The sequence below is a fragment of the Sabethes cyaneus genome, chromosome 3 (genome assembly GCF_943734655.1).
Source record: "Sabethes cyaneus chromosome 3, idSabCyanKW18_F2, whole genome shotgun sequence".
Taxonomy (NCBI): Eukaryota; Metazoa; Arthropoda; class Insecta; order Diptera; family Culicidae; genus Sabethes; species Sabethes cyaneus.
The window spans coordinates 204,953,157-205,025,245 of NC_071355.1; the positions used below are offsets into that span (position 1 = coordinate 204,953,157).

Here is a 72,089-nt window from a genome sequence, read left to right on the forward strand (position 1 = left end):
TCGATTATGTTGCTTTCATTTTTCAACCGTTCTACTGTCGAATTTTGGCAACACAACGATGAAATTCAAATTGATCCGTTCATTTAGTTTATATTTGATGTTATTCTCTTTGGAAAATTGTAAGGGATAAAATGTTAGAATTATCAAACGTTCCCCGCGGCCAAGCAAGTGTTTGCCAAATATTTGGTTGTATTATTGTGAGGAATGTGAGAAATGCAATATTGTAAAGAGGAATGTTCTTCGAACTTAGCAGGTGTTGCTTCAATGACCCTCCCTTAGCTAATTTTCCGATCTTTGCCCTTCCCGACTTGTCCCTGTCTGTTTGAATACTATAAATAGCTTTGATTTCATTACTTTCTTCTACCGTTTTCTTGAAACGATGAAGTTATTTTATTTTCAATCTTACGACTTATATTACATTTAATTGATGTAATCGGTTTTCTTCATAATGTGTTTTCCTAATCTATTATTTTCCAACTAAATGGTGTAGCCCAGGATCTCACCCTCTCTCCAGGTCTGGCCACGCCCTTGGCCACACTGTACCAATCGCACCAACACCACTTTCTTCTGCTTTCCACTGACTGGCTCCCAGTAGGTAGTCGCATGATCACTTTTCTCTCGAAGAAACTCTCAAACCGAATATCGATAGTAGAATTTATATTCATTGATTTGCACTCGATAGCTTTGAAATTTACGACGTGATGGCAGTTTCGCCTCTTTCAGCATACATTAGCTCACTGCGCGGAGTAACTCCACGATGTTTACGGTCCATTGCGGTGTGGCACGGTGCACGGGGATTAAAGTGAAACGGAAAAAAGGAAAACAACATTTTCACTCCGCTTCGCTGGATGCTGGCAGGTTATAAAATTCCGGATATACTCTCAGGATGCGTTTGTCGAGCGGAGATGTGGAAAACGGAAACCAGATTACGTTTTAGATTTGCACTAATCCGGTTAAAGTTGAAAGTCAAGCGTGCACCGTTCCATTGGTTCCATTTGTTCTATTTTGAGTTCGTTGCAGGAACTCATTTTGTAACGCAATTAACAATTCAGCATATAGTATTTCTGCGGAAATCCTGCGGATAATCAAAATGTAATTTGCAGTAGAATTCTAAGCTGCAGGGCTGAGTTTTCACAACCATTTCATTTAAACTTTTCACTCAACTTTTCATTGTTGATTTGAAAACTGAAATTATAACAACCTGATTCTCGCCAAAGCATTGAATTTCTATTTTCCTAGAAACAAGGGGAATTGTTGTAAACTTCAAAACACTTATTTCATTAACATTAGTACAGATTTTTCTAGCTTCTCCTAGAAAATAATTCTGTTGATAAATCTTCTTAATTTCATACTTAGTAAAGCTTCAATGCTTACAGCGAAGTGGTTCATTTATAAATGAAATTTCCTCAAGTTGTAATAATACACAAAACAAGGCAAACAAGCTACTCAACATAATAACGCTAATTCCGCTTCGTGAAACATGCAATACTGTAACAACTCAACTCAACTTCAAATCATTTTCATCCATAAGCTAAATGCACATTCAAAGCAATCGATAGTGCTACTTACGAACAATAATCTCATCTTAGCTACTATGGCAAAATGCAGTGCACCATCGTTGGTCGTTCGCTTCGCAGCAATCGCAGAGTGCAGCTGCTTACCTGGAACGTTGTTGCGCACACACTGCATCAAGTCGGTTGATCCGTCCATACTTCTGAAGCTGGCTGAGCCTGAGACGGCCGTCATCAAGCAGTAAACACATCACCGCAGCCAGCCAGCCAGCCAGCCAAGCCAAGCCATTCTGCCATGAACCAACGCGAACGGAGGAGTCGAGCGAATATTCTCGCTTGGGACGACCAAAGCTTTCAAATCCCAATTCAATCAACAATATCCTTCCGAAGGGCAATTGCGAAAGTTTTTTTTTAACCATAACGAGGTCAGAGTGCCTTCAGAGTAGTGCACTGCTAAAATAAGAAAACTGCACAGTGAAAACTTTGAACGATGTGAACTGTTCTAAAGGATCTCAAAAGATATGAAGAAAACAATCTGCTGGTTGGGGTTTTTTGTGTGGATTATAAATTTATATTGAATGCAATGCGAAATTTTGCTGCTTCTGCACAATTATGGTGCAGAATGCGTTTGGCTTGTTTGAAGCTGGGCACGTTCTGCTGTACGGAATAAATATGAATGTGCATTTTTTTCCACTCATAACGTTTTTTCTTTCTCTCAAATATCTGAAAGTTAATCAAACAAAACTATGCAACACGAACGATATGTAGGGAGGTAAAATATATGTCTGCCCTGCCAGCCACTGCGGTATTGCCTCAATCAACGCCGACCCAACATAGTCGAAAACTATTGAAAAGTTAAAGACAGTGAGCGAGAAATAGCGAGACAGACGGGTAGAGTATATTGCAAAACAAACTTTTTTGCAAACTCGGCAGGAGTTAGTTTCCTTTCCACTTAGTGGTGAGTGCACACTGTGAGTTGATCTGATTGAATTTGAATTCTACGTCTGCGAAAATAAAAGGCAATTCGATTTACATCCGGATCGAACACTTACAGTCCATCTATTTTTCATGCAGCAGCATGCAAACTCGTCGTAGAATGCGATAGTCAAACCGAGAAGCTTCAAGCGTATCAAGATTGCATAATTCAGTCTGAAGGATAATGGACTGCGTGTGAGTGTGCCTATCGTTTAGATTTTTGATCCGGATCAAAACAATCCGGATTGATTTCTCTTTTTTTTAGCAAATGGTAAAAGCAAGACTGGTACAATCAGAAATCACTCGAGAAAAGGAAAGCTACTGCATAGATGTTGCGTATCATTCAAATTTAGCTGAATGCAGATTCGTTCTACTATTAGAGGTGTGCGCCGGTCAGATTATCGGCAGCGGCGGCGCAAGAATCATTTTTATTCGGCGGCGGCGGCGTCGCCGGCGTGACGCCGTTCGTTACAATCGGCGGCGGCGGCGGCGGCGTGCATCGGCGTGGGAGTATTTTACACCGCATTTCGTATAAGTTTAAGCAAAATCTTTTTAAAAATCGTACTAAAATTGACGAATAAAACAAATCTTAATAATGCTTATTTTGTGAAAGATTTTTAATGACCCTTAAGTCCTTGAATTATTTTTTATTTGTATGTTTGCGAATACGCGATATGGTAGACACTAGTACGTAAAAGGCAGGGAAGATTGGGATACGCACCCCATCTTTCGATTTTATGCCATACATGTGAACGTCCGATTGCTATAGATCGAATTTAAATTTCAGTTTTCTGCCAATTTGTTTTTTTTTAAATTAAGGGATATTACATGCATTGCGTATAATAGCAAAGCAAAGCAAAGCCTGGGTGCTAATGACGACACACCAAGGATGGTTCGATCACTTTGACTCAATTTTGATTCATTTGACAGTAGCGTCTCAGCCGAGCAAAATTCGACAAAGTGATGTATGGGACATCTGTAGAAATAGTTATTATCTACAATTTTTCTAAACAAGGTGTTGATGTATCTTTTGCATTTACGGTGCTACACTGCCCATGGATGCATAGTCGACGTAACGACCAGCAACATGATTGTTGAGAAAACGCATTTTTACCGTGAAAAACGTTTAAAGCCATATAATCTTTGCTATAAACTATTTCAATCGAATAATCTGTCAATTTAGTAGAGTTTATCAATCAAAACAGGACTGATGGGGTTTTATGATTCATTCATCATTTATTGTGTTTAAAAAATGCGAACGCCAGTTTATGCGAATAAACAGACTGTTTTTTTGAACGATTCTTCACATAACTTGGCGTAAAGCTTCAAAAACAAATAGGTTGCTATGCTGATTGATTATGCAGGGAATCACGTCAACCATTAGCATTACGCGAAACCAATAGCAGAGTAGCTCAATTTTCCTAAATTTCTCGAATATTTTCGAACAAACATATGTTGTTTGAGTATTGGGCATGTGAACAACATAGTTAAGAGTGCGTAGGACCGAAAAAGTACATTTTGGTCATTTTGGTTTTTACGTCAACTATGCATCCATGGGCAGTACAATGCTAGTACCTCTTTACTTACTAAGTGAACGTTCATTTAGTCACTAATGAGTTACTAGCATTGTAGCTCCGTATCGACAAACGATACAGCAACACTTTATTCTTCAAAATTGTAGATAATAACTTGTTTTATAAATGTCCCATATACCACTTTGCCAAATATTGCTCGGTTGAGACGGTACTGTCAAATGAATCAAAATTGAGTCAAAGTGATCGAACCATCCCTGCGACACCCCATCAGCCATATATACCTTTGCCATACGAACGGTTGCCATACGTACGATTGCCATACAGACGAATGCCATAATGTATGTTTGCCATAATAGACGGGAGCCATACAGGTGAATGCCATCATGTACGTTTGCCATAATTCATATTTGCCGCTTTTCATTTTATAAAGAGTATCTCGATGCGAAGACTGGGGAAAACTAACTAGAGGACGGTAAACCTAGGAAAACGAATAGACCTAGAAAGATGTGATTTCTGCGGGGGGGGGGGGCTGTCCCCCCGCAGTGGCTGGGACTTCCGACGGCGGGTCACCGGCGAACACTCGCCGTTGCCTGCGGCCTGCTCGCCCTGAATCATCTAGGAAACGTTGAATATATGGATTATGGTTTCCGTCCATTATGGCAAACATATATTATGGCATCCGTCTGTATGGCTCCCGTCCATTATGGCATACATACATTATGGCATTCGTCTATATGGCATTCGTACGTATGGCAACCGTCCGTATGGCTATCATATTTATGGCTCTCGTCCGGTCACCCAGTGCGGAGTCAGTGCTACGATCCTATTGACTTATAGCCTCTCCCAGCCGTGTATAATATAAGGGGCCTAAAATTTGGCGGGTGAAATCGGCAATGTTGCAAATCGAGCAAGAACTAAAGTACACCCAGTCTGATGCGAGCGAGTATAAGCAGTATCCAGCACTTACGCAACTGACGCAAACGTACGATAAGCAACCACCGATGCTGCGTGCATACATCCTGCTACCTACTTACTAGCGAGCGCACAACCTCGAAGTGTCTTTCTTCACAACCCGCTTACAAAGCCAACAACTTGTGAGAAGCCAATAGCCCGTGCGGACTAGCGGCATACTAGGATATATGAATTCGTATTTTGCATTTTTTTTTCTTTTTTGTTCGCGAGTAATCGGTGTCAGCTGCTTGGACTGCAATGACGAGCGAGAGCGGCGACTGTGGCCGATAGCTTAAACACACTCGCAAAAACTTGTCGCAGTGCGTGAAAAAATAAGAGCGAGAGTTCGTAGAAGACACTCATGCCGGCATGTTCGTTAGAACTAAAACGCGCGTGAGAGAAAATTAGACCACACCTCAGATTATAGCTTGATTTGACCCATGCACCTTCCAGCATTGGACAAAAGGAAGGAGTCACAACGACTACTTGTTAAGCGTAGCTGCTAATAAACCCCCGCCCCTCCCCTCTTTCCCTTCTTTCCTTCTTTCCTTTCCTTATTTATTTCCTTCTTTTTCTTTTTTCTCAAGCTGTGATTAGTTTACAAAGTTTAAAAGTTATAAAAGTCTTTGCCAAGGTTTTACCAATAAAACCAAAAAAAATTGTTTCAATACTTTGTATAGTTTTTGAGAGAAAGGTACATAAAACTTGAAAATCGTGTTTTTACAGGAGCAACGTTTTTTCTAGCGAGGTTGTTCCACGCCGCAGTGGAATGCTGATGTGTTCGATCGTTTTTCGGTCACTTCCTGTGGTCAGATCATTACAAAATTAGTATCAAAATAAACGAAAAAGACTGCAGAATCAAAATCTGAAATAAAAATTTGACTTTTTCAAAAATTTTGGTCGCTTATGTCTTCTTAAAAAGAAATGAACACCGGGAAGCAAGACAGAAGTTTGACAGAAAACGTCATGCTAAAGTTCGTTTATGTTAAGTCTTTTCGATTCGCTCTCAGTTGGACGCATGGTTAACACTCAGGGTACAGCAACACGGCAGTTTAATTGAATCTAAATTAAAGGTACATTATAAGAATGAATTCACAAAACGGGTTCACTATGTGCTGTCAACATTTTGACCCGCATTTTTGTCAATGTTGGGTTATATCGTCGGCGTGGGAAAATGGCCTCGGCGGCGTGGGAAAAAGGACCTAGGCGGCGCGCCGGTTCTAAATCATCGGCGGCGGCGGCGCGTGCAAAAGTGTCGGCGGCGGCGGCGCACACCTCTATCTACTATTCATTTGATAACACAAACTAAACAAAAAAGTAGATCAATTTTTAACTCTAACGGTATTTTATTGGGTAATTTCTAGGCTTTGGGAAAAGGGAAACGGGTACGCGACGTTAGGCATACGGACGTTAGAAATAACGGACGATAGGCATAATGGACGTTAAGCATTATTAACAATACTTCGGTTTCCTATGAATACGCACTAGAACCGTCACAATACAATGAGAATGGGGGCGACGGATTTAGCATAAAGACATTTGGCATAATGTGGTTTGAAATAACGCCGATCGGCATAAAAAAATTGACACAATCATGAGGGACCATTTGACATATAAATATTTGGCATAACGACTTGGTATTTGGCATGATTCCTTAAAAACATTAGATGGACGATTCAAGGCGAGACGGTTACAGGCTGCGAGTGTTGCTGGTGACCCGCCATCGGAAACACATCTGTCTAGGTTTATTCGTTTATAGGTGTATCGACTTTAGTTAGTTTGCGCTAGTTTCGGCATCGACGAATTCTATATGCCTTTTCAAACTAAGACGAATGGACCCCTTGAAAGCTATCGGTTGATAAGTACACGATTGGCTCCATTATCGTCGATAACCCTATTTCGTACAGCGCTTCGGCAGCCAAACATTAGGCCGTATGAATAAAACTGTTTGCTTTGCTTTTCCCGTGTAAATCTTATGGGAGAGTTTGCTCTAACTCTTTCATTCATACGGTCTATTAGCTCAAAAGATACTGTCAGAATGTGAGGGGATTACGTACGAATAAGGATGAACTATTTATTGCAGTCTCGGATTCTGAGCTGGATGTAATTGTTGAATCGTGGCTGAATGACCAAATTGTTTTTCTTCGATCATTTGAAGCAAGTTACACTGCTTAGAGCAACGATCGTCAACGTGTAAATTCCACAAAAATGCAAGGTGGTGGAGTTCTCATCGCTGTTTCATCTAATCAATCATTGTCCAACTAAAAACCCAACGTCGACTGTCAGGGCCGGCGCTAGCCATTTGGGCGCTCTTAGCAAATTCTGAAAATGGTGCTCCAGAGTTAAGTCGTAAAAATATGGTTAGGGTAGATGCTCTTGAGTTGTGGTAGTACCACTAGTGGTGAAAACTCAAAATATTTCATTATTTTCGCAGATTTTGGAGTGTAATAAAACTCAAATTGTTGCTTGGGCGGTCACGTTGCAAGAATGCCGGGCGACTGTGTAGTGAAATCTGTTCTCTCCAAGAGCTCCATCGGCATTAAATAAGAATAGAGGAACCCAACGTGCTGGATGGCTCGTTGAAGCCGACTTGCTTCTGTCGAGATGCTCAACGAATTGGTGGCAAGTGGCCCTGGACCAAATACAGCTAGTAACTCTAGGAGAGTAACTCTAGATACAGCTCGCGCTATCACGGCTCTATGCTGCTAAAGGAGAAAAAGGAAAGTTCTATTTTAACCACTTATTTAGGGCACGAGAGGGTATTTCCAGCCCATTAAGTGATGGCATCTATTTTTTCGGCCTATGACCTAGTTCTAGTGGAAGAACAGGTGGTTTTGACGTTCTCTGAATAAAAAATAGTAGATTACTTACGGTCTTGAGAAAATAGTTATAACATGTTAAAATTGTATGTCGGCAAAGTATTTTTATTGGCGAAAGAAAAGGCAAATAGGCTGAATTTAGAAACCTGCTGAAAATACCCTCCCCTATTTAACGCTCCAGTTTTTTAATGTAGCGAAAATAGCGCCCCCCTCAAAGTAGCGCTCCAAGCAGCTGCTTGTTTTGCGTAAGGGAACCGCCGGCCCCTACTGTGATCTAAAGTAATTATGGGGAATCATCCGAACCGATTTGTGTTTTATTGCATTCTTATAACGGTATTTATGTCCAATGTTTGTCACAACAACTATCGTAAGGGGGGTCAGTCCCGGCGTAGTGGTTAGCATTCACGCCTCTCACGCCGAGGACCCGGATTCAAATCCCAACCCCGCACAAGTCACGAATGACCCAAAGCTGGTTAAGGGGGGACTCTGGAAAATCGAAAAAATCGAATTTTATTTTTTTACATTTTCGAGAGCCTTATACCTTCAGAAATGTCATGTCAAAAGGATTTTCTGATTCTAGTCTAGTGATCTAGATTCTAGTGATCTGTTCTAGTTGAAAAGTTACGACGAAAACTGTGGGATCACCTCTAGGAAAGAGCATTGCTGTACAAAACTTTAAACGCGTTTTTCTTAAAACCATGTTTTTTCAGCTGGCGGTACGTGTATCTCAGAATCTAGTGGACCGATTTGGCTGAAATTTTTACGAGAATCTATTATTTTTCGGTCTTACAGAGGTCCCCTCTTAAAGTGACTATAATCTAAAAAAAAAACTATCGTAAAGGGTGTAATAAAACTTTTAATGTTACTCAAGTAACTAAGCGTTCATTATCGCAAGCTCCTTAGAACTTAGGACGACTCACATTCTGCTAGGAAATTATAACTAGGATAAGTTTATATGGAAAAGCTCTCACTCTGGGTACGCTCATCGTGTTACTCGATTGTATGACTCTACTGGATATACTGTAGAAGTAAACAGGCACTAGTAGTCGAAACCAAATTCATCGAATCTTCGTCGAACTGCAAAATTTTCGAAGCACATGAGCCGCTAGTAAATATTGAGATACATTATCCTCCTTTACTCATAACATACGTCTCTCCTCTAACTGTATGACCCTAAAAATGTCTGCAGACCACGGTCCTTCGTAGAGGCCAAACGAAAAAGAAACGGAATTTCTTCGATTTGGATCAGAAGAGTCACGAGGTCCTCATGAAACAGCACTGCATTTCCCAGCTGACGATGAAGATGCGTTTTTGCCACCTTTACAGCAGCTTCCCATAGGCCACCGAAGTTGGGTGCGCGAGGGGGTATGGTATGTCATTTAATTCCCTCCGTTGCAAGACGGTTAGTGATACGATTCATTTCGATACGATCAGCAAACATTTTATACAGGTCATAAAGCTAAATTTTTACTCCAGCCGAAACTCGTAGCGTTATTAGAAAAAATATTTTGCTGAATACCACGTCTGGCAACAAATCGTTTAAGGGCAGACAAGAAGCCAGCAAGGAGCGTCTGTCCCCACGTCAGTGCCGGCTGTTGACGGCCCTAAATTTCTCAATTTAGTGAGTGCTTGCATTTCAGGTTAGGAGCGGTTCACGACAGCCTCTGATCCGGAGCGGGGGACTGAATTAAGAAACGTTACGTCTCGGCACTAAAGCTCAGATGGCAGCCCCATCACGACTAATGCCGTCGCCTAGTAAGGCAATCTAGCCATACCGACCTTACTACGAACATTCAAGCAAACACGAATCGAAATATTCGGCATCAAGCTAGGCGGCGAAGCAAGGACGATGTATGGAAACTTGGTACTTGGAACTGCATAGTGCTGAATATCGAAGATGGTGACCGGGTGCTGGTCGAACAGCTTGCAGCCCGTGAAGAATATAAGATTTGGCGAAGATCCGAAGGCGGAAAGACCCTTTTTTACCAGTGCGGTGGAACTACCTATATAATTATAATAGCTTACATACATACGATATTCAGCACAGAATTGTACAGCATAGAATTTTTATACATATAAAAATGCTAGCTGGGATTAAAAACGTCATCGGAAATATGAGCGCCCGTGTCGGTTAGGGAAAAATATATGTACCGGTGATAGGGCCTCATAGCCTGCACACCGACACGATCAATAACAGTCAAAGATGTATAAATTTTGCAGCTTTCCGAGGTCTGGTAATCTGGAGCACCAATCTCGTAACGGCTACACACCGAAACCTCTTATGTGTTGGGAAGAGCTAGGGAACCTGATCACAAATACAGGGAACAGTCGACAGGGGAAGCAGGCCTTCGATGAACACCTCAACGATGAAGCTGCAGAAGGAGGCGGAACAGAAGTTAACCTATGAATGCTCATGGAAGATAGTAATGTCCCTGCAGGATGGTAAATGGTTGAATAATGCGCTCCAGAACCTCTATCTCTACCTCCTCGTGGTACCATCCGGGATACGTTCTTTAGAGGAAATCGGACAACCGGTGGATACAAGGGACGTATGCGAACAGAGAAGGGGGCACTCATGCGAAAGCTGAGTGTAAACTCTCCGCCAGCAAAACGCTTCTTGTAGGAGATAAGACTACTAAGAACCAAAGCAGAGGGTCCAAAGCCCCTAAAGGAGGATGGTTTTAATAGCTGTTATCCACGGCTATTATGTAAAAACTTGAATAGATAAACCCCTAATCCAAGGTGTGACGCTCAAACAATCTAAATATATATAACATTGAGTATGAGGGTTACTCAAAAGTCGCTGAGTCTCAATAAGAGAGATCTCAGCAAGCTTACCGGTCTTGCGACAGGACATTGTCCGAGTACATATCATCTTCGGAATCTCGGTTTCGTACAAGATGACATTTAACCTCGGAACACTTGCACTGCAATCGTGGGGCACAAATAGTACTCAGACTGCAGTATCTCAGAAAGGGGAGATCTGGTTGGCGTCGCCGATCAGGGTACTAGGTTCATAAAACTAGTCATCCATGATTGACACATGTCTTGCTCCAGCTACCAGCCTGTCGGAGCTTGAAGCGTATAGTAAAAATAATAACACCAGCATACCACAATAGTTCAAAATACTGGACGCAGTGGTAAGAGTACCTAACAGAAGAGGGGTCACTGTACCTGATCTCCAAGAAATCCGACGAAAACTTGGGTAGTTGAAGACCAATTACCCGCTACCAGCAGAATTTATAAACGTGACTACCAGCAGAATTTATAAACGTGTCCGAGAGACTCTAGCAATGGCTCTCACTGGGTTATATCCACGATTTGGGGTGAGGAGAAGATATCGGAAGTATGTGTGGATGGAGTTGTTTGTCTCATCTAGTGCTATCGGTTCGAATGCTGCAACTATCGTCGCCTAACACTGGTTAATGCCACCTACAAGGTATCCCGATCAGGAGGGCATAACAAGATAACATCAAATTTATAACACATTCTGATATTTATCACACATTGTGTTACAAATCGGAAATAAACTGATCAGGAAGTGAAAACAAAAGTTTCAAGTTTGTAACAGATTCTGATAGTTATAACTCATTAAGTTATAAAGGAGAAATAGGGCTTTGGCCACTACTAAAAATGTTACATATCATCACTGGTGTGCCCGGGACACACAATGGGAAACGTGCCATACCTTTTCTATAAAATGTAACGCAAATTTTATGTGTAATTTCAAATCTGATTTTAAGCCAAATTGTACATGCAATACCAGCCTAACTTCAAGTAAAATTTCAAGTACTATTTCAAGTCAAATTTCATGTTTATTTTGAATTCAATTTGAATTCTAAATTTAAGTCGAATTTAATGTCCCATTTCAAGTTTAAATTTTGGTCCAATATCAAATCCAATACCATGTCAATTGGACATGCAATTTCAAATAGATGTAGTACTGGCTTTTGGTCACGGGTTTCGTGCGAAAATATTTATATTTCGTTTAATGTCATTAAACGAAATATAAATATTTTCGCACAAAACCCGTGACCAAAAGCCAGTACTACATCTATAACAAACCCAACGGTCGTTTTTATTATCATTGCAATTTCAAATGAAATTTCGTGTCTAATTTCAAGTGCAATTGCAATCTAAGTCCTATTTTATGTTCAGTTTCAGTGCATCAGAACGAAATAATTGTAGCGAATTCTTATATCTTTCAATTTTGCATTAAGAAAATTTTGTCGTCAATTCTAGACTTCGTTTGTTTGTTTGGATAACAATTTTTTTAAGCATACAACAACAGCAAGTGTATAAAATTAAAAGATAAACTATTGCAGTTAGAAATATACTCGATGCAAAATGCCGCTCCTGTTGAGCCATCTTTTTTGTATTTGCTGCACTTTATTAGGTTGTAACAACGAATTGAAATAAACCTTTGTTTTAATAAACGTTTAAAAAATTTTGTTGGTAGACGCTTGAAACAAAACGTAATCGAGCAAACACATTACGAAAAAAATAATTAACGATAAAATAAAATGTTTTAGTTTTTTTCTCGGTTTGCGTCTTGTTTACAAAATTTAAAAGCCAGAAGTGTTTTCTCCAATCCTTTACCAACAAAACCTCATATAATTGAGAAATATTTTCTTCCACGCATCACTAAAAGCATTAGGTTCATAATTGTTTTTGATCTTTCTTGTGATTGGTTCCTACTAAAATCAGCAATAACATCTATAGAATCAAAACCTGAAATACAAAACTCACTTAAAAAAAGTTTGAACGGCCAGGTTCCCTTCAATTTATTTTCTGGTATATTTGAAAGCACATCGTGCGACACTGTCAGAACGGTGCAACACTGATAAAACGGATTCGATTTCTTCTTCTTGATCACGGGCTCGTACCAAAAGAGATCTATTTATAGACAGCTCGAACAGCAAAAACTGACAACTGACAGAATAAGCTATCGTTCAAATCATATGAGTATTTAAACTACCTACATTCAAGAGTAGTTCTGGTACAGTGGTTAAGACGATGGCATCGTGTGCGGTATGTCGTGAGTTCAATTCCGACTGAAAGGGTGCGGTTTTTAAAATTGAAAAAATGTGTGAAAATCTTTTTTTGTTGCTATTTGTAAATGTTCCCGATAAATAGTTGTACTATTTTTGACAATAGGTCGGAAAAATGTCGATATAGCAGACAGAGGTAAAGAAGTTTTTGTTTTATCAAAATTATAACACAATTTGTTAGAAATATGATAACAAATTTTGATATAATTTTGTTCAAAACATAACAAACTTTGTTATATTTTTGCTATCACTGCTAAGCAGTTTTGTTAGAATTTGAGTTATTTTAACCACTTGCAGTAGCTAAATTATAACAGCCGTTGTTAGCAAAAAATCGGTCGAAAAATAACAGGATCAGTTATAATTCTGTTATGCCCTCCTGATCGGGTAGTTCCAGATCCTGTTATGCCGATCACCGACAGTACAAGGTTTCGTAGGGAATTATCAGGCGAGCTTTATGGGAGTTTGCGCCACAAGGGATCACCAATTTTATCACGTTCCCACGTATCGCATATTTATTGGCTTCAAAGCGGTATGCGATATAGTTGATCGAAACCAGCTATGGTAGATAATACACGAACACGGTTTGCTGGATAAATTGACGCGGCTGATCAGAGCTATCAGCTATCAGAGTTTTGTGCTTGTGGGACACTCAGCCAGCACCAACTAGTATATGATTGTACAAAAATTATCGTAAATGTATCTTGACAAATTCGGAATCGTAAATAAAGCATACCCGTAAAAAAATTACATTAAATTTTGTAGTAGAAACAATGTGTCTACAACACTTTTTATTGCGGACATTGAAACTTATGGTAAATTTATTGTCGAAGTTTTATCAAGAATTTTATTCATATTTTTGTTTCTTATTTTATACAATAGAATTGGCCATATTTCATCACAAATTTACTGGTCTTTTTAATTATATTTTATTTTTTTCGCTCAAAAAATTACCATAAAAGGACGATAACTTTTACTGTAAATGAAAATTTTTGTTCGCGAAAAACACCACTATTGTGTATTTCGAACGAATCTTCATTTCGTTCGACTTGTTTCAAACGAGATGTTTTGCTCATTTGATTTTGCTGGCGGAAATTTCGTTCAAAAAAACTTTCGTTCGAAATACCAATACGTTCGAAATATAGAATAGCGGTGAAAATAGATTTGTTTATTGTTAAGATACTTAACAACCCGTCATTCTTATGGTAGAATCTCTGGAAACTATGAAAGTAATGGTGGTCTACAATAAATAGTAGATGGTTTGGTTATCTTTTCTGACCATAAGTTTTATTGTTTTTACTATATTTTGTATCCTACTGTTACCATAAATTTTTTCTGTGTGCTATGCTTATTTTTTTTCGGGTATTCAACATCGCTGTTGAAGTGGTAATCCGACGAGCGGAAACCGAACCGAGAGGCACGATTTTTACCAAAGAGAACCAAGGCAATCTACGCTAGATTGTAAGCGGAGTCTAGGACGATTAGGTTAAAAATACATGCGTCGAAGACCAAGTACATGAAAGGCTTAACTAAGACAAACACTTGCATCCCACGGATGGTAACGGTTGCCGGTAACGAACTAGAGGTAGTAGATGAGTTTGTGTAATTAGAATCGTTGGTGACCATGGACAACAATACGAGTAAGAAGATTCAGCAGCGCTTTCAAGCTGGAAATCGAGCCTACTTTGCCCTTCGCGAAACGCTGCGATCAAGAAGCATACGCCACCATACTCGTACTAAACTGCTAATGCAAAGAAAAACTCTTATTTGAGATTTGGCAGGTGCTGTAGTCGAGGCAGGCGGAGTACAAACTGAAAGCAGGGAGGTCCGTTGGCATAAGAATTATTAGTTCAGACGCTTTCTGGAGAGATTCCCATCGTAACGGGTGGCAACTAACTCAATAATAAACGAGTTCAGAGAGAAATGAGAGTATCTATGTGTTAGCTCTCTCTCTCTCTCTCTCTCTCTCTCTCTCTCTCTCTCTCTCTCTCTCTCTCTCTCTCTCTCTCTCTCTCTCTCTCTCTCTCTCTCTCTCTCTCTCTCTCTCTCTCTCTCTCTCTCTCTCTCTCTCTCTCTCTCTCTCTCTCTATCTCTATCTCTTTCTCTCCTTTTTGTTAATATTTTTTGTTTTGTTTATGTTTGCCCAGTTTTGCTAAAAATGACGTCGAAACAAGAAGCATTTCGGGAGCGCGTTGTACATTTTTACGAACTCCAACAGAAATCTCGGCAAAAAGTATACGGTACAACATTTAAAAGCAAATATGTTGCGACTTCGACTGTTTACCATATCCTAAGATGCCCAACAACTATTCACAAGCAAGGTAGTGGAATACCAGCCAAAATTATGGACGCAGAAGGGCATCGTTCTTTTTCTCGTTTCTTCAACAACAACAACTCTGGTTTGGCTATCAATTAAGATGCACCAGACGAATGTTTGAAGAAATTTTTGATCTCGTTTCTACAAAAACATGCAGATGGACAATACGTGTTTTGGACGGATTGAGCATCTTCGCATTACGCCAAAAAACACAATCGTTCCTAAATACCCATTCGATCCCATTTGTACCCAAAAAAGAAAACGACCCGAAAAATCTGTCTCAGTGCGCCCAATCGAAGATTTCTTCGGGATTTTGAGTTCCTTGGTGAAAAAAATAACTGGAGAGCCACGAATTGCAAACAGTTGATTAGTAGAATCAAGAGATGCAATCGCAAAGTTGACATGACGGCCGTACAACGCTCCTGTATCGACGTCAAATGGAAGCTTTGCCGAACAGCCGATTACGGACCGTTTTCCAATATACACTAATTTTTTTCAACAATGGATAATGTATCTTTAATTTCGGTAAATCAGATCTTTCTTCATGTATCTTTGTCCTTTTTTAACAGCTTGAGCAAAAAAATCCAAAATTTTAGTTGCCACCCGTTATATCTAGTAAAAGTCTGCAGGCTACAGCGAGCTGGACACGTCATAAGGACGCCGGATGCCAATGCCAATGCAAACATGCCATGTACTCTTCAACAATCCTCGGCGTTAAGAACAGAGGGATCCAACGTGCAAGATGGATCGACCAGGTCGAATGCGATTTGTGATTTCTGAGACGCAGAATGAAAATTTAGCGGATGTTCCGGAAGCTCTGGAAGACCAAAAGGGGATTTTTTCTGTCTCACCAAGCACCTGTAAGATGGAAAAATATATATTTGACATCTTTCCCAAAGGAACCATGGTCGTGTTGATTCAAAATTTCATAAAATTCGGGTATAGCCCCAATTAACTGAATTTCCATATGCTACGTGTACTTGTATAACGCGCTTCATATAACGCGGTCCCAATTACCCGCGTTATACAAATATCGACTGTATATATAATGGAACAACTCAGGTTTTTCGAGATGGCGATTAACACACCTCCGCTAAGAGATTTTCTGCTGTTCTGATAACCAGGATCACGACTAAAATTGAAAAAAAATGACTCGGAATTACTCTTGCGAGTGAATTTTCTTGTCAAACCAGGTTTTCATTAAAACGACTATTTCGATGTTCGAACCTGCTACAGTAAAAACAGAGTCATCGATTTTCGTTCGAAGTCCACGTACGTTCTGATAGTAAATCGGCAGCGGTTTGGAGGAAGTTAGCTGTAGATCAGACTCAGAGTTCCAGTGGGCTGGATATGAACCAAGAATGTCGGACGCACGTTCAATCAGACTGGAGAGTGACAGTTTAGGACCAAAAAAACGTTGAAGCGTACCTTTGATTCTGCAACAGATTGATAACCGGGTTGTCACACCTTGAACTAAATTTATTTTGTATGTTCTATAGTATATTTTTCGCACAAATAAAAGGTTTCCTAGAATTGGAATTTTTATTTCAAAGGCTTTCAGCAGGTTTGTCGCAGATTTAAGTAGAATTCGTTAATTGACTCCGGGCTGATATTGACAGACACTTATTGATGACACCAATCAGCGAGGTCATAATGACCGACCTCGTTATTTTTTCTTGCAATACATTTCAGTTTATGCCACGGTAAACAGGCTCAATACATTAATGTTGTTTTACCTTGCATGTTGGTACCCGATCTGCGTTCCGTGTTGTTTAATGTGTTTCCTCATGCAGTAGCTTGCTCAATGTGAGCCAGAGATGTGATATGAGTATGTTTATTTTTCTCTTTTATTTTGTGCGTGTCAGCCAATGAATGGATGCATGCGTTGCACATGTGATTGAGTCATTCTTTGGCTGAGAGTTATTGTGTAATAAAATTAAATTAGCAATACACCTGTTTGCCGCTCAATGCATTTTAATGCATTATCCTATTGTTGTGGATCGGCTGGTAATATTTTCCTATCGATATATGTAATGAAAATTGGCAACGATAATGGAAATTTGTTCCGTCCGCAGCCTGTTTACAATGCGCACAAAAATGCACTGATTCTGTTTAACGTAAAATTAACTTTATTTCAAAAACAAGCTTCCCTGTACCGTAAATCGCGTTACCTATTGGTAGTTTTCAAAACTGCTAATGTATATAATAACTTTATATGCTAAAAAACATAATTAAACACAAAGCAGATAAGTTCGATTACGTTATGCGAAACTTTACCGAAAAATCAAAAAGGGTTCGTAAATAGAAACACGAAGATTCAGCATAGATTATCAGTTTTATTTATAGCCGAATTTTATCCTCAATCGTCCAACAATGAACTAGGTTTGTGATTGAGATTGAGAATCGTAAGAAAAAGATTTCCATATTATCTGTTGAATACCTTTTTTGCATGCATATACAATGAACTAAAGTCGGTCTAGAAAAACCTAAAATCCCGACAGATGGAGTTCTAGCCAACCTGTTTACATAAATCCAAGAAAAAGAAACGAAAATAAAACTTTCAGGAGTGCTTTTCCGAGGAAATCACATTAGAAAAACAATCGGATCGAGAAGCCCAGGAAAGCCCAAAGGTAGCGAACGCTGGGAAATATGAATTACTTCGGGAGCGCACCGAAGTGGGATTTGCCGGGGGACCACCTTAAAGTAATCTCTATGGTAGTGAAAAATTTACTATTTACCGGAAGGAAGCTCTTTTTATGTTTCATTTCAGGAAATGCCACTGACTGCCCCAGTCCGGGCTTCTCAGCTGCCGCACATTCGGAGCATTTTCAGCTGAGTACATAATAAAGTGACTCATTCTGCTGTTATCTACAATTAGTGTGGAAGCGAAGCGGGACCCGGGACGATGGTTTTACTGTGGCAGCATTGAGCTGTTCACTTGCTGCTTGCTTGTTTACCGGAGCATTCTCAGCATTTATTTTACGGTGCAGTTTAATCTGTCATTACGTTGTCAAAATGGTAGCAACGGAGCGGCAAAAATTATTTTCGCCATTTTGAACGTCAACGACTGACTGCAATTATTGTTATAGGTTTCAGTATATTACTTTGTGGTGAAAATGTCACAGAAAGATACGAATTTAAATGCTCTTTGTGAGCATAAAAAATAGCTGACAATTTCTGCTTCAAAAGTCAGTACATTTATTTCAACTTTCATAATTTAGATAATTGACTACTTTATCGTTCTTGTAGTTGGTGGCACTGAATCGAAAAAAAATCAAAAACTGTAATATATCATCGAGTTTTCCGTTGAAAGCATACTTTCCAACTTTCCACGTCGTGTTTGTTTAACCTGATTCCGGCTAAAATGTCACTTTTCTCTTCCACTTTTTTTTCATTTCACGCTTTCCCTCGCAATCCTGCACGCGTGTGGCGGTCACGATGGTTCCAGGTATATCAAACTCCCTGCACTCCGGCGAAAGTCAACAGCAGCATACGTCCTCGTCCGCGGAGCACCAGCAGCAGCAGCAACAGGTGCCGTCGGCGGTGGAGGGCGCTGCGGACATGGCCGAAAATGAGATTTACGATTCGGATGAGGGCAATCTTTTGCGCACACCACTGGACCGAGGGCCGTACTTTGATTTATCGGCCTCGAAGAACATCACTGCCCTGGTCGGCAAAACGGCCTATCTCAACTGTCGGGTGCGGAATCTGGGCAACAAAACGGTAAGCCAGGCTTGGGAAAGGACTGTGTCTCTCTCACTACCTACTGGTTGTGATTGGGTTTGCACCCCAGGGAGTTGACAATATGTCCAAAATGAGCTGATGTTTAAAACATAACTGTACCGGGTTGTGAAAATTGTCCGAGAATTATCGCTGTGATGAAAAGGGACTGCTGCAGAGATCAGACGGACGTCAATTGCACGTTGCTCTGTGAGAGTAAGATCCTCGTTGAATATGTAACTTTTAGGTTCTATGGTAAAGAGGAGCTTGTTGTGGTTTTTCGAACTCAATGTCCTTTTGGCATACAAAAATTTGGAAAATAATTTGTATTATCGAGCCATTCTTTGAACTTTTAGAGCCAGTGTCACTTTAACCTGTTGCAGTTAGTTATTTTGGTTATTATTTATTTGCTGGACTCGTGGGAGTGCTGTAATCCATTATGAAATATGTCACTAAAAACAGCTGAATTAAACACAATAATAATAGTAGTCATACTTTGTAATCAGAAAGTACCCATGATTCATTATTTGAAATTCTTCGAGCCTGGAGCCTTGAGCTTGAAATCTGAAATTGCGTGTTTCTTGTTTGCGGAAATGTTAAATATGGCACAACGGTAGCTAGCCTACGGGGACGTGAAAATGTTGAAAACACAAACGTACACAAAGTGGCACAAGGAGTTTAAAGCGGATCGTCGTCGTCATCGTCGTCATCGTGCCGTGCGCTGTGGTTAATGATTTACCTCGTTTGGTTGGTTGTTTCTTTCCAACAACAGCATATAAGCGGCATAATAAGAAGTATTATGTGGGGGTTTGAGCTCGAGTTCGAGGGGAACCGTTTGCCGCAAAACACCAAAATTGTGGAGAGATAACTTGTGGGGTTTTCTCACTGTGACAGTTTGTCGGCTTAGTTTTTCTGTTTTGATATGTGGATGGTAATTAGCTCTTTAGAAAGTGTAGTTTTTCAGAATTACCCACCTGTTTGCTCTCAAGTTGGAAATGTTTTCATTAGTATGCTCACTGGCAGTTACGGGATGAGCTACAGTGCGGCATGGACAGATCTTCATATTAAAGTTTGATGTGTTCTGAGGTTGCACTAGGGAAAATCGACACAGAATTGAGGAAAAGCTGTGATGCAGTTCGACGAAATTGTTTAATATTTTATACAGGCAATCTAGAGAAACAATATATTTAATTCTATATTACAAAATTACGTTGCAAAATTAAAATTTTAAAACAACACGAATGCACTATTAATGTGTGAAATAACAACGACGACAACGACTTCAAGTTGCACCAACATCTTTATGACCAGAAAGAGTCATATATCAGTTACCACAATTGCTTTGTAACAACTCTGTTAGTAGGGAACCTTCACCTCAGTTTTGTCAGTAAACCAATATTGCTCCGAGCAGTTTCTTGCAATCTTTTCTACCACATTTTCTGGTCGGATTTTTAGGTGCCTTGTATCTGCATGTTTACAATTTACTGATTTTGGCTTCAAAAACTCACTTGCAACAGTCATTGGACGGCAAATCGATACCCTCTGAGTCACCGCAGAGATCGTTTCGAATACATTTCTCTTTATACTGAATGTCTCCTGATCCAGATAGATGGTTAGAGCTGAAGATTAATTTGCAGTTCATGTACGGTTTATGTCCAGGTCATTTCCAGCACAACTCCAGCTCAATTCCAGTTCATGTTCAGCTCAAGTCCAGCTTTTTTCCAGCTCATTTTTACTTCATCTTCAGTTTGGCTCCAGAGCAGGTTCGGCTCAGATCCACTTTACTGCCAGCTCATCTCCAGTGATCTTCAGATATTTTCCAGGTAATGCTCAGCTCATCTCCAGCTCATCTTCAGCTTGACTTCAGATTTTCTCCAGCTTATCTGTTGCGCAACTCCACATCGTTTCCAGCTCATCTTTAGTTCAACTCTTGTTCAATTCATATCTAGTTCAGCATTAATTCAACTTATTTCCAGCTGATTTTCAAATCATTTCCAGCTTAATTTCAGATAATTTCCAGCTCATGTCCAGCTTATTAACAGCTCATCTTCTACTTAGATCATTTCCAGCATTTCATGCCTAGCTCATTTCTAGATCATTTCCAGCTCATCTCCAGATCATTTTCAACTCAATTCCGGATCGTAGTCATCCACTCGCAAATCTTTCGTCTGTTCCACTCTGCTAAGTTTAATACCGGAACTATTGTAATCAAATTGGATTACAGGTACTGTACGATGGTAACTGATAGTGAAACATTTTTGCATACTTATTGGCAGCTGATTCCTCTCACACAATTCGCTAAACAGTTTTAAGGAATTCTGCAATTCTAAGCAATCTTCAGTTTGCCAGATAACGACATATATATTCAAATCGTCAGCAAAAAACTGTCATCCAACTTGATAGGAATCAGCGCTGCATTACTTACGAATACTGAGAATAACAAAGGACCCAGGCCACTACTCTGCGGTACTCCAGACTGACTCGTAAATGTAATAGATTGACAATTTCCAATCCGTACGTAGAGTTGCCTGTCAAGGAGATATGATTCTAACCAGTTGCTAATCCTCTCAGTACAACCAAGTCTCTTCAGCTTGCATAGAAGTATTTTATGGTTAACAGTGTCAAGCTGGCCTTTAGGTCAATATGAGATCATGTTCAGTTCTTCTCAATCTTATTCCAGCTCATCAACAGATCACGTCCAGATCATCGCTAGATAATGTCCAGTTCAGGTCCAACTCATTTCCAGTTCATCTTTACATCAACTTCCGTTGAACTTCAGATCATGTCCAATCCACCATGTCTGTCTGTTTGTCTATCTGACCTGTCTGTCATGGACTTTGGAAGGTAACCTTTCTCAAGATATTTTTGAAGGTCCATTCTTAGCTTGTCTGGAAATGCCTCGCCTCGAGTCCACCCGGACGCTTCGTCAGCTTTCATACTTTTCGACTGTAATATGCAATTTTCAGGTTCTGTTTTTCGGCTATATAGTCTGAAACGTCGGATATAGAAGCAAAACATCGTTTTAGCTGCTAAATACAGACTATATAGCCGAAAAACAGAACCTGAAAATTTCATACTTTTCGCTGCAGCTTCGAGTGCCTTGTTGGAGACTCTATGTCTATTCTCAACACAACCACAACACAAGGCGATCAGATCCTCAAATTGCGCTCCAGAAAAGTCCTTTAATGACGACTCATAGCCTGTAGCCACAGCCATAGACATAGCTTCATTGGACCACTTATCTTATGTCGGTCCGTCCGTCCGTCCGTCCGTCCGTCTGTCTGTCTGTCTGTCTGTCTGTCTGTCTGTCTGTCTGTCTGTCTGTCTGTCTGTCTGTCTGTCTGTCTGTTTGTCTGTCTGCCTTGGCTTTCTGTCTGTCTGTCTGTCTGTCTGTCTGTCTGTCTGTCTGTCTGTCTGTCTGTCTGTCTGTCTGTCTGTCTGTCTGTCTGTCTGTCTGTCTGTCTGTCTGTCTGTCTGTCTGTCTGTCTGTCTGTCTGTCTGTCTGTCTGTCTGTCTGTCTGTCTGTCTGTCTGTCTGTCTGTCTGTCTGTCTGTCTGTCTGTCTGTCTGTCTGTCTGTCTGTCTGTCTGTCTGTCTGTCTGTCTGTCTGTCTGTCTGTCTGTCTGTCTGTCTGTCTGTCTGTCTGTCTGTCTGTCTGTCTGTCTGTCTGTCTGTCTGTCTGTCTGTCTGTCTGTCTGTCTGTCTGTCTGTCTGTCTGTCTGTCTGTCTGTCTGTCTGTCTGTCTGTCTGTCTGTCTGTCTGTCTGTCTGTCTGTCTGTCTGTCTGTCTGTCTGTCTGTCTGTCTGTCTGTCTGTCTGTCTGTCTGTCTGTCTGTCTGTCTGTCTGTCTGTCTGTCTGTCTGTCTGTCTGTCTGTCTGTCTGTCTGTCTGTCTGTCTGTCTGTCTGTCTGTCTGTCTGTCTGTCTGTCTGTCTGTCTGTTTGTCTGTCTGCCTTGGCTTTCTGTCTGTCTGTCTGTCTGTCTGTCTGTCTGTCTGTCTGTCTGTCTGTCTGTCTGTCTGTCTGTCTGTCTGTCTGTCTGTCTGTCTGTTTGTCTGTCTGCCTTGGCTTTCTGTCTGTCTGTCTGTCTGTCTGTCTGTCTGTCTGTCTGTCTGTCTGTCTGTCTGTCTGTCTGTCTGTCTGTCTGTCTGTCTGTCTGTCTGTCTGTCTGTCTGTCTGTCTGTCTGTCTGTCTGTCTGTCTGTCTGTCTGTCTGTCTGTCTGTCTGTCTGTCTGTCTGTCTGTCTGTCTGTCTGTCTGTCTGTCTGTCTGTCTGTCTGTCTGTCTGTCTGTCTGTCTGTCTGTCTGTCTGTCTGTCTGTCTGTCTGTCTGTCTGTCTGTCTGTCTGTCTGTCTGTCTGTCTGTCTGTCTGTCTGTCTGTCTGTCTGTCTGTCTGTCTGTCTGTCTGTCTGTCTGTCTGTCTGTCTGTCTGTCTGTCTGTCTGTCTGTCTGTCTGTCTGTCTGTCTGTCTGTCTGTCTGTCTGTCTGTCTGTCTGTCTGTCTGTCTGTCTGTCTGTCTGTCTGTCTGTCTGTCTGTCTGTCTGTCTGTCTGTCTGTCTGTCTGTCTGTCTGTCTGTCTGTCTGTCTGTCTGTCTGTCTGTCTGTCTGTCTGTCTGTCTGTCTGTCTGTCTGTCTGTCTGTCTGTCTGTCTGTCTGTCTGTCTGTCTGTCTGTCTGTCTGTCTGTCTGTCTGTCTGTCTGTCTGTCTGTCTGTCTGTCTGTCTGTCTGTCTGTCTGTCTGTCTGTCTGTCTGTCTGTCTGTCTGTCTGTCTGTCTGTCTGTCTGTCTGTCTGTCTGTCTGTCTGTCTGTCTGTCTGTCTGTCTGTCTGTCTGTCTGTCTGTCTGTCTGTCTGTCTGTCTGTCTGTCTGTCTGTCTGTCTGTCTGTCTGTCTGTCTGTCTGTCTGTCTGTCTGTCTGTCTGTCTGTCTGTCTGTCTGTCTGTCTGTCTGTCTGTCTGTCTGTCTGTCTGTCTGTCTGTCTGTCTGTCTGTCTGTCTGTCTGTCTGTCTGTCTGTCTGTCTGTCTGTCTGTCTGTCTGTCTGTCTGTCTGTCTGTCTGTCTGTCTGTCTGTCTGTCTGTCTGTCTGTCTGTCTGTCTGTCTGTCTGTCTGTCTGTCTGTCTGTCTGTCTGTCTGTCTGTCTGTCTGTCTGTCTGTCTGTCTGTCTGTCTGTCTGTCTGTCTGTCTGTCTGTCTGTCTGTCTGTCTGTCTGTCTGTCTGTCTGTCTGTCTGTCTGTCTGTCTGTCTGTCTGTCTGTCTGTCTGTCTGTCTGTCTGTCTGTCTGTCTGTCTGTCTGTCTGTCTGTCTGTCTGTCTGTCTGTCTGTCTGTCTGTCTGTCTGTCTGTCTGTCTGTCTGTCTGTCTGTCTGTCTGTCTGTCTGTCTGTCTGTCTGTCTGTCTGTCTGTCTGTCTGTCTGTCTGTCTGTCTGTCTGTCTGTCTGTCTGTCTGTCTGTCTGTCTGTCTGTCTGTCTGTCTGTCTGTCTGTCTGTCTGTCTGTCTGTCTGTCTGTCTGTCTGTCTGTCTGTCTGTCTGTCTGTCTGTCTGTCTGTCTGTCTGTCTGTCTGTCTGTCTGTCTGTCTGTCTGTCTGTCTGTCTGTCTGTCTGTCTGTCTGTCTGTCTGTCTGTCTGTCTGTCTGTCTGTCTGTCTGTCTGTCTGTCTGTCTGTCTGTCTGTCTGTCTGTCTGTCTGTCTGTCTGTCTGTCTGTCTGTCTGTCTGTCTGTCTGTCTGTCTGTCTGTCTGTCTGTCTGTCTGTCTGTCTGTCTGTCTGTCTGTCTGTCTGTCTGTCTGTCTGTCTGTCTGTCTGTCTGTCTGTCTGTCTGTCTGTCTGTCTGTCTGTCTGTCTGTCTGTCTGTCTGTCTGTCTGTCTGTCTGTCTGTCTGTCTGTCTGTCTGTCTGTCTGTCTGTCTGTCTGTCTGTCTGTCTGTCTGTCTGTCTGTCTGTCTGTCTGTCTGTCTGTCTGTCTGTCTGTCTGTCTGTCTGTCTGTCTGTCTGTCTGTCTGTCTGTCTGTCTGTCTGTCTGTCTGTCTGTCTGTCTGTCTGTCTGTCTGTCTGTCTGTCTGTCTGTCTGTCTGTCTGTCTGTCTGTCTGTCTGTCTGTCTGTCTGTCTGTCTGTCTGTCTGTCTGTCTGTCTGTCTGTCTGTCTGTCTGTCTGTCTGTCTGTCTGTCTGTCTGTCTGTCTGTCTGTCTGTCTGTCTGTCTGTCTGTCTGTCTGTCTGTCTGTCTGTCTGTCTGTCTGTCTGTCTGTCTGTCTGTCTGTCTGTCTGTCTGTCTGTCTGTCTGTCTGTCTGTCTGTCTGTCTGTCTGTCTGTCTGTCTGTCTGTCTGTCTGTCTGTCTGTCTGTCTGTCTGTCTGTCTGTCTGTCTGTCTGTCTGTCTGTCTGTCTGTCTGTCTGTCTGTCTGTCTGTCTGTCTGTCTGTCTGTCTGTCTGTCTGTCTGTCTGTCTGTCTGTCTGTCTGTCTGTCTGTCTGTCTGTCTGTCTGTCTGTCTGTCTGTCTGTCTGTCTGTCTGTCTGTCTGTCTGTCTGTCTGTCTGTCTGTCTGTCTGTCTGTCTGTCTGTCTGTCTGTCTGTCTGTCTGTCTGTCTGTCTGTCTGTCTGTCTGTCTGTCTGTCTGTCTGTCTGTCTGTCTGTCTGTCTGTCTGTCTGTCTGTCTGTCTGTCTGTCTGTCTGTCTGTCTGTCTGTCTGTCTGTCTGTCTGTCTGTCCTTAATTGTAAAATTATCGTTAAAACAACTATCCAAATAATTCCTGACTTCATTAAGAAGTCGATACAAAAACACAAGATTAAGTTCGTTTTCAATTGTATTTGCCTATCGCAATCCAGAAATATTCAAAAAACAAAGCTGTTTCAACATTTTACTGAATAAAAAAATTTACTGAAGCTGAAGCTGAATTAAGTTGAAACACTCTTTAAATTTGAATTGAATCTCTAGAGTTTATTTTTTCTCAATCAAGTTTGAAACTGCACCTTTTAATGATATCAGCAATGATTTTGGGGTCGGGGACATTAAACAAAATTTTTCACTGTTTTATAATATCTATAAATATCAAAAAATTACAAATCAAATATCCCACAATTCCCTAAGCTTATTAGAAACTTTCGGATTTCCGTGCCCGTCGACAGGTCTCCTGGGTGCGTCATCGCGATATCCATCTGCTGACCGTCGGTCGATTCACCTACACGTCCGATCAACGTTTCCAAAGTGTGCACAATCCCCAAACGGACGATTGGTCCCTGCAGGTGAGTTTAAAAATTTATCACCCACAATTGGGCTGCATGTTTGGCCCAAATTTTTCGGTTCTAAAATTTAATTGATTTATCATGTTTCACACACCATTTCATGCTGCAGCAGCATTGTAGTGTACAATGAGTCGCTGCCGGCCTACATTTAAAACAGTCATTCAGAATTCGCACCAGCAAAAAATAAAGAATGTTTTGCTAAATTTTAATGCCATTTCAGATCCGGTATCCTCAGAAGCGGGACACTGGAATTTACGAGTGCCAAATATCGACCACACCGCCGGTGGGCCATGCAATGTACCTTACGGTGGTAGGTGAGTATCCTGCCACGGCTGGGCAAATGAGGGAAAACAAAAAGCAAAATTAAATAAAATGAAATGACATTTTTTCCGACACGCACATTGGACTTTGTTTTAAAATGTTGTTTTTTTCCTCTTCTCTCTGTCGACCCACACACACATGGGGATGTTTTTGCTTACTGCGTTCATGGATGGCTGACATGGTTGCATTTACTTTCCACTGCTGCGCTGCTGCTTCCCTGCTCCCAGAACCAGTGACCGTTGTAGTGGGTGGACCGGACATTTACATCAACACCGGATCCACGGTTAACCTGACATGCGTTGTTCGGAACTCCCCGGAGCCACCGTCCACCATTATCTGGACCCACAACAATCAGGTATGTCCGGGACGCCCGAACGGGTCGGGTGTATATGCGATTCTGTACGCTAGAAGCCACGTATGCAACCATTTTTCACGGCTGTGTCAACGGGTGTATGGACTTAATTGGTTTTGGCTTCGCCAAATGGAACTGTCCGTTGGATTCCTGTGCAAACTCTGGCAGTCAGCCTTGAGGAACGTGAAGCTAATGGCAGTAATAGTTTGATGTGTACATCTGGGAGTTGGGTATTTTAATAAAATGGAGTGGAATCCGAAATAAAGGTGCTATTCAGAACGGCATTTTTTATGTTTGTAGCAATTTTTTGTGATTATGGATTGAACTATGCGACATCAATGGTCAGATTCGTAAACACTTGGGAAATTGAAAAATATAATGAGTATGAACCGTAACAAAAACAAAGATTTGGTTGTCACTACTTGCGTATCCGGCCTGAGGCAAGTGCCCAACTTTCTTTGTAAAATTTAATGTGAACAAATAATTTCTGTTACCCAGAAGTCCGCAAGGTTTAATTTAATCAGTTACTATTTCTGCGATAGATAAATCAATTGCATCAAAATAGTTTTAGTTTCACGTCCAATTCCTAATCCAGCTTTATATTAAATTTTTTAATTCTGATTTAGGCTCAAATTCAGGTTCAAATTCAATAATTCAATAATTTGGCATCAACACCAATCTCAAGTCCAATTCCAAATACAAGTGCAAGTGCAATCCAATTTTCGCTCAGTTAGCTTCGTGGTACGATGCTGGTCTAACAAGCCAGTCGTCGTATATCCTTATCTCGGCTGCGCGATGCTGCTACGTAGAGTAAGTAGTATGATCGTTGCACTAGCCCCGTGACTGTGAAGTTTGAAGACGGGTTTGCTTTTTTAATCCAATTTCAAAGAAAAGTCAGAAAATTATTATCTCATGTAATGTAATGTGTCATGTCATGTCATGTAATTATGATCAACATGTAATTTCCTGATGATCTTTTGATATAAAATTTTCATCTTAAAATGCTTAATTATTCCTAAGCTTTGGCGAACAATCTAGGTTTTCCTGAATATAGAATAAGAAGAAAATAGGAAGGGAAAGTCAATACGGGTAAAATGGGAAAGATAAACAAAAAGTGACAGGACAGAGGAAAAGCAGGACATAATAAGGGGAACAACGGAACAAATTAAAACAAAAGCGGGGTAGACAAGTGGTTAAAAAGGCAAAAAAGCATCCCCATAAAAAACGAGCCTGAAAACGAGGAAAAACGAAAGAACAACAGAACAGAGAAACATCAGCATAATGGAAAATGGTGAAAAATGGGTAAGGAAAAGAAGAGAAAAAGAACAGTGAAAGAGAAAATCTGAGAGAAGGCATCAAAAATACAAAAACTAAAGAGAAAATATTACGGGAGCGAAAAAAGGGTCACAAAAATCAAAACAATTGAAACAGTAAAAAGGAGAAAATACTGGAGCAAGAAAATTGACAAATGCGTAAGAAACATTTGTAAAAACGGGACGGTAAAAGCAAAAAAATGGAGAGAAAAAGGATTGAAAAGACAAAAGGGATAAATCGGAAAACAAAAACAAAAACTGATATTGAAGGGAAAAGGAATAACATAATAAGAGGAATAACGGAACAAACCAAAACGAAAAACAAGGTGACCCATACCGAATAAAAGGAAAAACGCAACGGAACAGAAAATGACAAAAAACGAACCTGAAAACGAAGGAGCAGAAAAATATCAAGAAAAAAGTGAAAAACAGAAGAGAAAAAGAACAGCGAAAGAGGAAACGGCGTTTTTGCTCGCTGTTTCCTTTTTCGATGTTCTTTTGAAAAAAAAACAAAAGAGAGATAAGCGAGAAAATACTAAGGAGAAAAAGCAGAAAAAATACATGACAAAAACAAAAACATAAATGAGATATAAAGAGAAGAAAATGGGTGACAAAATAGGGAAAATATAGCAAAAAACGAAGTGACTGGACAGAAAAAGATGAAACATCATAAACGAAAAAACGTTAAAGAGAATGGGGACAGACTGGACAGAAAAGGAGAAACACGGGGTAAAAATATAGAAAATGGTATAAACAGGAGGAAAAGAAAAAGACACAATGTTGGAAAAGGGAATTAAATAAAACGGAAAAATGTGACGAAAAAAATAAAAAACTGGTGTGAAAGAAAAGAAAGACAAAATGGCTAAAATTAAAAAAAACTCAAAAGTGACAGTAGATGAGGAAAATCAGGATCTAATAAGAGGAAAAACGTAACAGACGAAACCGAAAAACAAGATAGAAAAAATACTAAAAAGCGAAAAAAGACGGACCGAATAAAATGAAATCCAAACGGGACAAAAAATGATAAAAGGAACCTGAAAACGAGATTTTTTCTGTGAGCAGTGGAAAATCAGGAAAGTAGCGAAAAACAGGACAAGAAATAAAGAAAAAAAGAACAGAGAAAGAGGAAGCAACGGGCAGAAAAAAGAAAAAAATGAGAGAGAGAGAGAAAACGCGAGAAAAAAAATAAAAAAACGAAAGAAACATTACGGGAAGGAAAACGGGACATAAAATAAAGAAAGTGCCAGAGAAGAAAACGGAAGAAAAAATATGGAAACTTGACAGACCGTAGATGCCAATAACAACCCCCCCCCCCTCACCTTTCCACTATTTCCACTCCATTCAAAAAATTCTTCATTACTTTCATCAATTGTAGAAATACCGTTTCAAAAAATATTAATACATTTGCTTGACCGCATTTCAAGGTCACGACTAAAAACATGAGGTTTGGTCTTTTATAACTTCCGTTTTTCGTCTTTTTCACTTCCGTTTTAAATTTTTTTTACGTTGTATTACATTTTCTGTTCCATTTTTATTTTCATGTCACATCTTTCTCGGTCTTGTGCTCCCTTTCTCGTTTTCCCTTTTTTTGCCAGCTTTCGTTTCTCTGTCTCTTTTCTTGTCCCGATTTTCTGATTTTCCTTAGTTACGATCTTATTATGTTCTGCTCTTTCTCCTGTCATTTTCTCTTCTCTTTTGTTTTCTCCATTTTTTTTCTTTCTTGTTCCCGTTTCTCCTCTCCAGTCTCTTTTCTCCTCATTTTGTCGTTTATTTTCGTTTATGATTTTTGTTATTTTTCTTCATTTCTTTTCTATTACTTTTCTTTATTTTTTCTGTGAAGTCTTCTTCGTTTTTATCCTCAGTTTTCATATTTTGACGTAGGACTACGTCTTTGTTTACTATACTGGGACTGGGTAGCACTTTGTAAAAACGAAAAATAGAAGTGTAACGTTTGAATGAAATATTTCAAACGCTAATAGCTACTATACTACTGAACGAAACATAACAGTTAATATGTCGTTGGATAGATAAAATGTCCAGCAATTTTATAGTAACATAATAATAATAATTTTTATACGCTAAATAGTGAAAATGTGTGTAAAGTTTTAAGGTCGAATTTTCCCATACATTTCCCTTGTGATCGCCTAGCTTCACAGGCACGGACGACAATTAGATACACCAAAGGATTTGGATCCAAATGATAACCTTTGAGACCACTTTGTAAGCCACACCCCTTTTCCAATCCAATTGGCAACATCAGTGGCTATTGACGGCAACACCGACCCCGAAGACAAGCGCACTTTACGTTACATTTTGCATTATCCCCATCGCAGACATGCGAAATTGTTCGATAGCTTGCTCAATCAGTGTCGGACAATCATTTAAGCAACAGCAGCCGATATGGTTTCCTCCACCACCTACACTAGCTTACAAGTAGCAGCGGCAGTGCCAGTGACTATAAAATGGTACACTTGGTTCGCTGTCTGCTCATTTATCGCACGATCGCACTGACGGACGGTCAGTGTTTTGATAAAACTAATCCATTTCTACTTTACAGTGATTTGGTATTTCCTATCACTCCTGTATTAACGGGCAACCATCATCCTAGAGTCTAAAGGACCGAATAGCGACATCCATCTATATGTTGGCAACAGTAATTATAGTACTGATTTTTAAGAAGTGCTATCAGTTCAAACATAGTTCAAACATAGGTGGCCCTGACCAAACAATTTCAAACGGTTTTTTTCAAAACCACCATTGATTCAATGAAGAATTAAATCAGAATATTTCGCTCTTCTTTTACAAATAAACATTCAAATATGCATATGCCATAAATGCAATTTGCATTAGTCTTTGATCTAATGATCAGACATAAAGTTATACTTCATCGATTAAAACATGTTATCAATGTAATGAGTATTATATGACACAGTCCTACGTCACCCTTTCGTACAACCCTTAGGGCTGTATACCTTGTAGTTTTTTCTTCCGTTTTCTTCTCTTGCACTTCCTTCTTTTTATGTCCCCGAGAATAAAGGTATAAAAGGAGCCAAAACCAGAATAAAAGTGACAGAAAAGACGGCAAAGCGCCGCATCTAAAGTGGGTTAGAAAAAGACGACAACTAGAAACAATAAAAGGGAAATAAAGAAGGGAAACCCCCAAAACGGACTAGAATGTAACAAGAAATCTGTAAAAAACAAGACTAATAATAAGAAAAACTGAGAAACGGAAACGAAGAAAAACGGAATAATGAAGGAGGCAACACGTTATAGAAAGTAGGAAAATAAGAAGAGAAAAAGAGGGAAAACGGTAAATTAGAGCAACATTAGAGAAAACGGTGCAGAAAAGAAGAAAAAACATTCTTATGAAAATTTTAGTACAAATACAACAAAGTCGCTTTTTACGCGACTATTTTTACGCAAATTTCGAAATCTACGCGTTTTTTTACGCGAATTTCTGAATTTACGCGGTTTTTTACGCAATTTTCGGAATTTACGCGGATGTGCAACGTAGTGTTGAAATTCACGTAATTTTTTTACGTAGTATGTATGTATGAAAAGTATGAGAAATGAAAAAAACGGGAGAGAATGGGAGGCAAAATAAGACATGGAAAGAAAATGTGAGATAAAATATTGAAAACGAGGCAGCACACGAGGAGAGATTACAGAAAAAATAAGGAATAGAAAAGGAATGAAATGAAGAAAGAAAAGTACAAGAAATCGTTAATAAAATGAGGATAAGGTTAAAAGAAAATGAGAAAAAATGTGAAAAGGAGAAAAAAATACAAACAGGGGTAGGGAAGAGGAGAAAATAAGTGAGCAGGAAAATGGAACAGAAGAACACACAAAAAAAGGTCAGAAAACGAAAAAAAATGGGGAGAACAAACTGAAAACAGAACAGAAAAAAGAACGTGACAAAAACGGGGAAAAGTAGTACATAATAAGAGGAAGAATGGAACAGATGAAAACGAGTAATGGAATAGAAAACCGGAAAAGGTCAAACGCGACAGAAAATGGCAAAAAACGACATAGGTCAAGAGAAAAAACGAGCTTGAAAATAAGGTAAGCCGGTGGAAAAAGACGAAAACTGAAAGGAGTGAAAACGAGGCAACAGACGAGGAGAAAATGGTGAAGAACGGAAGGGAATTGAAGAAAGTGAGAAAAATAGAACGAACAACTATAAATAAACATAGAAAAGACGGGAAGAAAAATGAGAAAAAATGAGATATAGAAGGTAAAAGAGAAAGGGAGAAAATACGGGAGCAGGAAAATGGACAAACAATAACAGAAAAACGGGACAGAGAAAGAAAAAATGAAAACGGAAAAGACAAACAAAACGTGATAGAAACGGGGGAAAGCAGGACTTAATGAGAGGAACAACGGGAAAGATGAAGAAGAAAAATGGGTTAGAAACTGGGAAAGTCAACGCGGGACAGAAAATGACAAAAAACAACACAAGAAAAGAGGAAAAACGAGCCCGAAAACGAGGGAAAACGGCAGAGAAAAGGCAAAAAATGGAACAGGCGGACATGGAATAGAGTAAAAGCGAAAGCAAAAACCAAGAAAATGGTACTGAAAAGGACAAAAAATGAAACAAAAATAGTAAGACGGAACTGGAAAAGAGAAAATATGGAACAGAAAAGAGGTGAAAAGTATGAGAGAATAAGGTAAAAAAGTTAATACCGGTTTCAAGTAAAAACTTCTAATTTTATGTTTATGTCCGGTTCGAAGTAGAACTTTTAGTCTAATTTAAAATCCAATGTCACGTTCAATAACAAGTTCAATGAATGTTCCTTTTTAAGCCTTATTATACATGTAATTTAATTCCAATTTTAGGTTAACTTTTAAGTAAAATTTAGATACCACAAATTCTGTGTTAAGCCCAATTTCCAGTCCAGTTCCAGTTCAACTCAAGCACAAATTAGTCCCAATTCAAGTCTTATTGAATGTGATATGTCTACAAGTCAACTCTAATTTCTAGTCCTTGGACTTTGATTGTAAATTCAATTGCACCCGAAAGTTAAAATCTTTTTTGAAACGGTAGTTCTTTTACAATTGCTGAAAGGACGGTAGAAGAAAGTAATGAAATTTTAGAGTGAAGGAGAAAAAGCGGAAAGGTGAAAGGGAAGGGGGGGTAGCTACGCTTAACAAGTAGTCGTTCTGACTCCTACCTTTTGTCCAATGCTGGAAGGTGCATGGGATGGATCGAACCAAGCTAGAATCTGAGATTATAACCAGATTCGAACCCACAACACCCACCAGGGCATGTGACACGCTGCACAGTAATCCAAAAGGGCCAAAAGTAGAACTTTTTTCCTAGTGTCTATTGCTTTCATTTTATCATTTATGGTCTTCAGCACTTTTCTTCGTATAAATATCCCCCTTAATCTAAAACTAATAATAATAATAATAATAATAATAATAATAATAATAATAATAATAATAAAAACAAGCAAATTTGCTGAAGAAAAAAAAATTCTATCTTTATCGTGTGTTGAGCTATAGGGCATATTCTTTAAAATTTCTTTAAAAATTGGTCTTTCATATTTAGCTTTTCTTAGTTGCATTTTACAAGAACACAATGTTCGAGGCAATTATCGAAGCACTCAAAATGCACGTTTTTGCAGAAGATCGTAAATTTCTTGGACCTTTACTTGCTAAGCTATCGCATATTCAAGCTTTTAATTTCCATAGCTTCACGAGCCCATGGGGTAAAATGGGGCAAGCGGATTTATGAAATCAGCACGGCAGTACGGCAAGCATACGTTTTATGTGTTTCGCGTTCGCTATAGGCTCGATACATGTCCATTCTTTTGTGTTAGTAGATGAGACACATGGTTTCTTCGGCAAAGTTATAAAAAATATAAAGGTAAACAACTTTGCTAAAGAAATAACATTGCTATCACTATCGAGTGCAGAGCTACAGAGCATTTTCTTTAGAAATTCTTTGAAAATTAGTTTTTCATACTTAGCTCATGTTGGTTGCATTTTATAAGAGTATGTGGTTCTAGGCGATTACTGACGGACTCAAAACACATGTTTTTGTAGAAGGTTGCAAATCTCTAGGACCTTTCCTTACAAAGTAATCGCTTATTTCAGCTTTATTTTTCCTTTACTTCACGAGTCAAAAGCGATATATTTATATTTCCTAACACAAAAAAGTTATTTCTTTATTTTCATTATAGTAAGCAAAGACTAGTTTTTGACTATTTTAGGTTAAGGGGGATATTCATATGAACCAAAGTGCTATAAATGATAAAATAAAAGCAAAAGAAACTAGGAAAAAAGTTCCGCTTTTCGCCCTGTTGGACCACTGTGCGTTTGTACTAATGTACCTTTGAACCGTAGAGGCGCTGGACAAAAGGAGACTGCACAACCCCCTAATTAAGCGCGCGACGTATCTTCAAACCCTACTATCTGGTGGGTTGGGTCGGGTCTCACTTTTCCGCTCTTTCTCCTTCACTCTAAAATTTCATTACTTTCTTCTACCGTCCCTTCATCAATTGTAAAAAAAGAACAGCCGTTTCAAAAAAATATTGATTTATGTGCCTGACCGCATTTCAAGGTCAAGACTAAAACATGAGGTTGGTGCCCCCGAAAGTCCGAAGTTTTCAAGCTAATCGAACGGTATTTTTTTTTTAATAAGTACGATTACTTCATATTTTCAAGCCATAACATTCTTCTGATGGTGACTCATCTTTTGTTTATGTTTGGGTACGCTAGTGGTTGTCACTTTTGGTTATATATTGGCGTAACATAACACTTAAGTCATTCAATCTATCTACGCGACATTCAATTCCAATATTGTTACTGCACAACTTAATAAGAAAATCGAACTCGATTTTAGGCGAAGCCAAATCATTCAATGATTGCTTTTGATGGCTCACGTGCCAAATGAAGAAAACAGTTTTGGATTTAGCACTTCCTGAGGTGGTTGATTGCCACACACTACCTACCTATCGCATCGTTAAGATGGAAATCACAAAACTCCATACAGTGCAAGCCCAAATTGAATCATCAATTATTCGAAATGCTCGTGGCATGCACATTTCGAACGGAAACAACCAAAATGGTTGGAAGTTAAGCACAACTTGGAACTTATCGCTTATCGACTCATTCAATGAACCTCATGTTGGCAGTGTCTTACGGTCTGCTATTCCCGCAATAGCAGTCTAAAGGTCTCCAAAATGGGAAAACGGTTTAGTTGGTTGTTGGTGTGTGGTACGACACTGTGGCAATAACAAATTTTAAGCAACGTTCGAGCGAAATTTGCAACCTAATCACAGTCGTTGCCGACTACCGGTGCGTTGTTCGATCGTATCGGCTAGGCGCACCCAATTGCATTGCCGGCCCGGGCGCTGCAATGTGTCACATGCAAATACACTCTTTACGATGCAGTCATGCAGTGGCAAATGTTTTCCGTGCAACGTCTCTGGTACTCACGTTTCGTTGTTCTATGCCGGTTTGTGCCGGTGGAGGCTCAAATTATGTACGGCGCAGATTCACTTCTTCATCAGCGTGTGGTTGGTGTTGACGGATACGATTTTCCAATTTCCACGCATCATATCATGTGCCGTGAGATACATACTGGGAAAGATGAGGTTTATCTTCTCGTTTCCAGAAGGTCGTACGTGGGTGAGCCTGAGCTCAGAGCGCTGCTCACTGAAAGGATATTTCGAATTTGGAAACGGTGCATTAAATTGTAATGGACTGGGTTTGGGTGCACTTTTCGAATAGTGTTCAACGACTGATAACCGTTCACTTCGATAGCCGACAAAGTGGTTAGTCAGCCAGCCAAAATTACAAACATTTTCAAATGTGTTTTAGTACATCGATAATAGTTTTTGAGCTTTGTTGCTAAAATAAACTTAAGCACCGTTTCAATTCCTACAACACAGCTCATCTGCAGTTGATCGAATTTCAACCGCAATAAGTGAATTCGCTTTATGTGTGTGACGTGCGGTGGAAAACTTGTTGAAAGTCATTCTGCTTTCCCGAGCTGCCAGAAGATGGAATTCTAGCTGATTGCTGTGCTGTGCTAGCAGATGCCCGTCCGCAAATCATTGGGAATTGAGACGAATGGGAAACCATTATGATGACATAGCATTTTACTTCGCTTCGCAGCAGCAGCAGCAACAGAAGCAGCGAACAACAACAACAAAGCTTACATATTGGAAGTGAGCACCGCCATCGATGCGAAGCTGCTAGTCAGTCAGTCGACTAGTCGAAAGGAGCTACAACAACAACAACAACGCGACTACCTTATACCGGCAAACACTCCAAATAGTGCCCCAAAGCACTGAAAAGTCAGCATTTTCATCGACCCGTTTCGGAGTAAGATGGTTTCAGGTGCGAAAATTTAATCAATTTTGATGGTGCGAATTAGAAATGGTTCACGGAATAAGGTTTCAACGTCGAGTGTGATGACATGAAATAAAGCGCGCAAGTACTTGGAATGTTTTCAATTTTAAACAAATGCGCGCAGATAAAACCATTGATAGAAGCAATTGAAGTTGTGTAACTAACAAAACCAATAAAATTACTAACATCTGTAAAAGCGGCAATGAAACGTTTCTTGAAAACCCAACTTTTTAGGAAATAAAGTGCGATTAACTTTATGAAACAACATGTTACCTAAAGAAATGTCATTTGCTAGGGAATATTTTTGCCCAATTTATTATGATATCTTGTCCGGAAGAAAGATTTTGTATGTGAATCAAAATGTAGTCTGGTGAATATGGCGGGTTGCGTAGAAATTTTCAATCTCCTAACAGTTCCTAAAATGAATCATATGGTGTCAGTACTGCTCTGTTTTAATAGTCTAACCAGATTCCAACAGTTTATTATGTGCCCATCGAGATTCGCCATCAATGCTTTTGGTTGGTCAGGCTTCTTGTGCTTCATATAATTCTAACGGAACTAGTTTTCATTGAAAGTAACGATTCGATGCAAAAACGACACTTTTAGAGCATTAGAGGTGCATTTTAGACTAGAAAAATCACATTTCGTTGTGCAGCATCTTAGTTTATTCCGTTTGAACAAAGCAACCTAATTGCTTTCGCCAGCTTATTAAGTCTTATAAAGGGGCTTCTAATGCTTCATCTACAGTAAAGAAACTAGAATAAAAGAAATGACACGTAATTCATTAATTCGTTCGTCGAATTCGTCGATTCGTCGAAACCTAGTGGACATGAAAATCGATGCAAACTTTTGAATTTTTTGCTCGGAAAGTTGCGGAGTATCTGTGGATGAACGCGGGAGAAAATATTGACTTCAAGCAAACGGTGACAAATCACGAAATCGCTCCATGCTGCCTAACGAAAGAGCCAGGCATATTATTAGCAGTGGTGCTAAAGACTCAAAATCTCAAAACTCATCAAAAATCAAAATCAACTGTGAATCATGTCAGCTTGAGTTTTTCTGTTTTCATAGCAAGAAGCACAAAACTCACACATATTTCTTCCCGCTTGATCACATTCTGCTTCAACTGCTACCCGGAGCTTTGCACATGTACATACAAATTCCTTGTTGAACAGCGTAGGCATTTTCTTATGCGATACGTAACTGTGAGTGAGCGTGAGGGAAAAAATCTCTAAATAAATCGCAAAGTTAAACTAAAACGCACTTTTAAATTACTTGTTTATCTAATCCTTATTAGGCTTGTTACATTCTAGTTAAGAAAATATCGATTCCCGCTAAGGAAAAACGTAAATTACGCCAATATGTTTGCCATCTTAATTCATGAATATGTGCTGCATTTTTCGTTGCTGATGTTTTCTCTGACGGTAGATTCTCTTTTTAGCTCTCTGGTTCGATGAATGAAATGCCAGCTGTGAAAGAATTAAACAAAATGCTCACAGCTGAATTTGGTTCACATTGCATAGCAACAGAGACATCGCGTATAATAGCGAGAGAAATTCATATGTGAGTTTCGCGCTTGTGCTCAAGGTTAAAATTTCGTGTGCTTGATATCTCATTGAGTTTTTTGCTGCTATGAATTTTTCAACACTGCTTATTAGGAATCATATTTGTAGCATACAGAACAAAAAATAACCTATATGTTGAACTCGAACAAAACACGCACCGCACTGCGAGCCGTGCTAAAATATTCTGCTAAGATTAGGTAACACGTTCTCGGTTTCGGTGCATTTGGCCTACTCGCTACTGAAAACGAACATGACACAGTATCTCGGAGCCCAGTTTTTGTATGGTGCGGTGCAGTATGTCGTTCATAAATGTGTGAGGTGTTACCGTATCGCACCGAGCCCTAAATTTGCGAGCGACACCGTGCCAGCCTACCAGGCCACACCGAGCTGGAGAACGGAGCCGACATAGCGAGCTCAAGATATATATCAGTGCAGTTACTTGTGTGTAATATATAAATATAGAAAAAATAACGAAATACGGAATCTTGCAGAGTTTGCTGGCACTGTGCATATCGGTACCGAGCCGAAGACCAATGCATCGCGTTCGGGTTTTTGCTTTGTCAGGTAGCGAGCTATGTCAGCAGCTCAGACACTGCGAGCAATCATCAAAAGTATCCGGTGCATTGCAGACATTATGACGGTCGTTCCAAGCGATGCTTATAAGTGTGCACCATATGAAGCAAGTCTGTGTCATGTGATGTCATGTACTGAATGATGGTAGGTACGAGGAATAGACTTACCAGTTTTGAGCAGCTATCTCCAAGCTTGTGGCAGCTCTTGACGGTATTTTCACTGTAAAGTAGGATTAATGAGAATGACTTGTATACGAAATTTAGAAGAAGATCATTATCCAATAGAAAGCCAATTCATAATAAGCCGCAAAATTCATAATAAGTGTGCCGACCCTAAGGTGTTTGTCATCGGGGAGTGCTTTAGACGTTTGATGCTAGGTTGCCGATAGGCACATGGTCAAATCTGAATCATTACTGAGTTATTAAACATATTTAGTTTTCAGTCCTATTTGTCTTAAATTGGTTATAGTACAAAAAGTATGCTAGCTAGCTTACTTCTGTTACTTTCATTTAAAGGCTGAACAAATTTTGTACTAAAACTTGTCCTAAAACATTCTTCGTCATAAAATTTAATATCTATTCAGAAGCAAAAAGCTTTGTCGAGACGTTTATATCCAATTTCTTCTAACAAAGTCTGCTAAAGTTGCTTCCTTTTATCTACCAACCCAAAGCTCTGGTATCGTTCTCCAAATCGTTCTTTGGCGTGAACTCTTTTAGTTTCGTTGCAATTTAATTTTAAACGTATCGTGTTGAGTGTTATGTTAGTATCAGAAAACTGCACGAATTCATACGTCACGTATAGCACTCTAGACCACCGCGTGCGACGGACAGCAAACCCACTTTTTCCGGGATAACAAGTGTCGCATGGAAGTGCGAAGACATGGAAGAGTTGTATAGCTCTCAGAAAACGCGTAAATTCTACAAGAAACAGAACGTTTTTAACCATCCAAAGGTACACCTGTTATGCCATGTTATGTTATCAAGTGGTACACTTATTATGCCGATGTCCAAAAGACCAATTTTTTTTACCAATAGACAAAAGTTCTTCGGCAAAGGTGCTGTTAGAACTCTCCGACATTTGGAGGACTATTTCCAGCACTGCAGAGCCGCTTAGTTGGTTTCGAGGTACGATGCTGGTCTAACAAACCAGTCGTCGTATGTTCGAATCTCGGCTAGGCGGTGCTGCTAGATAGAGTCAGTAGGGTCATTGCACTAGCCCCGTAACTGTCCTGTACTCCAATAGCCGGCTGCGAAGTCTGTCGATAAAGAAGGGTCAAGTTTTCAATAGGACGTTAATACCCATGGCTTTTGGCTTTGCTTTCCAGGACTGCAGTTTACTTCATTCGAATTTAATCACTGGGCTCGAACAACGCTAGTAGCCCACCAATCTTATGATCTTGACAACATAGTTATAATAAAGGGATATGTCAGAATAGATCAAACAAATGGACTGTCTATGTTAGCCGGTTAGGCAGCACATTGAAATAAATTAAGGCTTCTCCACTGTTCACAGTAATTTGCCATTGCTTTCGCCTGCCATCGGAAGAGATTCGCATCGACAATGTGAAGAACGATGGTCAAGCTGCATAGCCAAGAGCCTCTAAGTGTGCCTCTTCTGCGCTGTCTCTGCGGTATTCTGTCAGTCAAGTGCCTCTCTAAAGATTTCTTTCGCTCAAAGTATGTCCGAATAACCTCTACCTACACTTCCCAATCTCTATTTCTATTAATGAGAGAAATTACCATGGTGCCTTCAATTCTTGCTGGACATGCAATCCTCCTAGGCAGGGATGATTCCTCCTCAGAATAAAAAAAGAGAAGAGAAAAATTCACACTCTACTCAGTCTTGCGATTTATACTGCTCTGTTTTGCTTTAACTTTTCTTTTTTCACTGATCGCGATTGTTCAGCAACCTGCCCATTGTGCTACTCATTGAGGAGTAAACTGAGCAACAAAATGTTAATACACTGTTTAGACTTTTCACAGCGGTAACATTGCAAAAACTGTTGCTTATGACGATAGTGGATGATAGAAATGGCAACATTGGAATTCTCGTACAGTTGCTTGCTGCAGCCTGCAGTACGAGCGATTTCGAAAGTTTCTCATTTTCGGCACAATGAGAAACTGAAGTTATAGTTTATATTTCTCTTTATTTTTGGTTTGTTTCTCATTGCGTGTATTTTTTCTCATTTGTGGCAGCTGTTCTGTTCATTGTGCTGAATAAAAAAAGTTGCACTTTCTGTACAATTACTTATGTGTCCATGTCCACCGGTCCGGCAGAACAAAGGGATGAAATCAGAGATCTCCACTGCTGACGGTTACCCGCCATGGCTTTTACCTGTCGTTAGGACAGGTTCTCGTCTACAGTCCGGATGTCGTTGGCTAGGCTGCGTCGCCATGAGCCTCTGGGTCTGCCTCTTCTACGCTGTTCTTGTGGATTCCAGTCGAGTGCTTCTCTGCAGACCTCGTTCGCTCCTTTCCTCAAGGTGTGTCCGATCCACTTCCATCCACGTTCACGAATTTCTGCGGCTATCGGTCGTTGATGACACCGACGATGGAGTTCTTAATTGGATATCCAGTTATCAGGCAAACAGGCACGAATGATATATCGCAGGCACCGGTTAATGAATACCTGCAGTTTTTGCGTTGTCTCCGCTGAGACGCATCACGTTTCGTAGGCATACAGCAGTACGAATTTAACGTTTCTGCACAATGAGTGAGAAAATGGCAAGCCTGCTCCTAAGGTTCCCCATATGGGTGCTGCATGGGAGCGAATGATGAGCTCTGTTAAAGCGACGCTCGGAAATATTACTGACAATTGGGAACCAAATTAACGGTTTGTTTGTAAACAAAGAGTGAATTCACTACCGGTACCGACGCTCACTGTTTCTGTAATATTTCGCAATAATTGTGCAACGTATATAATTTTTGATAAGCGCAAAGTGTAACTAAACAGATTTGACATCCGAGGAATATCAAGTTTTTTGTTAGTGACAAGTGAATATATCAAAACTAACAATGAGTCATCTCTGCAATGCCTGTGCTAACACCATTCCAGCGGATGCTAATATGGTTACTTGTCAAGGCTTTTGCAAGTCAACGTTTCATATCGCTTGTTGTAAGTTAAGCCCTGAACTGTGGTTAGAAATTGAATCCAGTCCCGCTATTTTTTGGATGTGTCAAGCTTGCAGAAAGCTTATGCGCAATGTATGTTTCCGTGATGCTCTCAGCAATGCTAACGATGGGCTTCACACGGTGCTTGGGGAACAAACAAAAATGTTCGACGAGTTAAAGAGTGAAATTAGAAATAATGCCAACATGATCAATCGTATAGCACGCAAAATCCCGTTGACTCCAATATCCTCTCTACCACCTAAAATAGTTCCCGAGACAGATAGAAGACCTTCCAAACGTCCGCGCATTTTAATTGACAATCACTACCATGACGAAACAAACTCACCGCTTGTACTTTGCGGAGACAAAGAGCCTGAAGCTGGTATGTCTCTCCCTATTGTACCACCAGCCGCACCGCGTGCACAAAAATTCTGGCTGTTCCTATCCAGGTTTTCACCACACGCCACTGTGGATGAAATCACTAGATTAGTACAGCAGAATCTTGAAATTGATGGTCCAATCGAAGTAATCAAGTTGGTACGAAGAGATGCCGACTTGAATCGCATGACTTTTGTGTCATTTAAAGTCGGTGTTGATTTGCAATATAAAGAAAAAGCGATGCAGCCCTCGAGCTGGCAAAAGGGGATTTATTTCCGAGAATTCGTAAATGATAGTGGGATACAACCTTTTCGTGGCAACGCTAAGGACAGCGATTCCAACGCGGATAACTTCCTCACTCCGCTTGCCAGTCTTCAGTCAAGACAGTAATGCTGATCATGTGAACGCACCTGAAATTAGAACTGATTGTAATGAAATAGTAACAGATGAACTTGTAAATGAAAATGTACCTGAAACAAATCTCCGCCGAAACGAAATTTCTGCAACTGCATGCTTGTCGGGACAAAATGCTACGGAAAGGAAAAGAATGATAGATATTTACTATCAAAACATAAACAGTGTAAAAGGAAGCGAAAGGCAAAAAATAGTCTTTTTGTCATCGCTGGAATTAGACGTAGACGTATACATGTTTTCTGAAACTCACCTGGACGACACTGTGATAGATTCATCACTTTTCCCGTCTTGCTTTAATATTTACCGCTGCGACAGAAACACCACTAATAGCGACAAACTATCCGGCGGTGGCGTATTAGTTGCTGTTCACAATCGCTTGCACAGCATCGAACACTCGAAGGCTGAAAGTAACGAAGCAATTTGTGTTAAGTTATCAACAAACAATAGCGGAGCACTGTTTGTGTGCTGTGGCTATATTCCACCTACCTCTAGTGTTGAACGATACCGCTCGTTTTGTTCGTTTGTTGAATTCATCGTCGAGTCAGCTGGTCCCGCTGACGAAATTATTGTTGCTGGTGATTTGAACCTACCAAATTTGAAATGGAATCAGGCTCAATTCGATTCAAATAATGTATCTTACTTACCCGACCAAGTCAGCTCACAGCGCGAGATAGCTGTTGTTGATTGTTTTCATTCGGCCGGTATGGTGCAAGTTTGCAACATTCCGAACAATAACAACTGTTTTCTGGATTTGGTGTTCACTACGGCAACGGTCATATGTCAAGTAGCATTAACGGATCCATTGATAAAAAACGAAGTTCATCACAATGCGATGTTATTAACCGTCAGTGCAATTGAACCGGCAGAGTGTGAACAGGGGATGCTCAAAAATCATTTGAATTTATACGCAATGGATTTTGAAAGTGCTCGGGTGGACCTTGCGAATGTCAGATGGGATGATTTGTTCGTCTCAGAAGACATTTTTCAAAGCAGTGAAGAATATCAACGACGCGCGGAAGACATGTCGGACTTTCTGCGGTCAATAGATATTTTAAATGTTGACTGGGAAAATGCTGTGGTAATCGAGAATTCGATTGACTACAACTCTCTGTTGTTTTACTACATAACTTACAACATTTTTGCTCGCTATTCTCCAATGATCGCGGAACGGCAAAGATCTTCGCACAACTATCCCGAATGGTTTACACCGGCGCTTGCTAATTTAATGAAAGAGAAAAGGCTAGCCTTGAAGCGGATGCGTCGGTCACCATCAAACGAAAATGTGACCAATTATAAACAAATGCTAAGAATGTTCAAGGCGGCACACAGAGAAGCGTATCAAGTGTACATCGAAGATATTCAAATCCGTTTGAAAAGCAACCCAAAGTCGTTTTGGAAATTTGTGAATAATAGAAGAAAAAGTACCGGCATCCCGGGTCGCGTTAAGTATAAGGATGTCACAGCTACCGATGCCCAATCGTCAACCGAACTTTTTGCGGCTTACTTCAAAAGTGTGTTCACTGCAGCAACTGGTAGTATCAGAGAACTTCCTATTACTAATGAAGAGGCACCGTACCAACTGTCCCAGACTTGTGTGGAAAACGGCATTTGTGCACTTAATGCCAACAAATCCGCTGGTCCTGATATGCTGACAAATAGTGTTCTCAAGCAATTTCGGCAAGAATTTGTATTTCCGCTCACTAGTTTATTCAATGCGTCGCTGGCCGCCGGTCATTTCCCAGGAATCTGGAAGATTTCGCACATCACTCCGATACATAAAAAAGGTGCCAGAGGCGATGTAGAAAATTATCGTGGGGTTGCTATACAATCGGCTATCCCGAAACTTTTCGAATCGTTAGTTTATTGTCACCTTTATGACATTGTAGTCGGACGTATTTCTTCTGTGCAACACGGATTCTTGAAGAAGAAATCAGTTGTAACAAACCTGTGTGAGTTCACCTCAATGATTACGGACTACATATCGAAAGGTTTTCAAGTCGACTGCATATATACCGATATGAGCAAAGCGTTTGATACCGTTAGCATTAATAGCATCTTGGAGGCAATTGAAGAGTTTGGCGTTCGAGGTCCATTGTACAGCTGGATGATATCGTATCTGATGGATAGAGTACAATTTGTTAAAATTCGCGGTAACAAATCTTGCTCATTTACCGTACATTCTGGCGTACCACAAGGTAGTCACTTGGGACCGTTGCTGTTCGTGATTCTAATGAACAAATTGCCTGATGTTATCACCCACGCAAGAATTCTAATTTATGCAGACGATATAAAAATCTTCTTTCCTATCAAGTCCACGGAAGATTGCCTGAAATAACAGCTCGACCTAGGCCACGTTGGAAAGTACTGCGAAAACCGTGGATTAAGAGTAAATGCAGACAAGTGCTCAGTAATGACATTCTCCAGAAAAGTTAACCCCGTGATCTTCGATTACGGGTACCAAAATAGTGTAGTGCCGCGCACAGAATATGTTCGTGACTTGGGTGTAACATTCGACCGCTCGCTCTCCTTCAATAGACACATTGATAATGTAGTAAAAGAAAGCCTGAAACTGTTCTCGCTCATTAGAAGATTTGGCCGTGACCTCAAAGATCCTTATGCAATATTAGCAGTCTACAAAGGTCTCGTTAGAAGCAAACTGGACTATGCTAGCGTAATATGGCACCCGCAATACGTAACTCACATTCAGCGAATAGAAGGAATCCAGAAGAGATTCGTTAGATTTGCTCTCAGAAATCTCGGATGGAACGGAGAAGAGCTACCACCTTATCAGGACCTGTGCTGCCTGGTAGACCTTGACTCGGTCCTCGCGAGGCATAAGATAGCCGACATCGTGTTCTTCACGAATATTCTTGCAGGACGAACTGTCAGCCAACCTCTTGCCAACCGACTAATACTGAACGATAGTCCAGTCACGCTACGGCGAAGGAGAACCTTCGAGCCACCGTTGCGAACCAGGAACTACACACAGAATGAGCCAACGTCCCGCTTCATGAATGCCTACAACACCCTGCAGGAAATTGTTACCATTGATATGACCCCTGATACAATTAGACATAAGCTTAGATTATATTTTAGAGAACAATTGTATTAGTGTCTTTATTGTTTATATGTATTATTCATTTTAAGAAGTGTGTTTTATGTTTATGTTTTGTAACTAGGTTAAGATTGGGTAACGAGCTCAAAGCCTATATTCAAATACATACAATACAATACAATACAATACAATACAATACAATACAATACAATACAATACAAATTGGTATAATGAGTAAAAACTTCACAATTGTCACAATTGGCGCGATTGCCACACGCAGTTATGGCAAAATTAGGTTACAAAATGCTGGTAAACTCCAGACCAAAATTAGGGTATAGTCCATTGATTAGCAACATTAGGATACAATTTGGACACGGCTAAAGGTTGTGCAACAGCAAATCATCACGGAAAACGCTATCGAAAATTATTTCGTTGACCGATCTTTTTCGAACTTTCAGACAATAAAATAAAACCAATTAGTAAGCTTTTGACATATTTATTTCATTCAACTTCAATACCATAACCGTATGCTCGCACCTTACGCTTAACTCCACTCATAAGGTTCTGTACAACATCTCGCTGCAGGTTCTTCTGTATGGAAACCCACTTTTTCTACATGTCTTCCTCAGGTTTGACCTCCTTGGGATGCTTTCGTAGTGCCTGCTCCTTGGGATGCCTGTGCCTGCCAGAAGTCCGCCTCGACGTAAGCCTCATCATCCATGATGAGACAATGAGGCTTCTTCAGCATCTGGGTGTATAGTTTCCGGGCCCAAGATTTTTCCACCGTATTTTGCCGTTTGACACGATTTGGAGTCTTCTGCAGTTAGAGTACAGGACAGTTTCAGGGTCAGTTGCTACGATCCTATTGACTCTGACAGCCTCTCCCAGCCGGGATTCGACCATACGACGACTAGCTTATTAGGCCAGCGTCATACCTCGAAGCCAACTGGGAGGCTAAAAAACTTAGGATAATATCAAGATAAAAAGGCTAACATTGAGACAAAATTGAAAAAAAAATTAGATAAAAGTTGAAATAAATAGGACTAAAGTTGGACTAAATTTGGACTGAATCGAAAAATAGACAAAAATTGAAATATAAAAACAAAGTAAGATTAGATGATTGTTTGAACGTGTTTGATACAAAATTAACATAGACCTAAAATAAAATTAGGATCATACTAAGTCATATTAGAGGTGAAAATTGTGACAAAAATAAGATAAGAAGAAAACAAGTCAAAACCGGTAGGATACACGTCTGACAAAACGATAATTCGAGATCGAGATCGAGATAAAATGATAAAGATAAAGATCAATTCACTGAACATCTAGAACATCTGTGATAGATAAAGGCCGAAAAAAAAGATTATTTTGAATACGGTTCGAGAAGATATCCCTTGCGGAACTAAATAAATTCCGGATAAATCAATCGATTTCTTTTATGAAATTGCAATAAGAAACTTTGATTTTTAGTACTTCTCTAGAAAGAATTGATTTTGTGCGCCCAAATATTGACTGAATAGAACTTTATGAATTAATATTATCAATCAATTACTGGTATTCAAGTTTCAATAAACGATAATGGGTAATCTTTCATACTCTGATTCCCAATAGAGTAGGGTGGGGCATAAGTGCGACGTTTGAAGTTGTCATCAATTTTCATGAGATATAAAAAAGCACAACAGTAAAATATATTTTATATTGATGCAATTACTCCATCTCTTCACATTCAACTATAAATCATCTGGGGTAATAGTGTTATGCAAAATAAATTCTTCATTTTTCTGATGAATTATATAATATAATTACCTATGCATTTTGACTTCGTGCATGAATCGCACTTTTGCCCCGTCCGCGAATCGCAGTTTTGCTCCGCTGGGCGCTTGTCAGGGTTTGGGCAAATTATGGAAAAACGAAAGATATTTTGTCAATTGTTCTCAACCCATTTTTAAAAGAAATATGTGAATGATGTAACACGCTGCTACAATTTTTCGACAAGTAATATCCTCTTGTTGATGTCATATTTGCCGTATAAGGAAATTTTATATCAAAACTGCTCTAAAATAACATTTACCCATAACTCAGCAACTATGCTTCGTAAACAACAAATGTTTACGATAGATTCAAGTAGTCAAAGTAGTCACCCTTCCTTGCCAATGCAGTCAATTTACAGCCAAAAACCTTAATTAAGCTGAGCTGTTTTCACTAACAGTTCAAGTGTTGTTCATGCATCTTTTGGCTTAATCAGATCAACCCGACTAACGAAAGTTTTTCTCAAAATCGACGAAAAGCTTAGTGCAATTAATGAAAATTGACAGTACTTGTAATCTGCATTGATAAATTATTGAATCGCACTTTTACCCCTCCTTACTCTATCGTATACCAGTTATTGTCGCTATTACCATAGTACCGTTCTTACTTACAACATTAAAATTGACTGCATCGAAGAGAACGATCATGATGCAACTGACGGAAAGAAAAACTTGTGCACAAAATACAATGCCAAGAGATAAATTTTAAGTTTCTACCGAAGTCGCGCCTTGGCGCTATCTAACTGCGATTGAAACTTGGCACAGCGTATCGCTTCGAGTAGTTTATTTTAAAAGCTTCAGCTGTTAGTTACATCTGTAAATGTAACTTGGCGAGACACCAATTAAAAAAAAAAGATTCCTGGATAGCAAAGGAAATCTCGAGTATTCCATTTACTCCTGGATTGCACTCCCGGTGAACCGCAAACACTGCAACGTCCAGAAAAGTTTTGTTTGAAAACAAACTGCATAGGTATTTCTTTCCGCTGCGTTTGTAAAGTTAGCAAGATAAAAGGGGCCTCCACTTTACTGCTGAAAGTAAAGGGGCGAAGTGTTTTAAAATTGAAAACAAAAACTAACTTAAAATTGTTTTGAAGTTATTGGTTTTGGCTGCCACAGAAGTTTTGTAAAAACATGGATTCCTGTATTCAGAATCTAGTTTATCATACGTGTGATGCTTATCAATAATATGTACACCTTGGAACTGCCAAACTGCACTGCACTAATCTTGATTGCAAATATGAAATTACAGTCACAACATTCTGTCATGTACACATCATTAATGCATCTTTCTCACTGTCTGTTTGCTTTCGTTTGTCTCTTTGCATCTCTTGCCGGCCCACTCCCGGGTGGTGAAACCCGCATCCCGCCCGTCCGTTCGCTCGCTCGCAATGGTAGGAAATTAATTACGACTCACCTCGGGGCGGTGTGTCGGTGATAACGGAAAAGGGCGAAACAACCACCTCGTACCTGCTGATCCAGCGAGCCAAGGGTGCCGACTCGGGCAAGTACGTTTGCTCGCCGTCGAACGCCAACTCGTACTTCATCAACGTTCACATACTAAACGGTAAGTAGCTGGGGGGTGGGCATGGCTGAACAGGCAACTTGGGATGTATGGTTATGCTAGATACTTTGGTGGTGCCATCTGGCGAGCAAGTGATGTGATATAGCATTATGTTGGCTTGTTTAAATCAATTTGCGTTAATTACGTTATCGTTAATAAGTAAAGTTATAGATTCCAGTGCACCCAGTAAGATGATGTTTTGCAATAATCGAGTTTGAAGTTTGTTCTTCTTTGCTAACAACACTTGAATCACTGTGACCATCAATTTGAACAATTTTGATAAATTAATTTTAGGAACAATCAATACTTTATTCTAGTTTGTTACCTATTTGGGGATATGTAAGGGGGTAATTCATTCAACCGTGTTCATTCAGCAATCCGGACGAATATGTTAGTTACACATGGCTTACAAATATACCTACTGTCTAAATTAATTTTCTTCTGAAAATTGCCTCCAATTCAATTCCAACTATGCTCTGCATTGTTTAGAATCCAATCGCCCGTGCTTAACGCAACACGGTTCACGAACCGTTGCCATTCATGCGTCGATCCTGCCAACTGCATCACTTGACGCGTTCAATAAATACTTTGGAAAGTTCAAAACATTTCGTTGCAGCACAAAATGTGCAATCTATATTCAATACAATACACCGGCTAAGCATGTAGGTATCTAAACAAAAACACGCGCACAATGTAATGAATGCCGTCTATCTATGGCTGTGGATAACCGGAAATGCATTATGCAAGGTTTCTTCACTGGACTGTACGAATGGAGGGAGCGAAAGTATGGTTGTAGGTAGAAAGTTTCGGTGGAAATTCATTACATCGGTGGTCGCACCATTCCGGACAGTATGATCGGAACTCCGCAACGACGGGGAAATAACGGCTTCCTGGGTAGCACTCCATTGTGTGTTGCAAACGAAAATTCCTGCCAGTGCATCCGTCGTCGTTCGTTCTAGTTAGGCTAGCCTGTTTTTGACAGCCAGCGCCATCCAGCGCGGTGCGGTGGCGGCCGGCGGACGGATCTGTTTCGCAAGGTTGACGGCGTTGTTGGTTTTCCAGCAGTAGGTACTGGGTTATTTGGTGTGGTTTCGCTGCTGTGCTATGCCTGGAGAATGAAGCAGACACACCGTTGAGCACGCATAAATTCGTCGCTTTGTCATTAGGTTGTTTGCATCGCAGATGCCCTCTATGGTGTGGAGGTGCTAATACAAACGTCACACGTCACAGTTCAGTTGTGGATTTCTGCCCAATATATGTTTTGCTAACAAGCTAATAATGCTATGAACAAATTTATTTTATTGTGTTTTTGTTTGGTTTGGTACAAATTTAAAACAAAGGTGTTTTTTCTCATCATTGTTATCAATGTCGTTAATATTATTCATTTGTAATACAAATTACTAATATTAAAAAACATTCACTACTTCCATGGCGCCTGACAATTGTTCAATGCGTCATTACATAAAATATTAATGAGCATAGGTTTCAATGTAGCTGCAAAACCATTGTTTTAAATTGAGTTTGATCTTGCTACAGCGCAATGCAATATTAGGCGGTGTGCGTTACAACACGACAATTCAATGCAGTTTTAGAGTTTCATGATAATGCACATGTCGGATTCCTGGCGATAGATTTATAACTCACCTGCGGATGGGGGTCGTTTCGTTCCGTATGTTTGTGGGTTGCGCATACCCTGGCAGGGCGTTTAATATATGCATATCACAATAATGAGCTTGGGGAGCCGGTCGATGAGTATGATTATGGTACGATGAACTTTATTGAACAGATTTTGCAACTAGATTTTATGGGCAGCAACAAACAATCGCGCTTTGTTGATGCCTAAGCGTCGTAAATAATAGAATGATTCAGAGGCGATAATTGCCACTTTTTAATAATCTAGTTAATGAAATATGAATAGATACTATTGTTTTGTGAATTATTCTTCCATCATAATGGTACTTGATTACCGGTAAAGTTCAGTTGAGACTGATGAAAGCAATATCCGATGAACACAAATGTTTGCCCTCTGCATCGTGGAAAAGCTATTGTATTGCTCCTATAATGTGTTTGTTTTTTAATTGTATCCCCAAAAGCATATCATAAATTGGTCGTAAATTAGCTCTCCCAAATGTATAAACAATTCCCTATTTGAACGCACTCCGTGGCATTCTTTTGTATTGTATCGAGCAATAATGAACATTTTTCAATTAAATATCTTGGTCGAAAATTGTGGAAAATATTAAGCGTTCATTACAAATTGAGCGTCGCGGACAATGCGTCGAAAATTGTGGAAAATATTTACTGTTTTATTGAACCCACAAAATAACTTATTTCAATGAGTTGTTTGGTTTTGAGACAAAAAGTAGATGACGTTAAGAAGAGACCCTACGCTGGAAAATCGTAAAAATCAAATTATTATACCTTCAAAAATGTCATGCCAAAAGAATTTTTTGATATCTGATCTCGTTGAAAACTTACGGCAAATATTGTGGAGTTACCTCAAGGAAAGTCCATTGCTGTACGAAACTTTGAACGCGTTTTCCCCGAAACCATGTTTCTTTAGCTGGCGGTACATATATCTCAGAATCTAGTGGACCGATTTGGCTGAAATTTTTTTTTCAGCATGTAAAAATGAATTATCTGAATTGTTACGTACCGGTTTTTTGATACCTCAATTTTTCAATTTTTTATGTGCTCTCATAGTAATTGGCGATTTTTGGTGACAAAACACCTTTCTTTTGGAAAAATTGCCGTCATTTGGGTAATTTTTCGAATTTTCAAAAACCACTACGTAACAATTTAGGCATTGATGTAAAGCTTCAAAATCATCCTTAGAATCCGTTTTCCGATACTCGGTTGGTTCTCGGCACGTACCGCCAGCAAGGAACTATTTTCTAGAGAGCATTAATGCGTCCACCTGTCACCAGCATAATAATCACTATTCTGGTGTCCAAAAAAATACAAATATATCTTCAAATATACCTTAACTAATAGCCATAATACCCCAACACTTAACTATAATTCTAGCATCTGAGAAAATTTTACGAAAATCTATTATTTTTCGGTCTTCCAGAGTAGGGTGCCTCCTTAAAACACATATGATTTTGCATCGAGTTTGCAACATAAGTTACTGGGGTACCTGACTTCATAATTTCTTTTTTCGTTAGCTTCCACTGAAAAAATTGTGCCAGCAGTCTATAGTCTAGAAGAGAATCAAAATCTGAAGCCAAAACTATTTTTATTTTCAAAACAGTCAAGTCTGCCATGAGAGAGCAGATGGACCCAAGCAAAGGCCCAAAGGCATCTTCCACTGCACTGCGGTTGACTCATTTCGTTTGACTGAATCGTACTCCGCCACGAAATCAATAAATAAGATCGGTCATAGTGCGCCCTTCACGGAAACCAACTTGATACTCGCCGACGAAGGACATTACTAACGGTCTCAGTCTATAGAACATGATGTAGAACATGAGAGCACATGAGCATATGAATATAAAAGTTAAAAATCATTATTACGTAAATATATACATGCTATTAAATCGTATTTGTTGCGCAAAATTGGCATATCCGTGGTATTTTGGAGGTGATAAGGAATAAACATACGCGTTTTATCGATACATATATGTAATTATATACGACAATATCCGAATAAGACCGACCCTCTCCGTACTACTATACGGTTCTGTACTGAATATCGTATGTAAGTCAGCTATTATCACTATATATGACTAAAAATCAACTTCGGCGGACTTTATTAAGCTTTAGTTACGATTCCGAATTTGTTAAGAGTTATTTACGATAATTTCCGGTTATTGATGTACGATATGGTGCTAATTGGGTAGTTGGTAGTTGTCTTCCTAAGCTCTTCCTGTATTGGTGGGTGTTAGGGTGATTTATACATTTTGGACAGGCGTTACACGTACTCAATGTCCAAAATAGAGGAGGCGTAACGCTCGTCAAAAATACATAAATCACCCTAATGTAGACCGTTGTTCATAATTCTTTTCCTATTCCCGTCCATCTGTATGTTTCAGTAGCACCAGCATTTATGTCTCATGCGCCACCTTGACAGTATTTCTTTCACCTGGCCACTAGTATCACTTTGTCAGTAAGCAGGTTGCCAGCACTATGGCAACATTCCTGCTGTGTTCCTTACCGTTTTGTAAAGACGAAGACGTATTTCTTGTATTCGTGCTTTTTTCTACTTATTACTTACTTTTCTTTACTTTAGTGGCAACGGTCCGTTACCGATCCTGCGCCGAACGAATTATGGTCATCCAGTACCGCCCACTTAGCTTCGAGGTACGATGCTGGTCTAACAAGCCAGTCGTCGCATGTTCGAATCTCGGCTAGGCGGTGTTTGCTTGATAGAGTCAGTAGGATCGTTACACTGGCTCCGTAATTTTCCTGTACTCTAAATAGCCGGCTGCGAAGTCTGTCGATAAAAAAGGGTAATGTCTAATGACGGTTTAAGCCCACGACTTTGCAGTACCGTCGGTCCTGGGCTGCCGTTCTCCAATACCCACGAACAACAGCTGAACGTGCATCGTCTTCGACAGCACACACCCACCGGGTGCGTCAGTCTGCCTCGGAGTCTACGGCCTCTTCCTGGTTCTCTGCTGAAAATAGTTTTGGCTACTCTTTCATCGGGCATTCTGGCCACGTGTCCAGCCCACCGCAGCAGCCTACCATATTGCATTACCTTCACAATATCAGTATATTTGTATACTTGGTACAGCTCGTGATTCATGCGTCTGCGCCACACTCCATTTTCCATTTTGCCACCAAGTATTGATCGCAGAATTTTACGCTCAAAAACCCCAAGCACTCACCGATCAGCTTCCTTTAGCGTCCATGATTCGTCTCCGTAAAGGGCTACCGGAAGGATTAGTGTTATGTAGAGCGCCAGTTTTGTCCGAATTTGCAAACTACGGGACTTCAGCTGGCTACGTCATCCGTAGAAAGCCCGATTCGCGGCTGCAACTCGTCGTTTCACTTCGCGGTTTACATCGTTGTCACATGTCACGAGTGTACCAAGGTATCTAAATTCCTCCACTACTTCATATCGTTCCCCATCTAACTCTACCTCGGCACCAACACCACTTGGGCTCCCACGTTCCCTACCAGCAACCGTGTACTTCGTTTTGGCGGTATTAATGGTAAGTCCCAATCTCGCAGCTTCCCTTTTAAAGGGCCTGAAGGCTTCTTCCACTGCTCTACGGTTGATTCCGATGATATCGACGTCATCCGCAAAACCAAGAAGCATGTGAGATTTCGTGATGATAGTTCCATTCCTTTCCACGTTTGCCCTTCGTAATGCACCTTCCAAGGTAATGTTGAATAGCAGGTTAGAGAGTGCATCCCCTTGCTTCAGTCCATCCAACGTCACGAAAGCAGCTGAGGTCTCACCCGCTATTCTAACGCATGATTTGGACACTTCCAGCGCCGCACGAATCAGCGAAACTAGTTTCGTCGAAAAACCATGTTCTAGCATTATCTGCCACAGCTCATTTCGTTTAACTGAATCGTACGCCGCCTTAAAGTCCACAAACAGATGATGTGTCTCCAAGTAGTACTTTCGGAACTTGTCTAGTAACTGACGCAGCGTAAAAATCGGATTCATCGTGGAGTGACCCTTATGAGAAAAAGCTTGGTACTCGCCGACGAAGGACTCCGCTAACGTTCTCAGACTGCAGAATGCAATTCCCCGATATTTTTTACAACGAGCCGATGCCCCCTTTTCAAAAATTGGACAAATGAAGCCATCCAACCACCCCTCCGACATTTGTACTTCCTCCCAGATTTCGACAATGCTCTGGTGGATTACTTCGTACAGCCGAACACTCCCCCCTTTGGGAAGTTTTGCCGGGATACCGTCCTTTCCAGCAACCTTACCGTTTTTCAGCTCACTGATTGCCTTCTTAACCTACTCCTGTGTTGGTGGCTTCACAGCTTGACCATCGCTTACAATTTCTATCCTGTCCCTGCTGATCTCCGCGTTTACCTCTCCATTCAATAGTGTCTGAAAGTGCTCCTTCCACCTGGCTGCTACCGCCATTTTGTCTGTAAGCAGGTTGCCAGCACTATCATTGCCCATCACAGGCATGGCAAAATTCCTGCTTCTCACCGTTTTATAGAAACTCCGTGTGTTGTTGCTGGCGTATCACTCCTCTGCACCGGCGAGCGCGTGCTCCTCGTACTCGCGTTTCTTTAGACGATGGATTCTTTTTTCCGCAGCTCTAGTCTCTCTGTATCTCTCTCTGTTTTGACGCGTTGCCGCAGTGAGCATGCGTCTCCTAGCCTGGTTCTTTTTATCTGTCACTCTCTGGCATTCGGCATGAAACCAGCTGTTACGCTGTATTCCACGCGTCGTGCCTACCACCTCTCTCGCTGCTGTTTGGATGGCACCATGGACCATTCCTCCACTGCCCATTTATATTTTCTTCTTCTACCTGCTGTTCTGCGATTCGCTGGTCAAGCTTCCTGGTGTACTCCACTGCTACGCCGTCTGCCGTTAACCGCTGGATGTTGAAACGCAGCGTCCTCTCAGTGCGAGCTTTCGCCGTGTTGCGCGAATCTTACTCACTACGAGATAGTGGTCAGAGTCGATATTTGGTCCACGAAAAGACCGTACATCGATAACATCCGAAAAGTGTCAACCGTCAATCAAGACATAATCGATCTGAGAGCTAGAGTCTCCATTTGGATGCATCCAGGTGTGGTTCCGAATATTCCAAGTGTAATTCCGAATATGGGCAAAAACGAGCGAAAAAACGGACGCAATTAAGATACGGGCTGCAGGCTGATAAAATATAGGTGATCTTATGTAAAATTTTCTGGAGAATCTCGTGGTGCCAACTCCTTTCCTGTTTGCCATCGGGAAGTGCCCCATTTTGCTCATTTTCCCCTATTTTTAACATTTTTATACACGCTATACCAAGCGAAGTTTTGAGAAAACAGACCTTAAACTCCTTATAATTTTGTGTAAATAAGTCCGCAGAATCGAATAGGGCTTATCCCATTTAGTTTAGAGCATAATATTTTTTTTTGGTTGAACTCGCGTTACCAAGCCGACTATGCCAAACGGGAACTCAATCAATAAAATGTCTTCTAAACTAAATGGGGTGAACCCTATTTGATTCTGCGGACTGTTTTACACAAAAATATCAGGTTTTTAAGGTTTCCTTTCACGAGGTCTAGCTTGGTATAGTCTAATAATTGTGAAAAAATGTTAACAATAGGGGAAAATGAGCAAAATGGGACACTTTCCGATGACAAACAGGAAAGGGGTTGGCACCACGCGATTCTCCAGAAAATTTTACATAAGATCACTTATATTTTAGCAGCCAGTAGGCCGTATCTTAATTGCGTCCGTTTTTTTTGCTCGTTTTTGCCCATAGTGAAATGTTTTGCTAACTAAATTACTGCCACGCCCTTAGATTAAACAGTCTGATATCCAATTTTGATTTATTCTCCAATATCTTCTATCACACCACGCACGATACACTTGCCTCGACGACGATAGTTATTTTTTTATGTTTGCTCATTGTTTCTACCACCGAGAAGATAGACTGTTATCTACTCGGTCGGTGGGAAAGAAACAGGCAAGCTGTTGCCGGACGTCGATACGGCAAGTCTAGTGGAATTTGCCACCACCACACCCGGTGTTTCATTGTTGTTTTTACTTGTACTATGACTCAATGCGCGGTCAAGAGGTAAACTCTTTTTTGGGGAGTGTCTGGTGCGAACGATGATAAACTGGATAAACTAAGAACTTTCGATGTATAGATCAAAAATATATTGGGTCGTTCAATGGCATTGCTCTTAACTCTCAACACACATTATGGTTTACTAACATTACACTGCAAAAAATCAGCACGTCAAGTTTACGTGAAAACATAGGTAATTCTCATCCATCTCACTTTTCATGTAACATTTACGTGAATTGTTGGTAATTCACACTCATACTAACCTGTTTACGTGCAATCCCGGTAAATTTTATCAATTTTCCCATTAACTATTACATGAAGTTCACGTAAGTTGCTGTACAGAATTTTACATGATTTTTCACGTGGATGCGACGTGTCGATTTTTTTGAGTGTATGAAATCGTTCCGTTTTTTACCACCACCGTAGCAGGAGTGGTGAAGTGAATATAGGGAACTTCCTTTCTTCGGAATTTGGCCACCAAGCTTTCCGAATAGCAGCTATTTCTACTCCGAGTCAATGTAGCTACCGAGCATGCAAACGATCTATGAAGAGTTCGGATATTCTAGGTACCGATAGTTACCCATTAATCGTTTCCGCATTCTTCGCCGAGTCCTATACCAGGTGATCCGCTCCGTATTTCCATTTTCATTTTTCGTGTTATGTAGGAGTTTCGGTTGTTATCTTACCGGAATCGCGACGGTTATGTCCGCTGATAAGACTGCCGGCTATAAGGCAGACATTTGAATTTTTTACCGTGTTTTTTTGACGGAATTATAATTGCTGAACGTTCGGTAAAAATTTCGGTGATACCAAACGTTACTGAAGATCCGAAACTTTTCACCGTCACCGAAATTTTTATCGCACGTTGAGCGGTTCTACTTTGGTCAAACAACTACGGTGTTCGGTGAAAAAATTTAAGTGAGCATGGCTTGTGGGATATTGCATTTCAGAGCACAAGTTATTTAATATTTGGAAGCATAGTTTATTTTACTTCAGCACTCCTAGTGGTGGATCTGGATTGTTTTCATAACATTTTATTTTGAAATATTTGTTCTTTCAGTGTTGAAAAGTTCGTCAAAGCTCGTCAAAACTTAATTTTGGATACCCATTTCGGAAGTCCGTGGTCTTGGTCAGCTTCAAAAATCGCGAAGTTGTTGAATTCCGCTAAATCAACCGTGTGCAGCGTTCTCAAACATTTCCGTGAGCGGTATACTACCGATCGGAAGCTGCATGTAAGTGTTGACAACGGTTGGGGCAAACCTAGGACTGTCGGACTATGATATTGCCAAGAAGTTCAATGCCAGCATCAGAAGGATTCGTCTCCGTGATCGTGGGCCAGTAAGCAAACATACAGGACACCAAAGCAGAACCTAATAGCCAAAAAACGTGCCCGGAAGTAGTACAATAAGGTTTTTAAAAAGTACGAAGGATGCATTCTCATGGACGACTAATAGTACTCGAAGATGGAGTATGAGTAGCTTCTCGGTTCTATAAAGCCTTTGTTCGAGGTAGCAAGTTTGAATTCATTTTTGTCGATAAAATCGCAAGAAAGCTTATGATCGAGTCCGTTATCTCACCCGCTATTCCGACGCTTGATTTTAATCCATCAAGGGTAGTACCTATCAGCCTAATCGTTTCCACTGAAAACCACGTTCAAAGATAATCCGCTACAGTTCATTAACTGAATCGTACACCGCCTTGAAGTCTATAAACTAATGGTGAGTCTGCATGTTGAATTCCCGGAAACTATTGAGGATCAGTCTCAAGGTGAACGTTTGGTTTGACGTGCAGCGTTCCTCTTGAAACCCGTACTAGTATTCGGGTTTTAAAATGAGCTTTCTGTAATGGCCTCTTTCTATGAAGCAGGACGCGAGAGAGAATTTTGTTTACAACGTTTAAGAGAGTGACCCGGTACTTGCTGCATTCGAGTCGATGGCCCTTTTTGTACATAGGGCATACAGTACCTTCCAACCAGTTTACAGGTAGTTCTTGTCTTCAGTCCATACCTTTAGTATGACCTGAGGGATTGCACGGTACAGCCATTCGTCCGGCTTTCGAAAGTTCGGCGGAGATGCCGTCCCTTTCCATAGTTGGTGGATCTAGGATCTATTGCTTGATCATCAATCCATGCTGTAAGGATCCTCAAAAATAATCGGCGTTGGGAGATTCAATAAAACGTCAAAAGCAGGATGGTTTGCGTCAAAGGTTCAATTGTTTTCGAAACGGTGCAGACGTGTGTTGCCGCTTCATTGGACAACACCAAATCGAGAAACCGAGCGTTTCTGTAGGCTATGCCATTGACTTGCATTAACCCATGTAGAACTAGCGGCATATAAAGCCGCTAGGGAGTCTAGCTGAAACGTTTGCTTAAAACAGTAAAAATTAAGACATGATTACTTTTCATCCAGAATAAATACATTCATTTTGCGGTGAGACAGCTGCTGCATGACGTGATCGGAATAATCTACCGCACCGTAGTATCCTGATTGGTGTCGTTTGTTCGGTCCTAACACGGAACCGGAACACAGGAAGCGGTAGTTGATGGCGAAATGGTAAACTGTTCGAAGCTCTTGCCCTGGTTAAATTTTTGTGGCTATGTTTTTCTATCTAAGGGTTGACAAAATTCTTGGGTAGTGTTCTAAAAGCAGATAAAATTATTCTTTTTTATGATGCAAACTGACCATCATTTTCAAATAATTTGTTCAAATTTTGTTATTCCCCTAAAGTCGTTTTTTACGCGGAGGATACGTTTCGTGTTTAAATTTGAGTTTGCGTCGTGTTTGGTGGTGCGTAAATTGAGCACTGCGAATACACGAAAGTTGGAACCGAACACCAGCCTCCAGCAGTAACAATTCATTCCATTTGCATTAAATCTTGTTGGTCCGGTTTCAGTTGATTTTCACATTCCATGCGAAAGTAATTTTCAATTCATCTTAAAAGTGGCACAGCCACAGACTTTACAGCCGCTGCTGTGGAGAATTTAAGGTTTTATAACTATAGGTCCCTTCTAGAATCTAGCGTCTCTCGAGCGGAAGTAATCGATAAACTTCAACACTACTGTAGTAAAATGGCACCTTTCACGGCACGATTCTTAATCACTTTTCCCATTACAGGTGAACATCCGGAAGCAATGCAGCACGGCGGCCAGCTGAGGATAGGCGATCCACTGCACGTGTTCGTCTTCGTAATCATCACCCTGCTGCTGGGAAACCGATGAAGTTTGCTCCACTTTCCGGAATCCGGTCGAATGCGAAGGGTTGATCGAACGAACGAGCGAATTGGATGGAACGGATGGAAAATCTAGCGGACAATGAGGCGAGGTCCGTTAGCCGATAGAGTTTGATATTATAACGAACAATCGCCCGCAACAATCGGACAAGTAACTGGACCGGGTTAACCGGGAGGATCGCAGCGGAACTGGCGGTGGTGATTTAATTTTCGAAATCAGCAAACATGGAATGTGTACGTACTACGGTGGCTCGGCAGAAGACTGACCGGTATTCGGAGGAAGCTAGTGTGAAAGGGAAATTTATTTTACGATTTCAATATTTTGCGTCATTAAATGAGCAACCGCAGTAACTGAATGTTGATGTCGGACATTTTGTGGATTAAAGTGTTCGATCTGTCTGTGGTTTTTCTGAACAATGAAATTATTTGTTTGTAATTTGCTATAATTTACGTAGGGTTCACTGGTGTCATGTGTTTTCTAGTAAGGTATTATTATAGTCTCGCAGTACAAATAGCTTCCCTTTTATGTTGTCTATCAACTAACGTTAATTTGAATCTACTGGCGGGAAACTTGAAAGGTATTTCCATCGAATGATTTATGGATTCACCCATAGCGGCCATCCTACCATTTCGTAATGCAATTTGTCTGGCAGTGATGAACGGTAGGACAGGTCGCCGGAAATCACTCACTCCAACGTTTGTAAAAGGTTCCATTATTTCATGCGACGGCGAGTCCCACCCGAGCAAATGACAATCTCTGTTAGCTGTGCGATGGCGTAGGATGGCGAATCGAGCGCGAATGATGAATTATGGAGTTCTGTTATTATTATTTATGATTCATACTAATTGGACTGGTCTCAATTTACCGATTGGCACCCGCCATCCAGTATCCAATATCTGCCTTTCTTTTGTTACCAACGTGTTGATGTTGTTGGGTTGAAATATGTACAGAGTGTGTTGAAAGTATTGGAATCTTTAAGATTAAATTTTTTTATGGTAAGCGTTGATTGGTATCGTTGAACGAAAGCTGTATATACAATCCGAATGGAATAAAACATTGTAAATCGTGAAGATAATCGGAAGAAAATTTTACTGAACATTATACGAATAGTTTATATTTCTTAGATCCGAAAAGTCCTGAACGTTTGAGAAAGTTCGTCCGAGACAACAATTTCCGGTGCTTGTTTGCTCTAAGTCACTCTCACTAAACTCTGCTAGCTGCTACTATTGTGCGATGCTAAGCCATTGTAATAATTACATCGTCACTCAAACATAAACTCGTCTCCAAACCACGTCTCGATACACCTATCACAATCAACATACTGTCGCAACAACAATCCCCGCTGTAGCAGTAGAAGCTGCTTCATTAACATATCGCTTTCCTGAAAGCTTACAATCAACCTCCATGTTAGCCCTGAAGGCACTTCCACTGTATTTGATTAGAACATGAATAAATTTTCTCCCAAGATATACAGCGCAGGGAGCAGATAATCTGGGAAAATTAACTGATTGACTTCCCCGTACAATATTTACTTCCTCCTGCTACCATTGATAATACGAATCGTACACTAAGCAGCAAGTTTGATTGGATGCATAAATTGCCATTCGACCAATAGTAATCCCGCTTTCCATTGAAAGTGGAATAAATATGCGTAGAATGGCCTCGAGGCTGTGCAATTTCAATAGGTCTCCTCTGTTCAGTGAAAATGGTGCCCATCGCATAAGTAGTTGCCACGATTTACTCGCCGAGTAATACTGCTACCGATCCCATGGAAAGCGCCCACAAACAATTTGTAATCTCCATCAAAGATAAGCCGTCTCGCACGACAGACCGCAGGGCGTCTCTGGAAACCGAAAATGTCTTCTCTCTATTAGCCCGTCCTTGGTATCATCATTTTGATATGGCCTATCGATAGTTCATCTATTCCTAGAATGGGTCGCTACCCCGGCTTTTAGTTTCACTTGTAGTTTCAAGCCGCTTAGGACGATATGGTCGACTTAATGTAAAACACCCCAACCAGGAGACCGTTTTAGCCAACCATTAGACTTAGTCGAGTTGTGGGTTTTAAACTGGAAATTGAACGACCCCGACCCGACGGGTTCGGGTAAAATTATCGAAATGACATTCGGATGTGGGTTGAATAAAAAAAAGTAGTCGAATATTTACTTCGAGTCCGAAATCCGATTAGCAATCAGACCCAATCAAGTTGTCTTTTTCAATGTAAAAAGGAAAAGGTGATGTAAAAGCCAACCCAGCGCCAAGGGGTGAATCCAGATAACTTATATTATTTATTGCAAAGTTACCACTACAAAATGTGCATAACTTTATTTTCGGCCAGAAGACAAAATAATTTATTTTTCTAAGCAAGGACTCTATTTGTGTTTTGAATCTTAATTATTGTTGATAGAGTTCAAGCGACTTGAGATTTGAAATTTGTGTTGGGCTGGGTGCGCGAGAAATCTCTATTTAGGCACTGGTAAACGGAACGTCAGACTAAACACGGTTATTTAGACCCGCGCTAGGAAGCTGTACTGAGAGAGGTGGACGAAACCAAGGTGCGTCATAATGAACGACGGAACGAATGGTGAGCACAAAACAGTTGCTGTGGTATGGCCGTTTCTGAGTGGATAAAGAAACGGAAGTGGGGTGCATGAATGCGTGTAAAAGTTCTTGTTATCGCAGGCTACCTGTGGGTTCGACAGTCGTGTATCACGACGGGTACCATCAATGCGCAAATCTATAGGGGCAAGTAGCTACCTGCGGATTTGTTTCCCTCTCTTCTGTGGAAGCCTAAATTACTACCACGAAGAATTGCCCAAGCTTTACTTGTTTAACCAGCTGCAGACGATTGGCTCGGCTAGTAGGCAGCGCACCTGAGGACTTTGCCGACTTTGCTTGCGCAGTTTGGACTCCACACCAGCTCACACGGGTCTTACGAATCGAGCGTGTGCAGAGAAGGCTTCTACGTTTGACATTTAGGCCTGAATATTATTATTACTAAACCCCAAAGTTCATAGGTTGGACAATATAAACAGGTCACCAAGAAGACTGCGTTAGTCTATGTATGTGTGAGTGCAATCGCTTGAAGCACTGTTGCACACTATCTGTGTTGCATTCTTGGAGGAACAAAGAGAAATTGAAAAAAAAACAATTTCGCGAAATACCTACTGACTTGATACCAGTATTTTAAGCTATTAGGAGCCTGAGATAAGTTTTTGGTTTTTCGTTTATATATTACACTAGCTGACCCGACAAACTTCGTATTGCCACAAATTAACCTGTGTTGTACATAAATCATGAACCTCGGATAATCTTTGTCACAATCTCGAGTTTTGCAAGTTTCTGAGGAGTTCAACCTTAGATGATTCATTTTGGCAGTTACGTAACTATGAAAGCATCCCAGGTAACCAATATGCATCACCAATGATATTCAAATGTAGGCCAATAAGCATTTAAGTCGCCTTAAATGCTACTTAAATGCTATTTTGGCAAAATATACAGTTACTTAACTGATAACCTTCTTATAGTGCTGACAATGCTAATTTACAGCTAATTACCGACACGAGGGGTGAAAGGTCTCTTACACAGGGGTGAGAGGTCTCTAACTATCATAAAATAAATTCGCCAAATTTGGTTCTATTTACTTGATTAGTTCTCGAAATAAGAGAAAATTTGCATTTCATTTGTATGGAAGCCCACCCTCTTAAAGGGGAGATGGATCATAACTCGCTTTCTAAAGAGGAGAGGGGTCTCAATTCAGCATAGAAAAAAGTCTTGCCTCCAAAACCACTTACGTGTCTAATTTGGTTGCATTTGATTAATTAATTCTCGAGTTATGACGAAATTTGTATTATCATTTGTATAGGAGCCCCCCCCTTCTAAAGTGGGTAGGGGTCGTAATTCACCATAGACAAAATTCTTGCCCTCGAAAACTTTCACATACCAAATTTTGTTCTATTTGCTTGATTAGTTCTCGTGTTATGAGGAAATTTGAATATCATGTGAATGGAAGCCCCCCGTCTTAAAGGGGAGAGGAGTCATAATTCCCCTTCTAAAGATGGAAGGGGTCTCAATTTACCACAGAATAATTTCTTGTCACCAAAAACACCCACATGCCAAATTTTGTTCTGTTTGCTTGATTAGTTCTCGAGTTATGCAGAAATTTGTGTTTCATTTGTATGGGAGCCCCCCCTCTCAGTGGGGGGAGGGGTCTCTAACCATCACTAAAACCTTTTCTGGCCCCAAAAACCTCTACATGCAAATTTTCACGCCGATTGGTTCAGTAGTTTTTGACTCTATAAGGAACATCCCGACAGAAATCCATTTTTATATATAAGGTGATGTTCTATTAAAATGTATTGATGTAGTTCGTGAATATTGGTTGCTGCCTGGTATGACCGGGGAAGGAGAGTTTTTGCTTGAATCACCATGCATTCGAATCTTTGAGATATATCGTGTTGTTTCGGGTGGGCGACCTTCAAATTCGTTCTCGTTGTTCTCGGGTAGTTCTCGTTGTCGATGCATTAAACTCACGATGATATCACAGTCTCGCGCGCGTAATTTAGCAATAATTAATTGAGCAAACAATAATTGATAACTTTCTTTACCAACAAATGGGGCTTATGAAAAAAAGAGTTAGGTATTCCAATATGTTCCGATGACATGTGTTGTTTTAAAAATTGCACTATGTGCAAAAATCAGAGGGGTTGTGTACAAGACACGACCGCATATGTAGGTGACGCAGGACTACGTAAGTATCTTTGTAGTGATAGAGCATGCTAGCATGTAGCATCCACGCTACAAAAAAGATGTGTATGAGTGTGAGGTGGGCCTTCCAAGATTTTTTTTATAACCATGCATGTAACCATTCGATTCTTCATGTATACATGCTATATGCAGCATATATACATGCTACATGCGTTGTATGCAACATTTATTAAAGTAGTAACACTGTATTCGTTCAATCTTCAAAAGATTTCGGAGTTATTTCGGTGTGCATTTGGAAACAATTTAATAAAATCAAGAACACAAACTATTGCTTTCCTGCTACCTTACAGAAAATAAAGATTGTTTTATTACCAATGGTTCCCACACGTTGAAGGGTTTTTATCAATTCAATCCTATTTTAATAACAGCACATCTTTTCACTACACTTTCAATGGAACGGCAAACATGCGTATCCATACAGAATCATATTATAACCGAACACTACAGCTGTAGCGTACTTTTCCACCACAGATATTAAATTCGCCTAGGTTGAATAGTCTCGCCGTAAAGAATTTGATATCTGTTGGGACAATGGACTTTGATCATTTTTTCTGGCACACTACCCACTACAGACATCAAATTGGACTAGGTTTAATCGCGTTCAAAAGAAATTTGTTGGCACGAGGGGGCTTTGTCACAGTTTCTGGTGTACTTCCCAAGCAAGGACATTAAAATGATCTAGGTTTAATCGCAGTGTTAAGAAATCTTGTTGAGATGAGGAAATTTTGTCACTAGTTTTGGCATACTTCTCAAGCACAGATATCAAATTGGTATAGTATAGATCATCGTAAAGAATCTTCCAATCAATCACGAAGCGAGGATTTCCAGTTGGACAATGCTTCATTATTTTCAATTTTTGAAATCAATAGGTTTCATTATTGGTGTTGGTGCGTAGAAGATTTTTCGATCGTTTGGCGTAAAAATATTTAAAATCGACTTGGAAACTAAGCTATTAGCGCTCAAAATCTTTCATTTTTCGCGACGCTCGCATTTTTAGATTTTTTGGAATGATAACCTATCCCAAACCTTGCCGTAAGACGTTGTTTTACGTCAAAAGGAACCATAAAACGGACGCAATCAAGATACGGCCTGAAGACTGATAAAATATAGGTGAACTTGTGTAAAATTTTCCGGAGAATCATGTGGTGCTTACCCCTTTCATATTTTACATTGGAAAGTGCCACACCTTGCTCACTTTTCCTTATTTTTAACATATTTTTACTCTTGAGCTCCCGTTTGGAATGATCGGTTTGATAACGGAAACTAAACTAAAAAAAAATAATGTGCTCTAAACTAAATGGGGTAAACTCTATTCGATTCTACGGACTTCTTCACACAAAATTATTAAGTTTTTAAGTTTTATTATCTCAAAACCTTGCTTGGTAGAGTCCAAAATGGCTAAATAAAATGTTAAAAATAGGGGAAAATGAGCAAACTAGAGCATTTCCCGATGACAAACAGGAATAGGGTTGGCACCACGTAATTCTCCGGATTTTTACATAAGATCACCTATATTTTATTAGCTTGCAGTGCATTGTGTGTCGAGATGAATAAGCAATTCATTTATCGGTATCTGCGTAGCAATGCCCAAGGAGTTAATTCGTGCAAAGAGATTTCGCGGGCGTTTTAATGAAACCACATCACATGAAATCACGCGTAGCTTTGACAGATTACATTATCCATTAAGATGGATCTTCATCTAGCTCACCCCTTCTACTAACAAGAATTACTTTCCCGAAATGCTTGCTATGATGCAGAGGATTCACTGGTCTTTAGTAGCAATAAATATTGAACTAGCATTCTTTCCCATTCCACCAGGACCCGCATTCGGACGTGGCCGGCGTCGATATCGGTCAGCATGCAGAGACCCGTTAAGATTGCACATTAAGGAATAGCGTACTGTCCCAAGTATGCTTTTTTGCAGTCATCATTTTGCAGTTTTTAACCGTCCTATAACAGAGTAGCAGCACACGGGCGACATCCTATGCTTATGCTTATGTTTCATTCTGCTTCTTCCAAAATAACTTTCTTCCTAAATAAAATTTTTCTTAAATATTTTTTCTTCAATTTTCTTTCTTTCTAAAACCAATTTTCTTTCTTTCTAAATCCCTTTTTCCCAAATCTTTTTCTTCTGAAATCTCTTCCCAAATCTCTTTTTTGCCAAATTAGGCCTTCTTTCCAAAATACATTCTTCTGAAATCTTTTTCTTTCTGAATCACGTTCAGGAGACCCAGACGACCCAGTGGTGAAAAATCGAAAATAGCTGACCTGGCGAAAGCCAGGAGAAGTTGAGTCTGTTTAAGCGCCGGCCGTTTCCAACTGGTTTGTCAAAACCCGATTTAATCCACCTAGTGGTGAAAGGAACCTTTGTTATACGGTCTTACTTGGTATTTGAGATAGAAATCGACACGTTTTCGGAACATAATTCTATTGGTTAACATTGCGTAATGCGTTGGTTTACATAAAATTTTTGAAAATTGAATAAGTTTACAAATTTTAAACAAAATAGGAACACTTTTAAATTTTGATAGATCCTTTTTTCATGTAATTGCTGAGTAAGGATAAGTAAGTTGTTATTAATTTGAGTAAGTGCAAATAAAAGTAAGTTGTAAGAGGAAATCTTATTCTTTAACATATACATTGCCTAGTAAAGGTCTAGTTTATAGGTTTTTGAACTATGCATAATTTCCTGTAATGCCATTCTATTTGATTCACATCAATAGAGTTTTCTTGAATAATTTTAATCAATTTTTATTAACCTTCGGTTACTCACGCTGTTGTATTTTGTACAACACGTGTAGGTTTTTCAACGCCATATTGTTATAAAGTTACGAATCGTTGTTTAACTAACGAATATTCTTCAATAAACTTATTCTGAGCAAAATGTCATAATTATTCAATGCATTAATAATTTAAATTGTTTGAAAAATAGATCAGCATAAACCGCCATCACAGAAACGAAACAATCAGCATGCGAGGTATACCGCAATTGGCCTCAACTGGAATTTTCTCTCGTTTTTTCATATGGAAAAATGGTGTCTGTATGCAGCAAAACTATCAGCCAATGTAAAATGTTTAAAATGTATCCGTCTGCTGGTAGTCGAGTAATTCGTAGTCAAAATTAAGGTATTTTTTATAATCAAAGTTCTACAGTTCCTAAACAAGCAAACATAGAAGTATACTATATTCAGCAAAGTTGTGTATTTTTATCGTTTGTACAATTTTGTAATACAAGAAAAAGTCATACAACAATTACAAAAAGAGCAAAAATATAAAAACTGATTTTACAAATTCATATACAATAAATAAGATTTTTCTATTTTAGCTGTAGAGATGGAAGGTTACTGTCTCTAGCAAAATTTCTTGTAATAATATGCTCTATAACTTTGCAGAGCACATCAATGTGTTATATTGACACTGAAGAAAAATAATTTTTTTTTATTTCACTTTTAGGGGGATTAATCAAAATTTAGATTCCACCAGACGATAGAGCTTTTAATTTCAAGAAACTATTCTAAAGGTTCGATAAACCTAAAACCAAGTTTTCCCAGTCAAACCTCTAGTGCGCACGTTTTCTTTGGTTTGGGGTTATAGTGCGCGCAAGTAACTGTGTTGCAAAAGTTGGCGCGAGTGTTCGAGGGTTAATATCTTTTGACCGGTACAACCAATTCTTATGAAATTTTGCAGATATATTCATAGTGCCAAAACCTATCGTTTGATATTAAAATAATTGAAATTAGGTAAATTATCTTGGTTTAAATCATTATAAATTATTGTTAATTTTGGTGTGGTGTATACGGTTGCTCATAACTTTCAAATTAAACGTCCAATCAAAAAACCATTCAATAGTGATCTATTAGCATATATTATCTTTCAAATGAGACTAATAGCGCATAAATCGGTTTGGCCATCTCTAAGAAACAGGCGATAATTATTACCTTGTCAAAACAGGTTTTTTAAGCATAACTTTTAAACTACTTGTTTATTTTCAATTAAAAATTTCTGAATAATTTAGCTTTAATAAGGGCTTTCATTTGATACTAAGATCGTTGAAATCGGTCATGTAGTTCCGGAGAAACCCGTGTCACGTATTTTTCACATTTTTGCTTATAACTTTTAAACGAAACGTCGTATCACGAAACAACTCAATAGTGATCTACTAGACAATAATACCTTTCAAACAAAAGTAATAGCGAACGATTCGGTTCAGCCATCTCTGAGAAACAGGCGATAGAAAAAATCATTACATACATACATACACACACACACACACACACACACACACACACACACACACACACACACACACACACACACACACACACACACACACACACACACACACACACACACACACACACAGACATTGCTCAAATCGTCGAACCCTATCGATTGGTATATGTGACTTGGCCCTCCGGGCCTCGGATCAATTTCGTGTTTTTCGACCAATTTTTAAACCTTTGTTATAGTATAACAAAGGTAAAAATATGAAAATATCTGTTTGTGCGTCTCCTAGGTTAGGAATAGAGCATTTACGTCTCTCACACCCCAACTTAAGTTTTAAATCCAACTCCGCGGAAGTCACAAATGGTCTAAGCAGTTATAGTGACTATAATCAAGCCAAAGAAGATCCGTAGGACACTGAACCGGAAACGACAAACAAAATATGGTGGCCAAAACACACGACAGGCGGCCGTCCCGAAAGTGGCTAACGAAGCTAATGTACGTCTTGATGTGGACACAAAGTAGTTGCCGGGGTACGAATTTTAGGTTGTCAAGTCACCATTGGCCATTCCTGAAGGGTGCTGAAGAAGAAAGATAAATTCGGCAGAATGATCTATAGTTTAGTAGGCCAGCTGTAGGTGCCGCAAAATGAGTTAGCCGTAGTTCACAGCGGGAACCATAAACGCCTGCTTCCCTTCCTGTGTTCTAATGGAAGTGAGACGCCGTTTCTGTTTTGACCGGATTTGGCATCGTACCACTGTGTTGGCTTTGTAGAAATAGTATGTAAAAGTATCAAAAGAAGTCGGTTCCACCATAACCCGTAACCTTAAGCATGGTTTCAAGGGCATGATGAATGAATTTGTGGCGATTTTTGTGTGTCTCATTTCTAGTAGTGTTTTCGAAACTGCACTAGGCATTTACGAATTTTAAATCAACCTACATAGAATTTACTCTGGTTATTAAAGTCCTCGAGTGCATTTTTTCTCCAAATCTAACAACTCATAGCTGGTGATCAATTTTACCTTTGAACCGGAATAGAGACACAAGCTCCCTTCGTGTAGTAAGGGAAACTGCAGCAGATATTGCAAACAAAGAAAAATTCCTGAGCTACTGTACCATAGCATAGCAAACGACAGCATACAGTCTGAATTGATTATCGTTTCGTGCGCTGTAGAGCTTTTTCATTCATGCAGTTAGTTTAATTTCATGCCAAGTGAACCCGAACATGAGTTCGGTTCCGAGCTAAGCATCCGAAAAGAACAACAAGGACGAACTTCTAGCTTCGAGATAGTTGTCTATTGAAAACTTATCAAGCTGACTTAAAGTCCGGACAATCTTTTGCTAGACTCTCACAAATTGATTTCTTTGTCAAACACAAATTTCCTATAACATTTGATTATTCAATTTGTTTAGCTTATCAGATCTAGGAAAAAGACACCTGAACTCTCTCCTGAAAGGAATCACACTACGGAATTTTTCGGAAATAAATGCGCTCTAATGTTAAAACCATTTTCCTCTGACACACTCTGTGCCGTCGCCGTAATTGAACAGTTCATCAACTGACGCAAGCAACTGCCTTTCGGCTTTAGTACATCCAATACTCTCTCAATAATGGCTGAAGCAGAATGTAAACTGTCTGTTACGAGAATAATATGCCCATCCGTCTTGCCGGCTTCTCGGGGCTAGGCGGGTGTCCTTTCGCACGGTACAGTCTGCTAGAGCCCAGACTGACACAGCATTCTGCCACTTGGTGTCGAAGCGAGTATCCATTGCAAGCCATGCGTATGTAGTAGCCCTCTGTGACCCGGAAACCCGGCCGGATCAGAGCGTGGGGCCGGACCGGAACGGATGTTGTCTATAGGGGAACTGTGGGTAAAATGAACAGGGGAGGTAAAATGAACAGGTAGCCAAATTCCCAGTAAACCGATTAAAATCTGTACCAAATCAATAGATATCTTCTCCTAGAAGTATTTTAAGTTGTTTGAGACAATATGTGGTGATTATAAGCTTTACAATGTGAAAAAATTGAAAAAGTAAAAAATATTTGTTGAAATCTGACGCCGATGGTAATTTCCACTAATAGTATATAAGCTTTTTTGGCGAAACAAATTAAATTTCGACTATTGGTATCATTTAGTGTTGTTTGCTTATCACTGTCCTGCGGATCTGTCGAAAATTCCAAATATTTTTATCAGCTGTTTGTTTATAATAAACACTAGAAAACAATTCGTGTTTTGGGGGCAAAATGAACACTTCACTATGGGGGCAAAATGAACAATGTGTATAATGATGTTTTATTTTCCATATATCAGCAACCAGGACCTAATTACAATTCAATCAATAAAAATGATCGAGTCTCTCGAAAAATGACGGAAAATGACTGATGAAACGAGTTGACAGTCAAGCATTATATGAACGTGGCGAAGATACATTATGTTAACTTTGTGAAGTCCAATTTTAATTTTAGCAGCCTTGTTGAATATCTACAGCTTATGTAGAACAATGATAAGGTAAAATAATGTTTAATTTATCCAAACGGCATGTTAGCTTTAGTTTTCTATGACATGTTCATTTTGCCCTTACTGCATGTTCATTTTACCCACACGAAAAAAATCAGGCTGGAATGTGACACTTTCGAAAATATGGAATTTTTCATGACAAATCGTCCTTTTTCAAACATCTTTATATTTTGCTACGTGGAATATGAATCCAGCTTTCAATACATGTAGTGCGTTCGGCATTTGGTTGGTTCCTAGGGAAGCAAATGGCGACATTGCTAAGGGTGTTCATTTTCCCCCCAGTTCCCCTATAACATTACCGCCAACCTAAATAACACGCATGTTGAACATTTTGCCCATCAATCTTCCTAATGTTTCTTGAAATTACTTTAAAAAAGCATGATGAATGAGTGCCAACTCGGTAATGGAGGACTGTACGTGCAGTACCTAGCTGGGCGCGTAAGACGCGTTCATTTTCTCGGTGAAGCCGGAATTCATAACCCCGTCGTAGGCAGTTAACCGCTAGATTTATGGTACGGTTTGCTTTTCTTACGTACGACAGGTGATGAAGCAGATTTTGACCTAGATCGTTCCAGTGCAATTCCATACTAATTAAAGCAATTTACAATTAGAGGCATCTAAATTTCAAGTTTAGCTCAGGTGATAATAAGAAGAACCAAAATGCAAAATATAGCAGTAATCTAGGACTCAAACATGCCCGAAAGGGTTATACTGTTAGGTGAATT

General features: G+C 40.1%; 1 protein-coding gene across 1 annotated transcript; it reads left to right on the forward strand.

The window, feature by feature from the left end:
• Nucleotides 1-13,973: 13,973 nt before the first annotated feature.
• Nucleotides 13,974-59,842, forward strand: LOC128740613 (zwei Ig domain protein zig-8-like; the record flags this gene model as incomplete). The annotated part of the gene is made up of 8 exons (XM_053836173.1): nucleotides 13,974-14,024; nucleotides 18,246-18,306; nucleotides 18,605-18,879; nucleotides 25,989-26,105; nucleotides 26,326-26,419; nucleotides 26,654-26,781; nucleotides 48,751-48,919; nucleotides 59,739-59,842. Coding segments are annotated over 8 exons (999 nt in total), but the record flags the coding sequence as incomplete, so codon positions are not given.
• Between the last annotated feature and the right edge of the window lie 12,247 nt (nucleotides 59,843-72,089).